Source organism: Canis lupus, chromosome 2, assembly GCF_011100685.1.
Source record: "Canis lupus familiaris isolate Mischka breed German Shepherd chromosome 2, alternate assembly UU_Cfam_GSD_1.0, whole genome shotgun sequence".
Classification (NCBI taxonomy): Eukaryota; Metazoa; Chordata; class Mammalia; order Carnivora; family Canidae; genus Canis; species Canis lupus.
The window spans coordinates 68,367,304-68,421,817 of record NC_049223.1 but is presented as its reverse complement, the minus strand read 5'-3'; the positions used below and the strand labels follow the sequence as shown (position 1 = coordinate 68,421,817).

The 54,514-nt window shown below is 52.2% G+C and overlaps 7 protein-coding genes across 19 annotated transcripts; 5 read left to right on the top strand and 2 right to left on the bottom strand.

Annotated features, from left to right (window-relative positions):
* The first annotated feature begins 1,064 nt into the window (after positions 1–1,064).
* Positions 1,065–15,996, top strand: TXLNA (taxilin alpha). Its single transcript, XM_038531255.1, has 11 exons — positions 1,065–1,213; positions 1,752–1,961; positions 2,595–2,933; positions 4,549–4,640; positions 6,936–7,106; positions 8,942–9,136; positions 9,782–9,901; positions 10,119–10,193; positions 10,695–10,787; positions 11,179–11,274; positions 12,577–15,996. The coding sequence occupies exons 2-11, from the start codon at positions 1,784–1,786 to the stop codon at positions 12,901–12,903; spliced, it is 1,686 nt and encodes a 561-aa protein (XP_038387183.1). The 5' UTR covers positions 1,065–1,213; positions 1,752–1,783; the 3' UTR covers positions 12,904–15,996.
* Positions 15,997–18,663: 2,667 nt separating this feature from the next.
* Positions 18,664–23,046, top strand: CCDC28B (coiled-coil domain containing 28B). 5 transcript variants are annotated; one of them, XM_038531249.1, is made up of 5 exons: positions 18,664–18,822; positions 19,961–20,151; positions 21,257–21,423; positions 21,545–21,738; positions 21,932–22,316. In XM_038531249.1, exons 2-5 carry the CDS (start codon positions 19,988–19,990, stop codon positions 22,040–22,042), a joined length of 636 nt encoding a protein of 211 aa, XP_038387177.1. In that variant the 5' UTR covers positions 18,664–18,822; positions 19,961–19,987; the 3' UTR covers positions 22,043–22,316. The 5 variants fall into 5 exon arrangements, with proteins under 5 accessions (XP_038387177.1, XP_038387178.1, XP_038387179.1 ...); XM_038531250.1 differs by lacking the exon at positions 18,664–18,822 and adding an exon at positions 18,832–18,962; XM_038531251.1 differs by lacking the exon at positions 18,664–18,822 and adding an exon at positions 19,485–19,507.
* Positions 23,047–23,229: 183 nt separating this feature from the next.
* On the top strand, positions 23,230–26,229 carry IQCC (IQ motif containing C). Of its 2 annotated transcripts, XM_038531239.1 has the most exons (5): positions 23,230–23,380; positions 23,795–23,938; positions 24,164–24,428; positions 24,886–25,004; positions 25,127–26,229. In XM_038531239.1, exons 1-5 carry the CDS (start codon positions 23,339–23,341, stop codon positions 25,976–25,978), a joined length of 1,422 nt encoding a protein of 473 aa, XP_038387167.1. In that variant the 5' UTR covers positions 23,230–23,338; the 3' UTR covers positions 25,979–26,229. The 2 variants fall into 2 exon arrangements, with proteins under 2 accessions (XP_038387167.1, XP_038387166.1); XM_038531238.1 differs by lacking the exon at positions 23,230–23,380 and having other exon boundaries at positions 23,618–23,938.
* A 133-nt stretch (positions 26,230–26,362) lies between these two features.
* DCDC2B (doublecortin domain containing 2B) lies at positions 26,363–31,642 on the top strand. 3 transcript variants are annotated; one of them, XM_038531241.1, is made up of 9 exons: positions 26,363–26,987; positions 27,904–27,955; positions 28,360–28,436; positions 28,850–28,981; positions 29,284–29,430; positions 29,531–29,570; positions 30,158–30,380; positions 30,794–30,897; positions 31,153–31,642. In XM_038531241.1, exons 1-9 carry the CDS (start codon positions 26,719–26,721, stop codon positions 31,249–31,251), a joined length of 1,143 nt encoding a protein of 380 aa, XP_038387169.1. In that variant the 5' UTR covers positions 26,363–26,718; the 3' UTR covers positions 31,252–31,642. The 3 variants fall into 3 exon arrangements, with proteins under 3 accessions (XP_038387169.1, XP_038387170.1, XP_038387168.1); XM_038531242.1 differs by having other exon boundaries at positions 31,081–31,642; XM_038531240.1 differs by lacking the exons at positions 30,794–30,897; positions 31,153–31,642 and having other exon boundaries at positions 30,158–30,767.
* A 121-nt stretch (positions 31,643–31,763) lies between these two features.
* On the bottom strand, positions 31,764–37,682 carry TMEM234 (transmembrane protein 234). Of its 3 annotated transcripts, XM_038531253.1 has the most exons (6): positions 37,652–37,682; positions 36,380–36,446; positions 33,324–33,349; positions 32,642–32,734; positions 32,497–32,538; positions 31,764–32,396 (listed from the first exon to the last, which is right to left on the bottom strand). In XM_038531253.1, the coding sequence occupies exons 1-6, from the start codon at positions 37,665–37,667 to the stop codon at positions 32,302–32,304; spliced, it is 339 nt and encodes a 112-aa protein (XP_038387181.1). In that variant the 5' UTR covers positions 37,668–37,682; the 3' UTR covers positions 31,764–32,301. The 3 variants fall into 3 exon arrangements, with proteins under 3 accessions (XP_038387181.1, XP_038387182.1, XP_038387180.1); XM_038531254.1 differs by lacking the exon at positions 32,497–32,538; XM_038531252.1 differs by lacking the exons at positions 33,324–33,349; positions 37,652–37,682 and adding an exon at positions 37,211–37,645 and having other exon boundaries at positions 36,380–36,548.
* On the top strand, positions 37,256–46,071 carry EIF3I (eukaryotic translation initiation factor 3 subunit I). Its single transcript, XM_038531237.1, has 11 exons — positions 37,256–37,789; positions 37,880–37,972; positions 39,297–39,384; positions 39,695–39,760; positions 40,827–40,976; positions 41,059–41,186; positions 44,444–44,554; positions 44,680–44,769; positions 45,069–45,142; positions 45,650–45,742; positions 45,899–46,071. Exons 1-11 carry the CDS (start codon positions 37,271–37,273, stop codon positions 45,978–45,980), a joined length of 1,494 nt encoding a protein of 497 aa, XP_038387165.1. The 5' UTR covers positions 37,256–37,270; the 3' UTR covers positions 45,981–46,071.
* A 1,417-nt stretch (positions 46,072–47,488) lies between these two features.
* Positions 47,489–52,674, bottom strand: LOC611835 (myotubularin-related protein 9-like). 4 transcript variants are annotated; one of them, XM_038531246.1, is made up of 6 exons: positions 52,372–52,673; positions 52,089–52,193; positions 51,728–51,850; positions 50,712–51,610; positions 48,674–48,815; positions 47,489–48,587 (listed from the first exon to the last, which is right to left on the bottom strand). In XM_038531246.1, the coding sequence occupies exons 2-4, from the start codon at positions 52,092–52,094 to the stop codon at positions 51,071–51,073; spliced, it is 669 nt and encodes a 222-aa protein (XP_038387174.1). In that variant the 5' UTR covers positions 52,095–52,193; positions 52,372–52,673; the 3' UTR covers positions 47,489–48,587; positions 48,674–48,815; positions 50,712–51,070. The 4 variants fall into 4 exon arrangements, with proteins under 4 accessions (XP_038387174.1, XP_038387171.1, XP_038387172.1 ...); XM_038531243.1 differs by having other exon boundaries at positions 50,712–51,850; positions 52,372–52,674; XM_038531244.1 differs by having other exon boundaries at positions 47,489–48,207; positions 50,712–51,850; positions 52,372–52,674.
* Positions 52,675–54,514: the final 1,840 nt, after the last annotated feature.

Genomic DNA, 54,514 nt, shown 5'->3' with positions numbered 1-54,514 from the left:
TGGAAATCCTGGAAATAGAGTATAGTGGGAGCAAAAAAGGCAAAGGGCATGGACAGAACTGACTGGAAACAAAAGCCAAGCCATTTACACATTAAATTCCAGGCACAGGGGTTGGTAGCTTTTATTCTATTATGTATAGACAGCTGAATATAGAACTGTGATCTCACATTTAGAGAAAGTTTGGGTTTTTCCCCTTGAGCCCATGGCAATTCCGATTTTGTCTGTAGAGGATGGGCCAGTCAGAGAAAATGTTCAGGAATTGGCTGAGGCCAAAGTTCTTGCAGAGCCCTGTCAACCCCTTCCAGAGAAGGACTCAAGCTGGTAACGCAGAGTTGGGGCGGGTGGGGGGAATAATTCCACCAAATTACCTTGACTCATCCTTTGAGAAAGTGCCATGGTGAATTTCTTCTGGGTACGAGTCAGGGTAATCCAGGAGGTAAAACGGAAGACTTTCTGATTTTGAATCCCTACTCACTACTCAATAGCGATGGGACAAGTTATTTAACTTTTGCCTTACTGTCCTCAGATGCAAATGGGAATAAAAAATAGTACTGAGCTTAGTAAATAGGCGGATTAAGCTAGTAGGTGGGAAAGCACACTGTAAGCAAAGAACTACTACTGTTATGAAAAGTTTTCATTTGAATACGGAAAATGAGGCCTGGGAAAGAAAAGAATGGCCCCTCAGCGAATTCGCGATGAAGTTAGAACTGGAATACAGGTCTTGATTCCCAGCCCAATGCTCTATCCCTTGTCATCAGAGTTCCTGGTCATAGATGTTCACAGCAGAGGGTTGAGGCTGGTAAGGGCGTGCGGGAAAGAACAGCCAGGCACAGGGCTCTGGACCTGAATCATAAATTCTGCACGACAGGAACCAGGCGGATTCCAGTATTCGTGCAGAATGACTAGCTCCTTTCAGACCTCCTGGGTATCCGCCTCCCAGGACTGAAGTCCTTTCTATTGCATCTTGGGAGTTGGGGGTCAGCCGCGGTGCATGGAGGGACATGTAGTCCTTTCCCTCCCCCTCCGCCTGCCCAACTCACCCGCCTCAAAGGCCGCCTCAGGCTGCCTTCGCTTCATCTTTCCCAGCAAGCCCCGCGAGAGCGCCGGCTATTGATTGGCTGTGGCAGGAGCAGGCGGCTTGGCCGGCAGCGGTTACCCAGGGTTTCCGGTGCGAGGCCAGAGCGGGCGAAGCCGTCAGGAGGTCGGCAGTGAGGTGCGTGTTGCGGAGGTTTGGGGGGAACAAGGCGACCAGCAGGTCGGTGGGCCTGAACACTCTCGGTCGGTGGAGGGAATCACGCCGATTCCGCGCGAGGGAGTGGGCTGGGGGGGGCAGGGCTGGTCCTGTGCGCATGCGCGGACGGGAGGCGCGCGGGGCGTGGGTGGCTGCGCGCGGGGGGGCCCACGTGGGGCTTGGGGGCCGGAGGAGGGATGGGAATCGAGCGTCCCGCCACGTCAGTCTCCGGCCCTGAGCCTATCCCGCGCTCGGCCTGTGGTAAGGGGGCTGTGTAGTGCCGGGAAGCGGCTTCGAGAAAAAGGAGGCCTCGCCTGCCGCGCTTCTGAAGCAGCGCCCCGAAAACCTGCCTGGGCGCGCCGTGCTCCTCCGACTGGCCAGAGAGAGAACCGTTGGCTCCCTCTGGTGAGGGACGGCCAGTGTGTCCTAAGAAGCTTTGTGCACCCGGGATTGGGATTTCGGATCCAGGCTGTGAAGAATTTTGAAGTCTGGAATATAGCGAGTGTGCTTGTTTCTATAGGATCTGTTTCCAGCCTAGCATTGCAAACCACAATGAAGAACCAAGACAAAAAGAACGGGGCTGCCAAGCAGTCGGGCAACACTTCCAACCCAAAAAGCAACCCGGGGCAAGCCGAAGTAGGACCAGAGGGAACCCAGGGGCGCCCCAGCCAGCCGGCTCCTGCGACAGAAGCTGAAGGTTCCTCCAGCCAGGCTCCAGGGAAGACTGAGGGTGTGTGCCATTTCTGCTTTCCAGCGGGCAGGGGGAGGAGTTTGTGGTGCGCCAGGATAGCTTCTGGAGTTCCAGGCCTAGGCCACTGTTTACCCAGGAAGGAGGAAATGTAGAATGAGAGGAGGACTGCCACCCGCAGATCCCTCTTTCCCCAGGGTGTTGATAGAGCCTCCCACTCAAAGCACAGGAGCAGAACTCTTAAGAGAAGGCTCTGACAGGGTTAAGTCAGGTGGCGCTCAGATGAGACACCCAACCAGCTAGCCCGGCTTAGAAATGCTGCATTCACCAGTGGGCAACTACTCTTCATGTTGGAGGCTTTCTTAGAACTTTTTTAATAGCAAGAAATGATTTTTGCAGGGAGGGGAAAGGGAGGGACTAGATGTTGAGCTCCAGGTACATGCCATCCCTATATGCTGGATGCTTTATTTCCTTGATTCCTTTCACATCTATAACAGACATGATTGGGCAATAGTGGGAAATAATCTTATTTTATGGGTAAATAAACTAAGGCTTAAAGAAAGTAGGCAACATTTAGCCCCAACCAGTAAGTTTGGGCCTGAAAAATCCCAGCAAATGGAATTAACCATCTTGTTTCTCATTTCTCATTCTGCCGCTCATCTTGCCCTGCCACAGGAGCACAAGCCAAAACTGCTCAGTCCGGGGCCCTCCGTGATGTCTCTGAGGAGCTGAGCCGCCAGTTGGAAGACATCCTGAGTACATACTGTGTGGACAACAATCAGGGGGGCCCAGGTGAGGATGGGGCACAGGGTGAGCCTGCTGAACCCGAAGATGCAGACAAGTCCCGGACCTATGCTTCAAGGAATGGGGAGCCTGAGCCAGAGACCCCAGTGGTCAATGGTGAGAAGGAGACCTCCAAGGGGGAGCCGGGCACAGATGAGATCCGGACCAGTGACGAGGTTGGAGACCGAGATCACCGAAGGCCACAGGAGAAGAAGAAAGCCAAGGGTCTGGGTGAGCAGAGGGCAGCTACTGGTGAGGTGGGGATGTTTGGGCTAACCTGCTGTCCCAGGATTCAGAGGAAATTACTTTCTGGAGCACCGAGTCACATTAGTTTGATCCAAGCAAGGGGTGTGGACCGTAGAACAGAGGGGTGTAGATGGGATCCTGTGTCAGCCAACACTATCTCTAACCTGCTCTGTAAACTTGGGCAAGACCTTTCTCCTTTCTGTTCCTTAGTTTTCGTTTCTCTACAGTAAGATTTGGACTAGCCCAGGGTTGAAAACACAAATAAGCCAAGTTAGACAGGGGACCCTAGGAGGACAAGACATTGCCTACTTCATCCAAAGGGGTGATTGCCATCTGGTCCCACCATGCTGATAGCATATAATACTACAGGCTAAGTGTAGCCAGCCTTTTTTTTTTTTTCCCCCCCTCATTCTTTTTTCTCCTTTTTTCCCCTTTGTTATTATGCAGTTAAGTGAAATCTCTCTGGATTTTTAACAATTGGCAACTGAAGAAAAAAAAAAAAAAAACAATTGACAACTAATATGCTGGGAGCCAAACAAAACTCGTGTGGGTTTTGGCCTACGTGCTAGTGCTTTGCAGTCTCCACACTGATCTTTCGAGCCTCTTGGGTTTGACACTTCAGGAGCCTGGTGCTGTGCTATGTACAGGAGCCCTCCAGGGAGACAGAAGGAAGCCCCTTTGACTGAAGCACAGTGAGAGAAAGTTATTGGGGGCAGGGGACTAGTGTGTATGTTAAAGAATCAGAGTTAAGTGATATTATACCTGTGTCTTAGTCCTTAATTCCCCACCCTCTGTTTGTCATCCTAATGGAAAGGGTTTTTTTTGTTTGTTTTTGGTTTTATTTTGTTTTGTTTTTTAAGATTTTATTTATTTACTCATGAGAAACACAGAGAGAGAGGCAGAGACACAGGCAGAGGGAGAAGCAGGCACCATGCAGGGAGCCCGATGCGGGACTCGATCCAGGGGACTCCAGGATCACTCCCTGAGCCAAAGGCAGACGCTCAGCTGCTGAGCTGCTAAGCCACCCAGGCATCCCTGTTGTTTATTAATCTTGGGATCACATATCGGAAGATATATTTGTTTAAAAGTTCACTGTTTAGGAGGGAACAAATAAAGTTCACTCTTTGGCTACCACTGTTGACAAATGTTTAGTAGTTACCGAGGAAACCTATTCCTTTTTGCCTCCTTCCTCTTTCGAAAGGGCTTTCCTTGCATTGACACAGTAGCACTTAAATTGGCCATTGGGATGTCTTTTTTTTTCCTCCTGCTATTAGAGCAGGCAGGTTTTTTCTCCCACTCTCAGTGTTCACCATGGAGTCTCCACATAGACTCAGTTATTAGTCTATTAAGCATTTGTTGAGCATGTCGTCTGAGATGGGCACCAAAGACAATATGGAGCAGCACTGGGGCCACAGTAATAGGCTGAGTTCAGTTGGTGGTAACCCTCATGAACCACACGGTCTAATGGGATGACAGCCAGGTCAACAAACAGTATCAAATATGATAATGTAGGGCTGCCTCAAGGCCTGAGAGTGTGGGCCGAGGCCTGGGGAAATCCCCAGAGAAGGGGGTACATGATTTTGATCCCTGTGCTTTGCAGGGAAGGAGATCACGTTGCTGATGCAGACATTGAACACCCTGAGCACCCCAGAGGAGAAGCTGGCAGCTCTGTGCAAGAAGTATGCTGAACTGGTCAGTTCTCCCCCTTCTTCTTGCATCCGCCCTGCCTTGGAAAGTCAGCAGGCCACCTGGCATGGGGTTGAGGGTGCCGGGGCAGGTGGGTGGCTTAATTCCTATTCAGCCTCTCTCAGCCTTTTCTCCATCTGTTAAGTGGAGAGTCAAGTCCCAGCTGGCCCCTTCCATGTTGACTGTAAGAAGAAACCCTTCATATTACAGTGGTAAAACCATAGCTCCTGGCCCCAGTCCCACATACCATGTCATCTCACACCTGTGTGCCTCAGTGTGCATCTCCCCAAAAAATGCACAGTGCCATCCTCACATTTAAACTAACACTGATGTGATACTCTAATACGCATATTTCCCCATTTGTTTAAAATGTCAGTTTGATCAAATCAGGGTCTACAGGAGATCCATCTAATACTTTAGGTCCTTACAACTTTTTTTCCTTTTATTCCAAAATAGTCTTCATTTACTGCCAACCTTTTTCTCATGACATTGATTTACTGCAGATCAATCGCCCTGTGCCTCACTTCTTCGCTTTTGTGGTGACATTTAACTTCTTCCTTTACCTCCTTAGTTCCTGTAGATATAGGGGAAATTAACTCTAGAAGCTTGATCCAATCCAAGTTCAACTATTTTGATAAGAACTCTACATAAGTGGTACTCTGTAGAGAAAGTGTGTTCCTCCCACTTTTACTGATGGAAGATTGTCCACTGAGTTCAGGTGGGGCCAGCCAGGTTCCTCCCTTGTCAGGTTGCCATCAGAATTTGTATAAATGGATTAATCCACTGTGGGTCATTTCCTAACTACTTGTTTTTAAGTTCTTTCACTCCATTTTCATTTATTAGCTAGAATTCTCTAAGAAGTTTTTCTCATTTGTAAAATTGGGAAAAATCACACCTGCCTTGTGGGGTTGCTATAATGATTAAATAAAGGATAGGATATGAAAAAGATACCACCCCTTCAGAATGAGCCATCCAGGGAAAGATTGATGAAGAGAGCAGGAGCTGAGTGATGTTCTCAAGTAGAGAAGGAGCTAAGGGCCAGAGCATAAGGAGAAGGCTGGCTGTGTTGGGAAGCACCACTGGATCCTGGTAACCAGAGGAAAAGGCCGGTGCAGGTGGATGGGCAGAGGTGGAACTTATGCCCCTGTGCCTCTGGTTGCTTCCATTCTCAGGGAAATGAGAAAGATATTTTTTGCTGGGCCAAAGGAGAGCTGAGAAGGAGGAGGATGAAATAGTTCTCTGGAAGAGGAGTGTGACTAACATAAGGAATATGGTTAGGCCGCATGGCAGACGAGGGTCTTCCTCAAATGGGTAGTTAGGAATTAAAAGAGGTTCTTCTGCTTCAGTGCCTGTGCAGAGGAATCAGAGGTTGGGATATCAGGGTTGGGGTTTTGATAGGAAAAGGGGGCAAGAGAGTTGAGTGTAAGAAGTCTTAAGACAAGTATAAGAAGGTCAGTGATTATTTAAAGACACATTCAAGGAAAGTGAAAGGATAGTTGGGTCACTGGGTTGGAGGTCCAGTATGGTAGACTTTCTGGGGCCACAAATTTTGGATGGAATGAGCTAGAATGGTAGGGGATAGTGGTCCTGCCCTGGGATGAGATAATGGAGGGGTGTGTGCTTCTGGGTAATGACAAAATCTGGATCTGATGTCCAGGACAGTAACCATTAGCCAACTGAAATGTGGCTAGTCTAGATTTGGATGTGCTCTAAGTGTAAGATACAACTTAGGTTTCAAACACCTAAGGAAAGGGGAAGAAAAAATAATGTTCAATGACTTGAACAGTTGTCATTACATAGAGTTGCACTGTATCAGCGTTGACTAGGCTCATGGGAGGGTAGCTGATGTGGGGAAAAGACAGGGTCTGAGAAGGTTAAGATCTGTCCATAATGAAAAGGCCAAAATGATAACAGCAGTCATGTTGAGTGAAGTGGCGCTAAGTTTCAGAGCAGTGAAGAGGGAGTGACGGGGGTCTATTGAATACAAGGAGGAGTGGTAAGGGGTGTCATCTGAGGACATGAGTGTCACAAAGGTTGAAGGAATGTAATGGTCTGAGAGTCTTGAGAACTTCATCTCTAGAGTTAGAGTGGGGAGAGGCTGGGGTCTGCAGCCTCTGAATCCCTGCTTGTCGTAAGTGCCTGTTTCTGTATACTGGAGATGGAGCCCTTGGGTTTATCGGAGAAGTACATTAAGCACCCACACAGTGTCCAGCCAGAACTGTTAACAACTGGAGTCGGGAGAGGGCCGGGGTCCCTTGGGAAAAGCCCGACTAGGCACTTACTTGCCTTCCTGCTCCACAGCTGGAGGAGCATCGGAACTCCCAGAAGCAGATGAAGCTGCTGCAGAAGAAACAGAGCCAGCTGGTGCAGGAGAAGGACCACCTGCGTGGGGAGCACAGCAAGGCTGTCCTGGCCCGCAGTAAGCTAGAAAGCCTGTGCCGGGAGCTCCAACGCCACAACCGCTCCCTCAAGGTGGGCTGGCCCCTACGACTCTGGTTCCCTTGACTTCCACTTTTCCTTGGTGGGCTTTCCCCTTAAAAAGTAGCACGGAGGGATCCCTGGGTGGTGCAGCAGTTTAGCGCCTGCCTTTGGCCCAGGGCGTGATCCTGGAGACCCGGGATCAAATCCCACGTTGGGCTCCTAGTGCATGGAGCCTGCTTCTCCCTCTGCCTGTGTCTTTGCCTCTCTCTCTTTCTTTCTCTGCCTATCATAAATAAATAAATGAATGAATGAATGAATGAATGAATGAATGAATGAATAAATAAATAAATAAATAAATAAATAAATAAATAAAATCTTTAAAAAAAAAAAAAGGTAGCATGGGATTTTGGCAGAGAAATTGATTTCCCCAGTAACGCCCTGCCTTAGGGATAGCTGCCTGTAACCACTTGACCTGTCCCTGTGTCAGGTATGGTGAGGGAGCCCAGGAGGCAGGTCTTTGATATTGTTCAGTTCACTGGCAGTCTGCAGGTAAGTCAGGTTCCAGCGCTGGTGGACAGCTCCTCTCCCAGACTTAAGCAGTCTGAAATGCTGGGTCTTTTTTCTTTGTCCTGCTTCTCCTCAGGCAGGGTCCGTCTGGTAAAGCCCAGTCACTGCTGTGACCTCTGGGTGGTTTTTATATATGTATCCTTTATATATTTGTTACAAATTTGGGTCAGTGAATATATAGTGTTTTCCAGCTTGTTTTGTTCATTTTTAGTTTGTCTTTGACAACATTTTTACTGTAATATAAACTTGATATGAGAGATTCAGAGGTGACAAAAGTATGAGATTCAAAGGTAACAGTTGCTCACCCTCCTCAGCCCCAGTGTCCAGGAGAAACCACTGGGAAGTACACCTACTTACCCATAAGTTTAAGTACAGCCTTCAGACTTCCTGCATCCATATGTAATTTTCTATAGGGTTCTTTAAATGGAGAGGTCATGTGTATTGTTTCACATCCTGTTCTGTCCTCTCACCTAACATGTATAGCTCACTTTTCCTTTTTTTTTTTTTTTTTTTTTTTTTGAGGCTGTCTCATTCTTTTTTTTTTCCCCCTGAGATTTTACCTATTTATTCATGAGAGAGACCCAGAGAGAGGTAGTGATATAGGCATAGGGAGAAGCAGGCTCCTTGTAGGGAGCCCGATGGGGGACTCGATCCCAGGACCCTGGGATCATGACCTGAGCCAAAGGCAGACCCATCATTCTTTTCAATAGCGTTGTTGTATGCGTATTCTGTATTTTGTCAGTGCCCTAGTTAAGGAATTGCTGAGTTGTTTTTAAGTTTACAGTACTTCATACGTAGAGCTACAGTGAAAGTTCTTGTTATATATATTCTTGGGTAAGTGTATCTAGTTTGTCCCTAGGATAAACCTCAGAAGTTAAAGATCTGGGTCAAAGAGCATGCACGTTATATAAGTTTTAATAGACTTTGCCAGATTACCTCCCCACCAATATTGTCCTCGTGCCTAATTCTGCACAATCTTGCCAACCCTGGGAACTACTAAATTTTAACTAGTTGGTGAGAGGTGAGAAATGAAAGCACAAAACAAGACTGCTTAGCCTGAGTCTGGAAGAATGGACTTCAGGAGACCTAGATTGCTCTAGAATGACACTTAGGTGTATGCCTGCATTCTTCTAGGGAGAGAATATCTCCCTTGCTGTCACCTGATAGAAGGGTAGAGGGGTCCCCTGGGAACCCCCATTGGCATGGCATCTTGGAGCCTGGCTGGTGCTGCTCACTGAGAGTAGAGAGGGTTGTGGGTATAGAGCATTGTGGGCTGGGGAAGAGCAGCTGATGGAGCCAGGGCTGACTTCTCTGCCCAGGAAGAAGGCGTGCAGCGGGCCCGGGAGGAAGAGGAGAAGCGCAAGGAGGTGACCTCCCACTTCCAGGTGACACTGAATGACATTCAGCTGCAGATGGAGCAGCACAACGAGCGCAACTCCAAGCTGCGCCAGGAGAACATGGAGTTGGCTGAGAGGCTCAAGAAGCTGATCGAGCAGTACGAGCTGCGGGAGGAGGTAAGGAGTCCCAAGCAGCCAACACCCGCCTCCAGGCCACCTTTCCTTTACTATCTAGAACACAAGTGTGTCCCCATGTACCTTTTCTCAACTGCTCTGACCTTTGAAGTCCCACTGAGTTCCGCGCCTCCTCCTCATTCCTGCTCTCACCTGCCCCCGGCTCCTGGGGCTCCTCAACATTTAGGACTGCCACTCCCTGAAATTTGCACATCTAGTCTTGGTCTATAGGTGGGGAGATCTTTGCCAATGGGGCTAAGCGGTTGTGTTGGTGGAGGTGTCGTTTTTGTCCTTTCTTCCCATTTACAAGGGAGTCGGGCTACAAAAGTGAGGGTTGTTAGCCCAGCGGAGTGATCTCTTGGGGCTGGAGGTTTGAGTGTATTTATTACTTGGCTTCCTGGGAGCTGATCTCATCCCTGTGCACACCTAGGACTGACTGGAGAGAAACAAGGTGAGGTTGGGAAGTAGACCTTCCAGGGATTTGGGGCCCATGTGCTATAGAACATGCGGGAGTCCAGCGTGTCACAGTGAGATGGGAGGCTGGGCAGGGTACCCTGGTGTCTGCAGATGGGACATCCATGCAGCCCACTGGGCCTCCCGAGAAAGAGAGCTGCTGACAGGTGGCCCTCCTACCATGCCTTCCTGCAGCATATCGACAAGGTCTTCAAACACAAGGACCTGCAGCAGCAGCTGGTAGATGCCAAACTCCAGCAGGCCCAGGAGATGCTGAAGGAGGCAGAGGAGAGGCACCAACGAGAAAAGGACTTTGTGAGGCTCGGGCCCTGTACAGGGGAGTCTGGAAGGCGGGGTGGATTCTGGCTCAGCTCAGAGTCATGTTTGTAAGGGAAAGTTGCTGCCTGGCCGGGCCAGGACGCAGCTTACTCAGGGAGCAGGACACTTTGTGGGTACTGGGGTATATGGCTAAAAAAGACCAGACAGCCCCTAAGGGTTTCTGACAAGATCTGGGGTCCTATCTTGAAAATAGCTCCTCAAAGAGGCAGTGGAGTCCCAGAGGATGTGTGAGCTGATGAAGCAGCAGGAGACCCACCTGAAGCAGCAGGTGAGACAGTGTGTCCTGATCCTGTGCCTCTGAGGTCACCTTACTGGGCCCCCATCCTAGGGGAGGGAAATGGGACCCTCGTTCTAGGACCACCTTGACTGCTGTGTGACCTTGCTGAGCCTTTGTTCTGTCTGGACCCGCCCAGCACCTATGGTGACCAGGTGGCTAGGTGAGCTTGAAGGACTTTGTTCCTAGTTGGAAGTGTTGTGCAGCTTTTGAGGAGGCAAAATGAGAATGGTTGTTCTTAATTACATAAATTGTACTTAATTTCGAAGAGAAGTTTGAAAACAAACATAGAGGCAAAATATAAGTCACCCCAAATCCTACTTTCTAAGCTTAACATTTTGGATTCTGTTCTTTAAAATAGCTTTTCTGCTTTAAAGAAAAATGGTATCTCGATAGAATTGTTGGGTCAGAGGTCCAAGGATAGGTCTGACTGCATTAGCCATAAGTGCATTCTAGAGAAGCATAATCTTATCTCTGGGCTTCTTTCTCTCCCAGCTTGCCCTATACACAGAGAAGTTTGAGGAATTCCAGAACACTCTTTCCAAAAGCAGTGAAGTGTTCACCACATTCAAACAGGAGATGGAAAAGGTAACTGTGTCCAGCCTGAGTGTGGCTACAGGGGCACCCTGGGCCTGCCTTCAGGAAGCCCCCAACCCCTGGGGTTCCTTCTGGGGAGCTATTCACAGTAATAGCATGATTGATACCAGGGATGGGCTGTATGGAGGGAAGGGGTCAGAGCCTTTCCCGCCTCTCAAGGAAGCATCACTGATATGTGCATCCTCCAGGTTGTCCTGGAGAAGAGGGGCAGCCTTGTCATGTGGTGGTGGTGGTGGTGGTGGTGGTGGTAGTGGCGGTGACATTTACCTTGAGATGTCTTCAGGTGGCACAGACAGCGTGCTGTAACATGTTGCCCACCTTGGAGATTCAGATGGACAGTCTGTCCCCCTGACTATTTTCTTCTATGTGTCCCATAACTCAGATGACTAAGAAGATCAAGAAGCTAGAGAAAGAAACCACCATGTACCGGTCCCGTTGGGAGAGCAGCAACAAGGCCCTGCTTGAGATGGCTGAGGAGGTGGGCCGAGTGTGCTCTGCAGCTACGGGGGGTAGGGGAGTGCAGTTTTTGAGTGACGGGCCCTTTCCTATACGTTCTGCAAGTAAGTCATGCAGCTGGCATGAGGTGGAGCTGGGACTCATAAGTCCATCTGCCCAAGTCCAAAGGCACTGCCAGTGGTCACCCTGTGGGAGATGATGAGCCCAGTGGTAGATTTGCAGTAGAAGCAAAGAGAACAAATGGTAGGTAGAAGTACAGGAACTGAAAAACCAAGGGGTACCAGTGGTGGGCACAGTTTATATGCAGGGTGGCTCAGCTAATTTGATTTCGTGGTTTGAGATGCAGAAGGGAACTAATTAGTGTATGCCAGATCCTCCTCAATGTTTTAGGTGATGCCAATTCATTGAACCTTCTTGAGATCTATGAGGTTAATGTTAGTAGTTTGTTTGTTTTTTTAAGATTTATTTATCTAGGGGCACCTCGGTAGCTCAGTTGGTAAAGCATCTGACTTCAACTCAGGTCATAAGCTCAGGGTCCTGGGATCACTCTGATTTGAGCTCCCTGCTGAGCAGAGAATCTGCTTATCTCTCTGCCCTTCCCCCCTCACTCGTGCACATGGGCATGTGCACACATACACACTTTTTGTCTCTCATCATTTTTTTTTTTTTTTTTTTTATGAGAGAGAGGCAGAGGGAGAAGCAGGCTCCATGCAGGGAGCCTGATGTGGGACTCGATCCCAGGTCACCAGGATCAGGCTCTGGGCTGAAGGCGGCGCTAAACCGCTGAGCCACCCAGGGATCCCCTCTCTCAGATCTTTAAAAAAATAAAAAATAAAAAAAGATTCATTTATTTGAGAGAAAGAAAGCATGCACCTAGGTGCATATACAGGCGGGGGAGATGAAAGAATCTCAGGCAGGCTCCTTGCTGAGCACAGAGCCTGACATGGGACTTGATCTCAACCCTGAGATCATGACCTGAGCCGAAATCAAAAATCAGGTGCTTAACCGACTGAGCCAACCACGCACCCCAGTAGTCCATTTTAACAGATAAGGAAATAGGCTCCAAAAGCCAAGCCTTACTTTGCCAGTGTCACCTGATGGATAAAGGAAGAAATATGTTGTCTTCAAGTCGTGCTGCTTCTCTGCACCACAACCCTACCAACAGCCAGGTCTTGGCATATGCCAGGGCTATTTTCCTAGGAAGGGGCAGGGTTTTGATGCTGGCCTGCTCATAGTATCATTCAAGTGTGAATGTTTTCTACCAAGTGACTCTGTTGGGTGGGGGATTAATGGCATGGCACTAAGGCCCGGTTTCTCTCCCCAGAAAACACTCCGGGACAAAGAGCTAGAGGGCCTACAGGTAAAAATCCAGCGGCTAGAGAAGCTGTGCCGAGCACTGCAGACAGAACGCAATGACCTGAACAAAAGGGTGCAGGACCTGAGTGCTGGTGGCCAGGGCTCCATCACTGATGGTGGCCCTGAGCGAAGACCAGAGGCTGCAGCTGCCTCCAAGGAGCAGGGTTGTGAGGGTCCTGGGGCCCAGTCACCTGGGTCCCCAAGGGTCACAGAAGCTCCTTACTGCCCTGGAGCACCGAGCACAGAAGCACCTGGCCAAGCAGGGCCCCAGGAGCCCACCTCCACCACCGCCTAGGAAACCTGGCACAGGGGGCGTGCTGGGAAGGGAGCAAGCAGCCCAGCCAGGCCTGGCCCATGCAAGGCTCCCACCGCTAAGCAGTCCAGTGCTGAGGCCCAGGGTGCTTTAACCTGGCTGACATCTGACACTTGGCAGTTTTGGATTTTGTGGGTCAGTTTTACTTAACATATGGCATATGTGCAAGGCCTCATACATTTCTATCAGTGTAAAATGGGCTTGCACTGGAGGTGGGGGTGTGTACGCATGAAGTCACTGGCTCTTCTGTGAGCTGAAGAGTCTTAAAGAAGAGCTGCCATCTGTAGCTGCTGTCACAGTGGGCTGGCAGGACAAGTGACTTGAACATTCCCCTGCCTGATTTGAGGCTCAGAGCTCAGACCCCCCCCTCCCCCTTCCTGCCCTTCAGGGCTCGTGACAAGTGGCACACACTCAGGCCTTGACTTTGTTTCCCTCGTTAACAGGGCTTGGGCGGCTCTGGCTCTCGTAGCTACCCTGGAAGCTCCTTTGCTTCTCATAACCTGGAGAAGGGGGTCCCTGGGCAGAGCCTGCAGAGCTGGGAATCCACCTGCTGTCCTGCTTTGGACAGGGGATCTGGAGAAAGTTGCTATGGGCTGGTACACTGTTAGGAGCCCTCAGGTGGTGCCAGGACCAGGCCAGCGATGCTTCTCAGTAGCCTTATCATTCACAGGTGCCTCTCTAGCCTGCACAAATGATTGACAAGAGATCACCCAAAGGATGCTTTCTGAAGGTTTCTGTTTTGTTTTTTGTTTTTTTGTTTTGCACATGACAGTGTGTGTATGGATCTGAGGAAGGAGGTGGGGTGCTGGTGCAGTTGGCCTCCAGTGCCCCCCACCCTCACCACCCCACCTGGTATCTTTGCCATGTTGGTGCTGAGCTTTTCTGTTCGGTGAAATCAGATTGTGGTTAGGAGGAAGGGAAGGGTATCTGATGGTTTTGCCACAACCTTGCCTATGTGTTTGAATCCTGGGAAGCCACTGCTGATGCCCATCACCACTGTCTCCATGCAGCAGTTGCTGGGCCCTGTGCCCAACTGCCCCCTTGGCATTTAGGAGTCTGTGTCTGCTTCTGACCCCACCCTTCATGTGCGATCCTTGAGATTTGCCCTGGTTCCATTGCCTAAGGAATAAGCTGAAGGATGTCCTCCTTGACATCCCAGTGCCTGTGTGGAAGCCCCTGGCTCTTGTCTGACAGCTGAGGAATAGACTTGGCAATTGATGAGCCTCAGAAGTCCACAGAACGACTGCAGGTATTTGGGTCTGGTGCCCCCCCTCCCTGCAACCCCCAGCCCTTGCTACTCTGGACTGGAAGTTCTGCTGGTTGCACACTTGCTAGGGTATTAACCAGTCTGTATCGAGCAATTTTCTGGAACAACAGAATGAGGCTCAGACTGGGAAGCTGGGCTCTGGTGGGCTCATACTATAGCCCACCTCTAGCCAGCCCTTGCTTCAGTGTAGCTGAGGGAGCTGTGGGCCAAGAGGCACAGGATGGTGCAGTTTTGTTTCTTGCTGAATTTCCTTGAAGCTAGTTCATTATTCTGCAGGTCCCTTCATCTTCAACAACCAGCCCACTCTCCATGCCTTTTTCTTCAATCCCTCACATAAATAGGTTCACTCAGTGCTCGTGAAATTGTCTTATGACTTAGACCAGAGATGGCAAATGAATGGCGCACCATGTTTCCTCTGCCCCCAGGGCAGGTACCACTAATTAGCCTCCGAGTGTTTCCCACTAATTTCTGGTATATCCATTTCTCAAGATTCCCCCAGCAGCCAGTACAAGTGTTGAGACCTGTTTGCCATTGCTGGCTGAGCTACTGCTCTCCCGTGGAGACGTGTTTCCTAAGATCTTTCCCTCTGAGATGCCTGTATCTGGAATAGTCCCTGGGTCTGTCTTTTCCTTTCCTGATATGGCTGTCCCCCACCTCCAATCCGTGTGTCCGGCTGAGACACGAGAACTGCCAACCCCATACAGGGTTTGCTGGGCTCTGGAAGTGCAGGGAAGAGCCAGAAGCTTCTGCCTGCCCCAAGTAAAGAGCAAGAGGCCTGCAGTAGCCCATGTGATTGCCTCGTTTGCTTCAGCTACCTCGTAGAGCCCAAGGGGATTGAAGGGGAAGGCTGTCCCCCCAGTGTGGGGGATCATGGCTGTGCAGCCCAGCTGCCCTCAGAGACCCAGTCCAGCCATTGTGGGATTGTGGGGCTACAGTGAGCAGGGTGGCCCCAGCCAGTCTTCCCAGGTCCAAAATCCAGGCCCTGGGTGACTAGAACCTTTGCTCTCAGCTCCAGCTGAGTCTAGGCATCCAGGCCAGGCTATAGGAGGATCCCATTCTCCCTCTTCTTTCCGTTGACCAAATCACACTAATCACTACAGCTGCTCTGCTTGTTCTGCTTTCCAAAGTCAACCCAGGTACCTGGGTGCCGCCCTCACCAGGGCAGGTCCCACGCACGTGACCTCAGTTTTAGGACCAAGAGCTGTGTTGGATTCTTAGATTGCTAGCTTTTCCTCCAGGGGACCATTGCCGGTGAGGCTCACAGCCCAGAGCCCTTGGCCCTGCTGAGAGTAATTTGTATTCCGGACCTTGTCCAGCTGAGAGCCTTGTACACCAGATTCTTGAGGTATCGGCAGCACTTTTTGTTTTCCATGAGGTTTTTGGACCATGGGCTGAGCTCAGGCACTTTCTGTAAGAGAATGTTGTCCGTAAAGATGGTTGATTTGCTTTCACTCCTCCACTCCCATCACAGCGGCCCTCCTGAGGGCTGACCAAGAGGCCAGTGGAACTGCCCTGGTGGCTGTGGGGGAGGGCCAAAGCCTGCTGAGCTGATTGTCCAGCTGCTGCTCCAGCCCTCCCACCTTAACAGCACAGAGGTGGTCACCCCAGGGACAGCCAGGCACCTGCCTGGGGGAGGGGTGCGCCTTCTGTCCCTGTCACTGCTTCCCATATGGCCCAACCTGGCCACCTGGATTGGTTTTAAAGCTGTGCTGACAGCCTTTTTTGTCTCCTTTTGGTATTCACAACAGCCAGGGACATGATTTTGATGTATTTTAAACCACATTAAAAATAAAGAGTCTGTTGCCTTACTTGTTTCTCTCCTAACCTTTGTGGTCATTTGGTGCTTCTGGATCCATCTAGGCATCACTGACGTGTCTGGATCTGCTGCAGAGCCCTTGGCTGTGCCCTGTGGTGCATCTTCCAGAGTGCTGCCTGCCTGCCTGCCAAGAGCCACCACAGGCAAATTCATTTGAGCTGCCTGAATAGAGCCCTTGGCAAAGTTGGCATGATGTTCATATACATAGAAGCATCAGATTTCTTTCATTCAATGAAAAGTTGTCCCTGCCCCGTGAAGGGCTAGGCTAGTGATGAAGATACTTTTTTTTTCTTTTTTTCAGTAATCTCTATATCCAACGTGGGGCTTGAACTCCCCAACACCTAGATCAAAGATCACATGCTCTACTGACTGAGCCAACCTGCTCCCTGGAGAAAGATGCTGGGTTTTTTTTCTTCTTCTAATACTTTTATTTGAGAGAGCACATGCAGGGGGAGCTCCCAAGGGAGAAGGAGAAGCAGGCTCCCCGCTGAGCAGGGGCCCTGACAGGGGGCACCATCCCAGGACCCTGGGATCATGACCTGAGCCAAAGGGAGATGCTTAACTGACCGAACTGACCGAGCTACCCAGGTGCCCCAGAAAGTTCCCTTAAGACAAAGCTGGTGGTGCCATGGAGCACAAAGGAAGCTCCTGTCCCCTTCAGCAAGGAGCTAGGGGTGGACACCTGGGAAGGCCTTATGACCCAAAGGGCAAGTAGAAGTTTGAGAACTCGATTTAGTAGTGTAGTTCACCTCGAGGTGCAGGTGCACAGGAGGGCAACAGGAGGATGTTATCGAGAACCTGTGTGCCAGGTTAGGGGATTTGGAGTAGATCCAGAGAACACAGGGAACCACTGAAGGTGCTAAGTTGACCATCGGGAAGATCCATGAGGAAGGCATAAGGTAAGGAGACCAGAGACCTAGGCATAGGCCAATTTGGGCATAGCCCAAATCAGATGGCTGGACAGTCACCACTGCTGTTCAGGGCTGTCTGCTATGGGCAGCATCCTCTGGCATTGGCCTACCTCTGAATTCCTTTGATTTTGTACGTTCCCTAAGAGCACTTTTGCATGCAGTTCTGAAGAATGGGTTGGTTTCTTACATACTCCTGCTCACCCAACCAAGCCCAGGTACAAAAGCTGGGGCTCCTGTCCCAGCACCCTATTCTCTCTGGAGGCTGGGTTGGCCTGGCATAAAGGGTGGTATGTGAATGCCCAACAAATGGCCTGAGACAAGTAAAGGCCCCTTCCCTCCAGGCCTCCACAATGCCTTCCTCATGGAAGAAGGGGAAGAAAGTCCCCTCAGAGCCTCTGCCCCCTCTAATCAAGCTCCAAACAGGTTGATACTTCTCTGTGCTGGCCACATGGCTGTAGTCAAAGATCCTTTGGAAGGAGTCAGGAGAAGCTGCCCCAACTCTTGAAGCCCCCAAGCCAAGCATCTCTGAGAACAGCTTCACCCTAGAGCCCTAGGGCTGCACCCGGGCCTGTCACCACTTTCCTGGAGGAGCCCTGGAGCCCCTCTCACAGCTGGAGGAGAGCAACTTCCCAACTGTTCTTTCTGCCTTTGCAGACCCCTCCCTCCAACCTCTGGTTATTGAAAAAGTCCTGAATTAATGTCTCCCCTTCTGGAACCATCTAGGTTTTGGAAGCATGTGGGCAAGTCCTTGTGTGGATGCCTTAACTTACCCAGAGGCCCAGGTGCAGGGAAGCTGCTCCTGCCCTGTGGGAGGGGAAGGTGGACCAGGGTGCCCCGCATATTGCCCCGCGGCAGTTATTTGAGACCGCAGGGCAGCCAGGCCAAGGATAAGCCTGGCTCCTGTTGCATCAGATGGTTCTCCGGGGACCTGAGCTGGGAGCCTCTGCCAGGGCTTTAAACAGCTGCCCCATCGATCTGGCCTGCAAGGCGCACAGGCGGCACCGGGCCAGCCTCTGCGTGGCGCTCGGGTTTCCCTCCTGGGGGCTGGGGTCAAGCGCCAGGTAATCGCCCGATTCCCTCCTAGACCTGGGGGTGGGAAAGGAGGAGGCTTAGTCCCCTCCCTCCATCAGATGCCGGCTAGAGCCCCCACTGCTTATCAATGAGGAGGAGTGACCATAGTTGGGGGTGCCTGGGTGGCTCAGCCGTTGAACGTCTGCCTTTGGCTCAGGTCCTGGGATCGAGTCCCGCATCGGGCTACCCACAGAGAGCCTGCTTCTCCCTCTGCCTATGTCTCTGCCTCTCTGTCTCTCATGAATAAATAAAATCTTAAAAAAAAAAAAAAGACTAGTTGACTTTCAGCAAATGGGATGGTGACAGTATTCCTACGGGATTGTTATGAAGATTAAGCGTATGTAAAGTGCTGAACAAGCGACTTAGACCTGATAGGTGGTTGTCTTTTCTTGCAGTTCCTTCCTGCCGCCGCCGCTGCTGCTAATAGGCTTGTGTGTATATATATCCTTTGTGCTTTTATCTATTTTCCTGCTTATGTACATTTCCCTCCTCCTATCCCCCCCACCCTGGCCTTCTGACAAAGCCACCACCATTTTGTAAGGGACTGTAGTTTCTCTCCAAACCGATGGGAAAGTGAGTTTTTGGATTGCCATCACACAACCAACATTTGTCACCTTAGTTCAGGTGGGGAGGTGAAGTCAGGTGAGGGGGAGAGCCTAGGAACGGCCGTAGGCTCCTCCCATCTTATGCATCCCAACCGCTAAAGGAGGTCACTTTCGCTTTAAATGCAAATTGCCTCCTGCCAGCTCCACTTCCACGGCTCCCTTCCCTAAGAGGGGAGCAGCAAGGGCGGAGGGACCCGCTCGGAAGCCTCCGTGCAGACCCCACACCTCCAGGTCAGTTGCCCCCGTCCAGGGTGTGGGAGGGTGCAGGACGTCGCAGGTCTGATGCTCCGTTTTGGATCCTGGCTCCCCCGCTGAGCGATCCATTTGGCGGCACACGGCTTTGAAGACTGAGCGTGGGAAATAGATCCCAGGTAGCCCCAGCCTTCCTGGGGAGCAGGGGTTCCTGCTCCAATTCGTCTACCGAGTCCGTAATAGGGCCAAGCTGCTGCAACGCGAGACGCAGGACGTGCTCCTGTCTCCCCTCCACCACACCCCTCGGGGCCAGCCAGCCGGGGGCCAATTCCGATGCTTATGCCCCCGGTGGCGCCACCATCCCAGAGTGCGGCCCAGGGCGAGCCGCTTGGGAGAGGCCGGGCTCCCCCGGGAGGACCTCAGCGGCCTGAGGCGCAGGGTGGAGCTGGGCTGGGGGCTGAGCAGTGCCGGCCGCGGCGGCCCTTGTCGGAGGCCGAGTGCGCCCGCCGCCCGCCGCCCGCCGCCCGCCCGCCCCGGCTGCCGCGGAAGCGGAGCCGCCCTCCGGCTGCGGAGAGGGAAGCGGCGGCGCGCCGGCCCGGACGACTGGGAGCCGCCGGAGCCTTGCGGCCGGGCGCGGGCGGCAGGGGCCGGATGCCAGCGGCCAAGTCGGGGAGCCCCGTCCCCGTCTTCTGGTGGCTACTGCCCGACACCCAGGTCTCCCCAGGTGCCCCCCCGGACTTGGCCACCCCCCTTACTGACGGGGCCGAGGGGCTTGTCGGCGTCTGCCCGGACCGCTGGCCGAATAGAGGCGGGCCCAGTGAAGGCGCTGCTAGTCCGCCGCCCCGCCGCCCCGCCGCCCCCTCCCTTCCCGTGCCAGCTCCGCCCCTCCGCTACTGGGGCAGGAAATCCCAGCAGCAGCAGCGGGAGGATGGTGGCCGCTCCACCCCTCCTAGGCGCGGGCCAGGTTTTCAGGCTGGGGCTGGAGGGCAGGCGGGGGGCCTAAGCTGGGTCCTGGCAGGCCCTTCAATACACATCCAAGACCCCAGCAGGAAGGCACTGGCCTCTGGCCCTGCCCATACTGGACAGAGGAGGGGACAGTCAGAAGGTCCAGGGCCCCTGCTTTGCGGCTCTCAGGGCTTGCGGGATGAAGTGATGACTTTGCCTCTCACTGTCTCAGTGGGACCTGAGGCCTAACTGGCATCCAATGGAGGACAAGAAGAAGAAAAGGAGTCCCAAGCCCTGCCTGACCCAGCCAGCCCAGGCCCCGGGCACACTACGAAGGGTCCCTGTGCCCACCAGCCACAGCGGCTCCTTGGCCCTGGGACTCCCTCATCTGCCATCCCCCAAACAGCGGGCCAAGTTCAAGAGGTGGGTACAGAAGGAAAGCAAGGCAAGGAGGGAGGGACCCCAACTCTGGGCTGAGCCCTGTGGGAAGGAAGGTAAAGACAGCCTTAGCCTAGTTACTAAGCAACAGTTGATGCCTTCCCTGGGGCTGCCCTACTGGCCCCTGAGAACTCAGAGATGCCTCTGCCCCAATCTCTGCCCTCAGGCCTAGGGTAAAGCTAAATGGGTGACTGTGCACCTTAGAGAAGGGAGTGAGGCGATGCTGCCAGAAACTGAGAGGCTATAGGGCACACGGGAGAGAGACAATGTCAAAGCCAAAGGACCTGCCTGACATGGAAGAAAAATATTGCCCAGAAGGTTCCCAGAACCACAGGTGGTTTGTGGCCCCAGAGAATCATGGAGCAGGAGATGGTAACAGGATACTCAGGTGTACGTACGATTTGAATTTTCTGCTAAATTTTTCTTAATGATTAGGAATTTGCATCCTACCCTTCAACCTGTCCATGTGTGTTTCCCACTAAACACGAGGTGTTCTTTCTCCCATTATCATGCCTCCCTCTGGCTTTGCACACTACTAGCCTGAGACAGATGTCTGGGGATGGTGACAGTGGGGTGTGACAGAAGCTCAGAGCTGGAACAAAGACTGTAGGGAATGCAACAGGAGAGAAGGGCGGGCAGGCTGAGAAGGGTCATTCAGTGTTATCCTGGGGTGATGGAAAATTCAAAACAGTTTTGAAGTAGAAGAGGAGCAGAAAGACATTTTGGGGAGAGATAAGATGGCTGTCATGGCAATAAGGAGTAAATGTCCCCAAGTGAGGGCAAGTGATACTCGGGGTCAGGTGAAGAATGAAGGCAGGGCTCAGATAGGAATCCAAAAGCCCCCTTCCAGGCCTGGTTCTGGCCATGAGGGTCATCTGAAAACAGAAACTTCTTTTGACCTCTTCTCCCTTCTCCTCACCCGCTCCCTTCCCATCCCAATCTGGTGCTCAGGGCAGGGCCACAAGAACAAACATCCCTTTCTGTTCTGGAGTAGAGAGGAAGATGAATTAGTACATAAAGGGCATAAAAAAACCCTTTGGGTACCTGGCCACTCCTACCCTGTGACCATGGTCATACCCACCCCAACCAGGGTAGGCAAGGAGAAATGCCGCCCAGTGCTGGCTGGAAGTGGGGGCGGCTCTGCAGGCACCCCCCTGCAGCACTCCTTTCTGACCGAGGTGACCGACGTCTATGAGATGGAGGGGGGACTGTTGAACTTGCTCAATGACTTTCACTCAGGCCGGCTGCAGGCCTTTGGTGAGTTCCAGGGGCTGGGCCAAGAGGGTATGTGGCGGTGGGGGTGGAGGGCCTGGTCTCTGGGAGGTGGCTGGGGACCGGGTCCCAAGCTGCTCCCAGAGCTCAGACAGGTGCTGTCCAGGGAAGGAATGCTCCTTTGAGCAGCTGGAGCACGTGCGGGAGATGCAGGAGAAGCTGGCCCGGTTGCACTTCAGCCTGGACGTGTGTGGGGAGGAGGAGGAGGAGGAAGAGGAAGAGGACGGGGTCACTGAGGGGCTGCCTGAGGAACAGAAGAAGACGATGGCTGACCGCAACCTGGACCAGCTGCTTAGCAATGTGGGTCAGGGCTGGGTGCTGCTCTTCCCCGCGACACTGGGGGTGGGGGAGGTAAACCTAAGGCTAGTCCTGGCCCCTGGGTGAAAAGCTGGGGGTGCATGGAGCCTCAACCCCCACAAGATGGCTCCCAGAGCATCCGAGGTTTGGCCTGGTGCCTCTCCTGACAGAAACCTCCTTTTCTCTCTGTTGACAGCTGGAAGATCTTAGTAATTCTATGTATCCTTTCTGGGCAATCCTTCTGTGTGTATGTGTGTCTACACCTCCCACAGCTGAGATGAGTTCCCTTCTTCCCACCACCCTCTAGGAGTATTTACAATATAACCAACCTCTCTCCCCTTTCTGTGGAACTGAAGAATTAGCCACAAACTGCCCCACACAGAGATTTCACCCAAATAGCAGGAGGAAGGTAGTTGCAGGGAATGTGATTTATGTACTTACGAAGATCTTTGCAAGTGAGGCTTTTGGCTGGCTCGGTTGATGGAGCACAGGATTCCCAGTCTCTGGGGTTGTGAATTCGAGCCCCATGTTGGATGTAGGGATTACTCAAAAATAAAACTTCTAGTTACACTAGTGAAAAAGATAATTTTTTTTTTCTTTTAAGAGAGGGAGATGGGGTGAGCCGAGGGAGAGGGAGAGAATCTTACACAGGCTCCATGCCCAGGCAAGAGCCCCCTGCAGGGCTCCATCTCACAACCCTGAGATCATGACCTGAGCCAAAAACCAAGAGTGTGACCCTTAACTGACAGAGCCACCCAGGCGCCCCCAAAATAAAATCTTTAAAAGAAAGAAAATCTTTGCAAGTAGTTTAGCTGACACCAATCCATGGCAAAGCTTGTCGGATGTCTTCCTACTCTTTCAACATTGGACAATTATTTTCACTGATTTCGGTGGGAGATCCCCATCTAGTCTTAAGCCAGAAATAGTGCAGGTGCACGTACCTGCAAGATCTAGACCAAGAGAGAAGGGATAAGCCACCTAGCAAGGGGGGCAGGTGTGGACTGCAACCTGGACCACGGATCACCCGAGCCCCCGCCCCCGCCCTAGTGCAGTTGGGGAGGGGCGGACGGGGCGGGACAGACTGAGGTCCAGAGCGTCACAATCCTTGACCGGCACAGCCAGAAGCTGCACCTGGCGGAGAACGCCGAGCCTGAGGAGCAGTCCGCCGCGTAGCGTCGGCCCCAAGTCGGACCTCTCACTCCGTTTAAACTGTGACTTTTTACTGATTCGATCGGGTGTTTCGCGGCCCCCCAGGTGCTATGGGGGAGGGGGGCACTGGATGGAATTAAACCAGACAGACAGACAGACAGACACCGGCTCCGTGTGCTTCCTGCCTTCCCTGCGCCGTCACCCGGGGAAGCCCCCGGCCCCGACCCCGCGGAGGCACCGGGCGCCACACACGGTGGCACCGACGCGCCAGCTCGGGGGCTGCAATTCCCAGCGCGGGGTCTGCGAGCGCGAGGGGTGAGCCGGCGGCCCGACGCCGCGCATCACTGCGGGAGGAACAAGGTTGCCATGGAGACGGGGGCGGAGCCTGCGCGCGGCGCGGACTCGTGACGCATCTCGTAGGCGCCCGGCGAGCGGCGGGTCCGTGGGCGCCGGGATGGAGCGGGAGCGGTTGGTGTGGAGCGTCTCGGCGCTGCAGGTGCGGAGCGGGCCGGGGGCGCACGGTTCCCACCGCGGGATCTCGGACTGGGCGGCTCGGACGAGATGCGGCTGCCACGCTCAGTCGCCCTCCCTCGTGCCCCCCTCTAGAATCACCGGCCCACCCCCACCTGAAGAATGCTGGGACCCACGGACCCCCCCGCCCCGCCACTCCCCCGTACGCTCCTGCGGGATCCAGGAAGTGGGGGGAAGGGCCTCAAATTCAAAAGGGGGATCCAGTCGGGCATCCTCCCTTGAACGCTCGGAGACTGTCCTGACGCACGGAACCGCCTACCCTTTCCCCGTGGCCAGATCCCCTCTTACAGTCCCTGGGATGACCTCTCCAGGAGAATCCCCCACAAGTTCCCGCTTCTGCAGTGATAAGCATTTTCTTTCCCCTTATTCTCCACGCCAGGCCTGCGTCCGGGGCTTCTTGGTCCGACGCCACTTCCAGAGCCTTCGAGCTGAGTATGAGGCTATTGTACGAGAAATCGAGGGTGATCTGGGCACGCTTCAGTGGACAGAGGGCTGGATTCCCAGGCCCCAGTTTCTCCCAGAGGTACTAAACACCCCAGTGGAAGAAGGGCGGGGAGGAGGGACCTGGGCAGGGAATGCAGAGAAATGGTAGCATCCACCCCTTCCTGTTGACAAGCTTTTCTCTGGGGAAGCGACTCCACTCTTCACATTACAGTCCTTAATCCTTACCACTTTGCATGCTAAATCTGGGCACCCAGATGTTTTTGGATGGTTTAGCTGTGAGGTTCTCATACTTCTAATTTCTTAGAAGGCAAAATACCATCGGACCCGGAAACCCCAAAGGAGGGCACCAGATCCACAGCAGGAACTTTGGAGCCGCTTCTCAAGTAAAGAACCTGAGAGAGATGTTGTCTTGGGGGAGGTGATGCTGAAGAGGTCAGGAAAGAGCTCGGCAGACTCAGGAAGTCGTCTTTGCAGAAGTGACAGCCTCTGGTTTCAGGATGAGCACAGCAGGAAAGCCAGGAATGTCAGCCAAGAGGAGATCAGAGATACGCCAAGTATGGAGAACCCAGGTACCTCTCTGCCTGGACTCAGGGCAAGCCCCTGACCTGCTCTCGGCCTCAGCTTCCCCATCTGACTTTTATTTTATTTTATTTTATTTTATTTTATTTATTATTTTATTTTATTTTTATTTTTATTTTTATTTATTTATGATAGTCACAGAGAGAGAGAGAGAGGCAGAGACATAGGCAGAGGGAGAAGCAGGCTCCATGCACCGGGAGCCCGATGTGGGATTCAATCCCGGGTCTCCAGGATCGCGCCCTGGGCCAAAGGCAGGCGCCATACCGCTGCGCCACCCAGGGACCCCTCCCCATCTGAAAAGTGAAAGTCTTGTGCTCAATAAGGTGCATCCCTCTCCTCTTTCCCCATGCCTAGTTAATGGCACTCATGGGTAGGGAGGGGGAGAGTAGCCAGTACCCAGTTTGTACCCCTAAAAGCCTTCTCCCTCTTTTCTTCCCTCCTTCACAGAAGCTGCAGGTCCAGGACTGCCCTACAGCCCCACAGAGCTCCGGGAGCTCCAGTACCACCACAACCACTTGGCCATGGAACTGCTGTGGCTGCAACAGGCTATCAGTAGCCGTAAGGAGGTAGGCACTACCTTGGAGCCCTTCCTGCATGTTTAGGGCCAGGGGTGGGGCTTAGAGAAAAGCCTCCTGCTCTATGCTTAAGCAGTCCTGCCTGGTACAGTGTCTGTACTCTTCCCCAACAGTACCTGATTCTTAAACAAACACTGACATCTGGCCCAGAGGTGAGCCGGCCCAGAGACAAGCCCAACTTGTGCCCAGATGGCAGGACACAGACCTGTGAGAGGGCTGGGTCACAAACAAGCCCACCACCAAAAAACCAGTCCTACAGAGACAGGACCACTAGAGAGCCAGACTATGTGGATGACTGTTGGAGGCTCAAAGCACAACGCCACAAGTCCCTGGAAAGACTGGCCACTACAGACAAAACTACTGCTGGGATCAAGTACAGGGACCCATGCTACAGAAGAGCTGGGCCACAGCTGCCCACACTATCAGATAACCAGGCCTTAGAGAACAGGTTCACCAAAGAGCCAGACTGTGGGGAACAGACCTTTGGACGGACCTGCCCGCAGCGGATGACTGCCCTGGATGACCACACCCCCAAAGACCTCAAACCCAGGGGCTCCTATTCCGAAAAGGCCAGGACCTGGGTGCCCACACTCTGTGAAGACCCAGATATTGAGGACAAGTCTCCCACAGGGCCGGAACACAGAGAGGCCAATCGCCAAAGAGCTAGGCCACGGAAGTCGGACCTCTCAGAGGACTTTGGCATATGGGATGAGACCTTGGCAGAGTATGGTGGCCAGGATCTCTGGAAGACTAAACCACCTAAGGGCCAGTTCCCTAGGGACAAAAGCTCCAGAGACAGAACCTCCAATGAACCTAGCCATGAGGAAGGGAAAAACCAGAGGATTGTACCATGGCAATCAAGGCCGCCTGAGAAACTGTCTTCAACAGGGACACTCCACATGGGAGAGGAAGGCCCTCCTTGGGGAGCCAGGGGGAAGACCCGCTTCCAAAGGGGGGTGCTATGAGAGGGTGATGAGGGAGGCAGGGCTTCATCCTTGCTCCCTGCTACCAGCTCTACCTTCTGCCCTTGGCCATTGGTGGCTAATGGGGCCAAGAGAAGCTGGAGCAAGGAGCTGGCACCAGCATAGGGAGAGGATAGGAAGAGACTCTCTTCCATCCTCTGTCTGTAGCTTAATCCAAATTTTGGGACAGGGAGTTATCCGGGGTAAGTAAAGTGGGGAGCCTGATAGAGAATAAAGGTTTTTCATGGATTCTACACCTGGTTGCATTCATCATCTGTCTCTGTTCAGGATCGACATTGGGCCTTCCTGTTCCCTACCTGCTGGCATGCGGCATCTTCCCAGGGCTGGCTGGGAGCCACAGTCCAGGGGCTGACTGGCCATCCTTGGGAACAGCCCCCAAAGCTGATCTTCCTTTGAGCTCAGCCCTTGGCCTTCGGAGTGGCAGGGTGCCTCAGAATTCTTCCCTCTATCCAGTATTGGAACATCTGTGTTTCAGTGTTATCTCCAGCACTGCCTCTCACTAAGCCCCAGAGTCTTCCTTCCAATATAGTCATCAGACCCACCCAACTCTCGAGAGGCCCCACCAAGGGCTGACTGGCTGAGACCCAGAATGGAGACACATGCTCCTGCAGTCTCTCCCTGCCTTCTTTGGTTAGGGGGCAGGACTCTACTTCTGATTGGCACTACTCCCGGCCTGCCTGGTTGCCTGGCAACAGATCTGCGTCTATGGCAGAGGACACACTATGGCTGGTGGTGGCAATCCAGCAGCCAAGAGGGTGGTGATATACCGGAACGGGGACCCCTACTTTCCAGGCCACCAGCTGGTGGTGAGTCAACGCCGCTTTCCCACCCTGGAGACCTTCCTCCAGGAGGTGACATCGATTGTGCAGGCCCCAGTGGCAGTGCGGGCCCTCTATACGCCTTGTCACGGCCACCGTGTCACTGACCTGGCCGACCTGCAGAATGGAGGGCAGTATGTGGCTGCTGGCTTCGAAAGATTCTGCAAGCTGCAGTGAGTGGGCTGGGGCTGGTTAGAGCCTTGGGAGGGAGGGAACTGCAAGAGCAGTAGTATTTGTATTTAGTACTTGTATGTGCAGGCACCTCATATGTTCTCTTCTGGAATACAGCAGCCCTATGCAGGGGGTGGTCTTATCCCTATTCTGTAGCAGGGAAAATCAAGACAGGCTAAATATCCTGCCTAAGAGCCTACAAATTACAAACAGCGGAGCCACAGCTCTAGGGAATGTCTGACCCTGGTATTTATGCCCATCACAGTCAGGACTGGGCTGCTAGGAGAACATTCTCTGCAAGGTGAGCCCCTTTTTCCAAAGGCTCTTCTTGATTGGATCCTCTACCACCACCGTTGCCCACCGCTAAATCCATCCATCACTTCCTCCCTGCTGTGATAAGGCAACCTGTGCTCTCCGCTGGCTGGGGTCATCCCCTCTCAAGGTGGGGCCATGCCTTCCAAGATGGGAGAAGAATTTTGAGTACCTGAGCTTCCAACTCCTATCTGGTTTCCAGGTGCTCCTCAGCAGTCACCTGAGGTTGCTTAGGGTGGCATAAGGAGCAAGGGGTGGGAAGCCAGGCTGACCTAGAATCTGGGCTCTGGCACTTACTTCCGTGTACTTTAGGTGAGTCACTTAACTTTCTCTGTCTCACGGAAAATGAGATACAGTTGTGAGTGAGAATATTTCTGAGATACAGTATGATGCTTAAGGAACTAGTTTCTCTTGACCTTTAATCTTAATGGTTGGTGTCTGAGACCCCAGTCTGGATGTTCAGCCTGACACAGGGCCCTAAGGCAGGTTCAAGGGCCACATCTGTTTCTGGAAAGATGTTTTGAGACTATCCCAGTGGGAATGGATACCTGGTAAGCTGAGCCCCCAGGCTCCCCAAGATGACCTGTGACCCATCTGTCCTTTCAGCTATTTACCCCCCGGAAAGAAGGATTCAGGTGGAAAGGGCAGCAGATTACCAGTGAGTACTGGGAGTCGTCCTCTAACCCTTCGTGGGGTTGCCCCCAATTCTGTCTTGGAAGTCAGGGGCCCTGGAAATAACAGGACCTGCCAGTTCCACAGGGGGCACTCTGCACACCCACTCTGGAGTCAGTTGCTGCCCTTCCTGGGGTGCAGGATTTCAAAACTTTCCCTTGATCCTTTCCCAGCCTTTTATTTTATCTCCAGATTGTGGTCCGCAAAGCAAAGAGGAAGCTGTAAAACACATGGGGGCAAGGGGATGGTTGGAATGTGACTCCAGGGAGATGGAAGGGCCCTTTGGCGAAAGATGTAATCTATCCCATCCCTCCTTGCCCCCCTTGGACTGACCCCTCCAACCAAAGGCTTCAATTCTGTCCTGATTTGAGGGCGTGACTTGGGTTTCAGGGTCCTCCTGTGACTCACTACCCACGTGACAGGACCCTTGGATCGCAACCACCTGCAGGCTCCCCCTGCTATATCCAGTGAGTACCAGCATCAGAGAGCAGGAACAGAGATTCTGTTTCAGTAAAGACCAAGAAAACGGCAGTGGATTTGTTCCAGGAGGCCCCAGGTCACCAGCAGGGATATAAAAATTCCCAGTGTGAGACACCTGGGTGGCTCAGCGTTGAGCATCTGCCTTTGGCTCAGGGTGTGATCCTGGGGTCCGGGATCGAGTCCCGCATTGGGCTCCCTGAAGGAAGCCTACTTCTCCCTCTCTCTGTCTCTCATGAATAAATAAAATCTTTACAAAATAAAATAAAAAGTCCCAACGTGCCTGATGGGTGAAAATGGACCCATGCACTGGCTCTTAGATCATCTTCTGGCCCCGTGCTACCCTTCTTCCTCTCACACAGGGGGTTCTAGGGACTCTTCTTACCAGACTGCTTTGTCCCAGTGTGTTCAGGAATGGGGACCTGTTAAGTCCCCCATTTAGCCTGAAACTGTCCCAGGCTGCCAGCGAGGACTGGGAAACCGTGTTGAAGCTCCTGACTGAGAAGGCCAAACTGCAGGCCGGGGCTGTGTGCAAGTGAGTGCGGAGTGCGGGTCTGGGGAGGTCCACAAGTCCCTAGAGGGAGCCTCCCTACTGACTCCGGCTGCCCATGAGGGCGACAAGGCAAAAGGAAAGCACATTTCCCCAAATGGGATTCCTTCTATGCCACAGGGAGAGGCCCCTCCAGCTGAGCAGGGCAGAGCCTGGGTGACTGGGCCAGGTGCCCAGAGGGCCAGCAGCCAAAAGATACCTTGGAATAGCCAAACCCATGCCATCATAGTCTGCCAAATATGAAGAGGCGTCTTGTTCACGGGCCTTTACTCACTTACCTCTCCCAGACTCTGCACCCTGGAGGGGCTCCCACTGTCAGCAAGAGAGGCTCTAGTGAATGGCCATTATTATGTGGCTGTCGGAGAGGAGGAGTTCAAGGCCCTCCCCTATCTGGAGCTGCTGGTGCCTAACCCCTCACTGCCGAGGGGCTGCTGGTACGTATGTGTGAGGTGATGGGGCAGCAGAGTAGGGCAGAGGAAGCCACCCTGATCCCATGTCCTGCTCTGCTTACTATAAACCTTTTTTTTGTTGCAGGCACCCCCCAGACCCAAAGTCTAGGCTCCTCAAGCAGCAGGTAGGTGACAGGGGAGGCCATGGGAGGCAGGAAAGGAAAGAAAGGGGGTGACTGGCTAACCTCTCCTCCAGCTCAGGCTCTTATCGCATCTTCTTGTGGAACAGAGGTTACCATTCCCATTTTCCAGAGGAAACACTCAAGTCACAGGAGTGAAGTCAGTTGTTCAGGGTGACATGATTACTGAATGGTGAGGGCCAGACCAGAAGCTGGGGTAAAAGACTATAGCTAGGCTCTAACGAGGACCTTAGACTCTGAGTTGCTGGACCTAATGCCTTCCTGCCAGGCTGGATGCTGGGAGAGAGAACTGGCATATCTGGCATAGTAGGGTCCAGAGGAGCTTATCAGCTCCCCAGCTGATCCCAGACCTGAGCCCTCTCAAGAGATGAGCCACTGAGCACTTTGTGGTAGGGGTTTGAGGGACATGGCCTGGCTTCACTAGGCCTCTTCACTGGCTTCACTGGGCCTTCACGGGGCCTGAGTGCCAGGCCCTAGCTGCTGTCCCTGGATAAGGCAGCTTGATGGGAAGAGGGAGACAGGAGGGGATGCAGGCTATGAAGATGGATGGCATCTCTCCCAACTTCCCACAGGCACCAGCAGCATTCAAGCTTGGCCTGCCAGGAGTGAAGGCAAGAAGAGCCAGTACCCAGAGTCCAAGCCCCATATCGCCTCTACAGGCCCATGGCCACAGGGCACAGGTACCACAGCCCTCTTCAAAGGAGCCAAGCCAAATCGGGCCTTTTTATGCCAAACCCCAGCAGGCCATTCAGCCAAGAAGCAGGCTCCCCATACCCTCATTTTCATTTCCATCAGGTGAGGGGACCCTGGGCCCTTCTCAGCCACCCTCTACCAGTGACAGAGAATGTTCCCCACTGTTGTGGGAGGGGTCCATGAAGGCACGGATGCCCGGGTATAGAGCTGGCCTGGACCTCCGCACACATCCTTCCTGCTGCCCCATGTGCATACGTGGCCCCTGGCATCTCCACAGGGACCTGGCAGTAGGAAAAGAAGCACAGGGAAACTCAAAGCACTGAAACTTCAGGGGTGGGATTTGGAAGGAATGGGGGCCAAAACCCTGCATCAGAGCTACCCTGCCAGCCTCCCAGATAGTGGGGAACATGGAGCAAGGCTCAGGGGAGGGGAAGGGGCTGGGACAGAAGGGCAAGGGAAGAGCTGATGGCTCCTTGGCCTACCTAGGCATCAGCCAACACTGCCTCTTTCATCAGGAGTAAAGGGAGTGTATGAGGCTCCCCACCCAAGGAAGGAGACAGCAGGGGCCCAGGAAGTGGCAGATGACCAAGACACCTGCACAGAGGACCCCTTGGATCAGGTAAGCAGGAGCTGGAAGCAATATGTTGGTTCAGGAGTTCTGAGCTGGAATGGCAGCCCTGGGTCTCTGGAGAGTTCCCCATTAGGACTGTGAGCAGATCTAACTCTCCAAGCCTGACCTTCTACCTTGTTAAATGAGAGGGCAGATCCAAATGTATAAATTCTCTTCCTTTCCTGGGGTCAGAAACTTCAGCTGAGGGCAGGAGGCGACAAAGGATGCTAATGTTCCTTCCGTATGGCCTTCCGCCTCCTCCAGAGGGCAGCGCAGATGGTGGATGAGGCCCTGTGCCCAGAAAAGCAGCCTGGGGCTGAGGCAGCAATCTCAGCCTGTCTTGGGATTCAGCAGCGCCAGTGAGGAACTGGAGTGGCCACTCAGCAGCCACCTTTCATCCTCCTCTCCAGCAGCCTGTTTCAGAGGACCCACAGCCTCCTCTGGGCTCACAGGATACTCTGTAGCCCCCTCAGCCCTGCCCCACTCTTCTGCTCCTAAACCTACAGCCCAGTCTTCTTTTCCTTCTGAGTAGAACAGCCCTACCCTTGGAAGCCATGTTCCTATGGGGTTTTCTGGCCAGAGACAGGAGGAACCAACCAAGCTTGGGGGAGAAGCTATAAACTTGGGAGCAGCGGGATCCCTGGGTGGCGCAGCGGTTTGGCGCCTGCCTTTGGCCCAGGGCGCGATCCTGGAGACTCGGGATCGAATCCCACGTCGGGCTCCCGGTGCATGGAGCCTGCTTCTCCCTCTGCCTGTGTCTCTGCCTCTCTCTCTCTCTCTCTCTCTGTGTGACTATCATAAATAAATAAAAATTAAAAAAAAAAAAAAAACTTGGTAGCAGGTCTGTCGCAATAAAAGAATACTTACTGTCCTCCGTCTGTTTAGTGCAGATTTATTTGAGGCTACTACTCTCCCGGCACCGTGCCACTTGACTGAAGTGACCTGGTTGGGACCCCAGGCTGTCTATTTGAGAGGGGTAGGCAGGTGAGGATTTCCACCCATCTCACAAGTGGAACAGGCAAGGCTCCTAGACTGTTCATCTCTACACCTGCCATTCTGGTGTACCTTCTTCCCCTCAGGTCCTCACCTCAGCCAGCCAAGGCCTCTGACAGCCCTAGAAACCTTCTGTTTGCATTTCTGGCTCAGGCTGCAGCTGGCCATCTCCATGCCGTCCATGGCCCCTGCTGCTGTGGCAGAAAGGTTGCTGGGGAGGTATGAAGTCTCTCGTGCTAAATCCTAGCAGTTGAACTGCAGTTCTCCTGTGTGAGCCACCATGAGGTAGCTAATGCACCCTAAGAGATGAGGGTGTTGAGGCTCGGAGGGGGAAGTGCTAGGTCCATCTGCTCACTGGCTGCACCTCACAGCTCAGGGAGTTCCTGGAGGTAGAAGGGCTGGAGGGTGGCATCGGCCCACTCACAGGGCAGATAGTTGCCCCTGGGTCTTGCTCACGGAGCTTGTGATGCAGAGTGCAATTCCTGTCACGGTGAGCACCATGCCTGTGAGTGCTCCTGGGAGAACGGGCAGAAATTGAGGGGCTGATCCCAGCTATGCTAGGAGGAGCTGGTGCAGGGCTGAGGGATCAGGGCAGAAGGGCTTTCCCCAGAATACCTGGAAGAAGGAAACTCTGATGGCTGTAAGGAAGCAGGAGAGCTGCAGAGGCAAGGGGAGGGATGGGAGCTGGCTCTGGGAAAGCACTAAGCAGGGTGGCAAGGCCCAAGTAGCAGCTTCCTGCACTTGCAGTGGCCTGACTTACCTTTTCCACCAATATCTTCTCCAAGGACCTTCCCAACAATCATTGTGAAGACAATGGCCAGAGAGTTACTGATGGGCACAGCTAGGGTCAGATCTGAGTAGTTGGAATGAAAAAAAATCTCTGAGTTGCCAAAAACTGTCTTTCTAGGCACAAAACACATTTTATCAAGACAGCCAGTTAAAAAAGAAAAAAAAAAAAAAAGGCGGCAGGGGAGGGGGGAAATCTCATTTTCCAGATGAAATCACAGCACAGCTCAGGATTCAACCCAGGTTTCCTGAGTCTAAATTCAGTGCTCCCTCAACTCCAGCACAAAGACCTGAACTATAAGGTGATCTGGGAACACCCTGGTTTGCTGATAAGGAAGAGCTCCTGAGATCTCAAGGATGTGGAGACAGACAGGCCCCAACACCGAAAGGACACAGTAGGATGAGTGCAACGGCACAGCCCCCCTTTATTAAGTGCCCACTGTGTGCTAAGTGCTCTGTGTACGCCTCTCTTTCAATCTTCATAACACTGCGAGATGAGCATTATCACTTCGCAGAGATAAGGGAAACAAAAGCTCAAAGAAGACACAGACACTGAGGCAAGTTGAGGACTTAAACCCAGGTTGACCTGATGCCAAAGCCTGTATCCTGACTGAACTGAATGGATGTGGACAAACCAAACAGCAAGTGAAGCATACCTGATGGTTTCAGCTCAGGCTCAGGCCTTATGGAGTTAAAGGACAGAAATAAATGTCAGAAGCCGGGAGCCAAGGATAACTGGGTGGCTCAGTGGTTGAGCATCTGCCTTCTGCTCAGGGCGTGATCCTGGAGTCCCAGGATCGAGTTCCACATCAGGCTCCCTGTGAGGAGCCTGCTTCTCCCTCTGCCTATGTCTCTGCCTTCTCTCTGCGTCTCTCATGAATAAATAAAATCTTGAAGAAAAAAAAAAAAGAAGCAGAGACCCAGGTACATGTTCAGGATGGGCCCCACAGGGCTGGGCCTTGGGTAGAGGACACAACGGTCCAGCATCTGTCCCCTAATTTTGAAGTTCCAAGGGACTGACACCCAATAAACAAACTTGAAAGGCTAAACCAGTCAATACTGTTACCTTAAAATGTGTTACATAGGAACATCTGGGTGGCTCAGAAGTTAAGTGCCTGCCTTCGACCCAGGACATGATCCTGCAGTCCCCGGATTGAGTCCCACATCGGGCTCCCTGCATGGAGCCTGCTTCTCTCTCTGCCTGTGTCTCTATCTCTGTGTGTGTGTGTCTCTCATGAATAAATAAATAAAATCTTAAATAAAATGTGTTACATATAAGTTTTGTACACTTAAAACCTTTTAAGACAGGCTCAGGCACCTGGCTGAGCATGGTCAAGAGCATGTGACTCTTGACCTCAGGGTTATGAGTTCAGGCCCCACGCTGGGCATAAAACTTACTTAAAAAAAAAAAAAAGAAAAAAAGAAAACTTTTTAAGAAAACAGATCTCAGGATGTGTGGGGGGATCAGCGGTTGAACACCTGCCTTCAGCTCAGGGCGTAATCCTGGAGTTCCGGGATCAAGTCCCACATGGGGCTACCTATGAGGAGCCTGCTTCTCCCTCTGCCTGTGTCTCTGCCTTCTCTCTGTGTCTCTCATGAGAAATAAATAAAATCTTAAAAAAAAAAAAAGACAGATTTCACGTTGTGTTCTTACTACACACACACACACACACACACAGAGAGAGAGAGAGAGAGAGAGAGAAGGATACATCAGAAACTGACTTCTTGATTATAAGACTTGTAACTGCCAGGCTGACTGCTCACATTGGCCCCTTAGCTCATTCCTTTCCAAGCATTCCTGGTTTATCTGCTTCTCCTCCCGAGAGTCCCCACCATGGTTGGCATTCCCCATCCAAGAAACTGACCACAATTCCTACCTACTCAGAGCTGCTTCCCTGGGCTTACGCACCTTCCCAGGAATTCCATGACTGCTAAAGACTACTCTGCAACAGTAGATAGGAAAGGGGAGCGGCAGAGAGCAGTGGAAGAGCAAGGGTGGTGGAGTGAGACCGACCCAGGTTTCTCTGTGCAATCTTGGTTAGGTCCTTGTTCACTGGGCCCTACAATAGTGATAGCAAGGGGACAGCATCTCCATACCACAGGGCTGGTGTAAGATGAAACAGGGTAACGTGTCTAGCCCCTGGCTGAATATACACATCCTTGATCTAGTGACCATTGCTGCTGATTATTACACGGGCAGATGCTAAAGAATAGAGGTAGGGCAGGTGACCTAAGATTGCCATTTGCTCAAAACTTGGTAAAGGGCTAACCATAGTATAGGAAAAGGGTTCAGCATTCTTGGGCAGCAGGATGTGTGTGCCACAAGCTTTCAAACTTTCTTTTCTTTACTTTTTTTTTTTCAAACTTTATTTTTTTCAAGTTTTATTTAAGCAATCTCCACATCCAAAATGAAGCTTGAACTCATGACCCTGAGATCAAGAGTCACACGGTCTACTGACCGAGCCAGCCAGGCACCCTTCAAACTAATGCAGGGCTCGATCTGACAACCCTGAGATCACAACCTGAGCCGAAACCAAGGGTTAGATGCTTAACTGACTATGCCACCCAGGTGCCTCTGTTTGCGTTTTTATTTTTAATTTTATTTAATTTTATTTTTTTTAAGATTTTATTTATTTATTCATGAGAGACACAGAGAGAGAGAGGCAAAGACACAGGCAGAGGGGAAAGCAGGCTCCACACAGGAAGCCTGATGTGGGACTCGATCCCAGGTCTCCAGGATCACACCCCAGGCTGCAGGCGGCGCTAAACCGCTGCGCCACCGGGGCTGCCCTTTAATTTTATTTTTAAGTAAACACTACACCCAAACTTACAATCCTGAGATCAATAGCCACATGCTCCACTGAATGAGCCAGCTGGGTGCCCCTAAACATAACTTTTATGCACTGGGAAACCAAAAAATTCATTTGATCTGCTCTGCAACATTTGTTGTATTTATTTTTATTTTTTTTTAATTTTTATTTATTTATGATAGTCACACAGAGAGAGAGAGAGGCAGAGACACAGGCAGAGGGAGAAGCAGGCTCCATGCTCTGGGAGCCCGACGTGGGATTCGATCCCGGGTCTCCAGGATCGTGCCCTGGGCCAAAGGCAGGCGCCAAACTGCTGCGCCACCCAGGGATCCCCATTTGTTGTATTTAGTAATCTGGAACCAAACTTGCAATATCTCTGAGGTATGGCTGTAAAATGGGTAAAACTAGTACAGAATCTGATGCAGTAGAAGTCAGTCAACAATCAGTAGGAGAAAGGAAATATATATTTATTGAGCTCCTACAAGTGTTCACCAGGTATTCTGCTAGATGCTTCCCATACACTGAATTTAATCCTCTCAATGCTACAAAGACCATCATATAAAACCAATGCTCAAATAAGAGACTTGCTCAAGGTCAGTCAGGTAGCAACACAATGGAAGCAAGAGTGTCAAGGCCAGCCATTGGCATAGCAAAATGAACCTTCTCTCTTCCTCTGCTGCTGCACAAGACTGACAGGCTTCAAACCAACCCAAGTGCCCGGCAGCATACTCCTAATCAGCCCACTGTGCCCCAGCAGCTCAGAAAAGAGGGTGCAAAGAGGGAACCAGAGATGATAGGCTCTGCCTCACTCATGGAAGCAAGGTGTTTCAGGTACCCTCCCCAAGTGACTCTTCCGGGTAGCCCCCACCACTGAGCATAGCAGTTCTAAGTCAGAGACCCACCTGTCGATGCCAAGGTGAGGTAGTAGAGAAGGGAGCCACACTGGTTGAGGAAAAAGGGCATCAAATACTGGAAACAGAAGAAATCTGCAGTCACTGTGATTGATACTTGATTGAGCAGCCCTGCCTTCTTTGAGCTTCTAGATATGTTCTTCCTTGGAGGAAGGGATAGCTATAAGGGTCCAGAGAGTGGTTAGCCTTCTGAAAAGGACCTTTCCAACAAGTTACTAACAAGTTACTGACTGAACTCTGTGCTTTTGCTTTGAAGGCTTCTCCCTCAGCCCGTGCAAGTCCCTGAATGCCAATGTCACTCCCTCCAAGAAGCATTCCCGGAGGCCCCTACTCCAGCCTCCCTTCTGTGAACTCATGAAGCACTTAATCTGTACCTCTCTCATAGGCCTTAGCTCTAAGCCGTGGTTGTGTCTATGTCTTGTCTTTCCCTCTAGCCTAGACTGGCAGCACTGGAGTCAGAGGTAGTTCTCTGGATAGAGGTTATCAGAGAATAACCTTCCCTATCCTCCCTCCCGGGTCCATTTGAGCCCCAAGTCCTGCCTCAGTGAGGTCTGTTGGACAGATTACCATAATAAAATACTAGTCATCTCAACCATAGATTGAACCCTAATTATTTCCTAGACCCAATGTTAAGTGGTCTATGTGCCTCGCCGTTGAATCCTCACAACTGCCCTCATAAGATGGTTTACCACTATCATTTCCATTTTACAGATGATGAAACTGAGGCTCAAGGAGGACCTAGCGACTAAGCTGGTGGAGAGCCAGATTCTGCTCCAGACTTGGATCAGCTATGCACGAGAAAGGGGCCATTCAGAGACACACCTCAGTATTCAAGAAGAGGGTCTTCATCTCCTGCAGCAACTGCCGGGCCCACGTCCGCTCATGGACCTGCTGCAGGCTGGCGGAGGCCCGCTTCAGCAGCGGCTGTGTGCCACCCCACAGGGCGGCCACCAGCACCAGAGCCAGCACCTGCCCTGGAGGGAGATGCGAGTGACCCTCATCCCCGACAAAGGGCCACCCGCCGGGCCCAGCCCTTCTCGGGCCTCTTTTCCCCCGTCAGCCACCCCCACATCCCTCCCTCGCTCTCCGACGCCCCGGGTGCGACTGGTGGGTAGGAAAGGCCCCGGGGGGCGGGTGGATGGATCCGGCGGCCCGGAGATTGGGGATCGGGCGGAGATCAAGTTCAGGGAGGGGAGGCGAAGCGGCAGAGGAACCCCGGGTAGGGTCTGGGAAGCCCCGAAAGGGGTGGGACCGCCTACCCACCAAAGGACGCCGCCATGGCAACGCCGCTCTGGCCCACTTCCGGGGGCGAAGGGGCGGAGACCCATAATCCGGAAGTGGCGCCAAAGCCTCTTCCGGTCCTACTCACGTTGCCGCTTCCCTCGCGTCAACGCCAGGATGGTGAGTTCTGAGTTGAGGTGTTAGCCTGGGGGTGTGGGACTGGGGCAGGGGCCGGTCCGGGGCGCTGACACTCCTGTCCTGTCCCCACAGAAGCCCATCCTGCTGCAGGGCCATGAACGATCCATTACGCAGATTAAGTACAACCGCGAGGGAGACCTCCTCTTCACGGTGGCCAAGGACCCTGTGAGCGTCGGCGGCCGGCGGCCCGGCGGGACCCTGCGAGGGTGGGGGGCGGCGAGAGGGGGAGACTTCTTTCGGCCGGGGTGAGGGGTGGACAGGCCGTTTTTGCCGTGAGAGGGGAGCCAAAGAGCTCCCCATTCTGAGAAGTAGGGGGAGGCCATCCCGGGAGTAGGTGGGCGAGACATTATTCCGGGATAGAACGCAGTAGTTGGTAGGAGGAGGGAGTGGCCAGGAGGAAAAAAAAGCAAGAGACCATCACGGAAGGGGGACGGAGACCAGAGTCAGACTATTCTTCCAGGGGAGGGGAGCAGGCCACCCCTAGAAGGGGAAAGCTGCTCCTTGGGCGGTGAGGGACAACAGAGGACTTCCTGGAGGTGTCCCGGGTCTCATTTCAGTAGGTCCTTGTGGGTGTCTTTCACTGAGTGCAAACAGCCCCTCACAGCAGTGCCCTTTGAGGCACCTCCATATGGAAGATGTGTTAACTCTAGTGGCCAAAAGTGGGAGTTCAGAGGCCAGCAGACCTGATTTGAATCCCGACCCCTGCATCCAGGAGCAGTGTGACTTGGAGCGTGTCATTTAACCTTGATAACTTGGTTTCCCTTTTTTTTTTTTATGAATTATGGGTACTAATAATTCTTCCCTTGTGAGAGTTGTCTTCAGGGTTAAATGAGGTTATTTGGGGAAGGAGTTTAGCACGGTAAATACCTCGTGTATGTTACTGGAGAATTGTTACTGTATTTTAAATTCCTTAGACATTATTTTTATTGAAGCCTCACAGCTACTCTTTGAAGAAGGCATTATTGTTGTGGCCATTTTACAGACAAGACAATCTGCTCAGAAGAGAGAAGCACTGTATTTGAGAGTTTCAGGAAAGACCGGAATAATGGCATGGAGATTTTGTTTTGTTTTGTTTTAAGATTTTTTATTTTATTTATTTATTCATGAGAGACACAGAGAGACAGAGACACAGGCAGAGGGAGAAGCAGGCTCCATGCAGGGAGCCTGATTGGGGGACTTGATCCCGGGTCTCCAGGATCATGCCCTGGGCTGAAGAAGGCAGGCGCTAAACCACTGAGCCACCCGGGGATCCCCAATGGAGATGTTTTTACAAGCCTCCTGACTCCCCTGCCACTTACCTGCAGGAAGGAGGAGAATCCAGGAATTGTTTTTTTTTACCAGCAGCCTACTGTTTCCCAAGACATGAGCAGGAAAGGGGAGAATCTGGCCTGGTTAGAGGTTGCTGCGGTTCCTGGGGAACCTCTAAGTAGGAGACCATTGCTCTGCCTGGGATGTTTACTATGTGTCACACTGTCATTGACTCTTCCAGATTGTCAATGTGTGGTACTCCGTGAATGGTGAGAGGCTGGGCACTTACATGGGCCATAGTGGAGCTGTGTGGTGTGTAGACGCTGACTGTATCCTTGTCTGCTCTGAGTGTGGGATCCCAGGGTCTGCCAGCGACGGAGAGGCTGCCCATGTGGAGTTGGGAGTTTGGGATGCTATTGTGGGTCTAGGGAATGATATCTCCCGCCTAATCCCTGGTCTTTTCACTGGTTGGGGGAATATTCAGGACAAGTTCCAGTTCTATATGAGAAGGTTAGAAAGTTCTGAAGTAAGAGAGGAAGAAAGGCTGTCTGGGGCTGAACAGGGAGGTGATTCCGTTGGTTTTCCAAGAGGACAGGGGCTCAGGTGAACTCGATCATGTTTCTTTAACACCTTCTTCAGGGGACACCAAACATGTCCTTACCGGCTCAGCTGATAATAGCTGTCGTCTCTGGGACTGTGAAACAGGTAAGCCTGGATCATTTACTTTTCCATCAGACAGTGACGACCTACAGTGTATCTGTTGAGGTGAACAGGTTTTGGGGAAACAGATAATCCAGAGATGGCTCCTGTTCTAAGGAACAATAAACAGACAAGAAAAGAAGCACTACAGTAAGATATAAGCCATATTAGAGAAAGCACAAAGCACTGTGGAAGGCCAGAGGGGTGAGGGGGCAACTGACTGCCTGGAATGGGAAGGGGAGCCGGCAAGGTTTCCCAAGGTGAATGTCATACGAGCTGGGGCTTTACGGATGAGAAAGAGGTCATCACTTTGGCACATACTGGAATGAAAACATGGCAGGTGTCCTGTCCAAGTCATTTGATCTGATGGGAGCTTCTGCCTCTTGGGGAGTAAGAAATAGTCAGGAGAGAAGATGAGGCGGACTAGGGCAGAATAGGCTCCAGGCTCAGGAGCTTGGCTTTGTTCTATAGGACTTAGCGTGCCATGGAGGTCCCTGAGCAGCGGAGAGTATGTTTCATTTTAGCAAACTCAGGTAGCAGTGGGGAGTATTGGAAGAACAGACCAAATACATGGGAGCCTATTAAGCTGCTCCGTTTAGTAAATATTTACTGGGCACCCAATTCTATGCCAGGTCTCTGCTGGGTTCCTTTTTTTTTTTTTTTTTTTTTTTTTTTTTTTTTTAGCAAAGTGATAGAAGTTTATTAAGCAGAGATACGGAGATACAGAGGAAGCTCTCAGAAGTGAGAGGGGTCCCGACAGGGTTCCCTCTCTGCTGGGTTCTGGGGACATGCAGAGAAATTAGAGCAGATCCTTGTTCTAGAGGAATGCATTCTGAGAAGACATATGTATTGCAATTCACTATGAGCAGTGCCATAGGAACAGGATGTCTGGGGAGAGATGGTGGGGAGCAAGTTAAAAATCTTGAGCCAAAGCCTAGCAGTGAGGAGGAAGTAGGGGTGGGTTTTGGTCACTAGAGCAGGAGAAATAGTAGACAGGAGGATAGGCGTATGGAGAGTGTCCTCCCCTTGATGGCATTAGGCAAGGGGTAGCCCAAACTCTGCTTGTCTCCAGGGAAGCAGCTGGCCCTACTCAAGACCAATTCAGCTGTCCGGACGTGTGGCTTTGATTTTGGGGGCAACATCATCATGTTCTCCACGGACAAACAGATGGGCTACCAGTGCTTTGTGAGCTTCTTTGACCTGCGGGATCCAAGCCAAATCGGTGAGCCAGCACTAGGGCATTAGGACTGGGGTGAAGGGTGTGGCTCCAGAGCCCAAGGCCTGACATCTTCTACCCCACACAGACAACAATGAGCCCTACATGAAGATCCCTTGCAACGACTCCAAGATCACTAGTGCTGTTTGGGGACCCCTGGGGGAGTGCATCATCGCGGGTCATGAAGGCGGGGAGCTCAACCAGTATAGCGCCAAGGTGAGGAGGTGGGTGGAGCCCCAAGCCCACCAGAATGATTCCCTTCAAGAGTCAGGATAGCACAGTAGTGAAGAGCAAAGATTGGGTTCAAATACAGATTTTACCACTTTTTGGTTATGTGAACTTGGCCAAATTACTTCACTGAGCCTGTTTATATATGCAAAATGTTCCGAGGATCAAATGACATAAGGCATTTTAAAAACTTGTCACAGGATACTCTGGATATATGGGTTGTTTTTTGTTTTAAGATTTTATTTATTTATTCATGAAAGACACAGATCAGCAGAGATATAAGCAGAGGGAGAAACAGGCTGCCTGCAGGGAGCCCAGTGTGGGACTTGAACCCAGGGCCCTGGGATCACAACCTGAGGCAAAAGCAGAGGCTCAGACACTGGGCCACCTAGGTGCCCCTACTCTGGATATGTTAATAGTGATCATAAATAAGCATTTTCCTGCCACCACTGAGTGCCAGGCCTTGTGTTGGGCTCTAAAGAAAAAGACCTGAATCAGACATGGGCCCTGCCCCCAGGGAGACAGACTGGCAAACAGCTAGCATGAGTCAGGTTGGAAGTTGTGCCAACATAGAGGTCTCAGCCAATTACATTAAGTGCCCTCTGTCATAGAGAAAGTGGCACATACGTTAACCCGTGAAGAATAAATGGAGCTTTAAGCAAGAAGGGAAGGCCATTCCACAGATGGGAAAAACAGTACACACAAAAGCAGAATTAAGGGAATAGGGGGATTGTTCAGGGAAGGGTCTGGGGTTTTTGGGACATGGCATTGGAGAAAGTGGATAGCAACTAGATTTTTTTTTTTTTTTTTTTTTGAGTGTCAGGAGGTAAGGAACTGATTTTTCTGTATGCAGTAGGGAATCTCTCTCTCTCTTTTTTTTAAGGTTATTATTTATTTGTTTGTCTATTTGAGAGGCAGAGAATACAAGCAGGGTGGGGAGGAGCAGAGGGAGGGGGAAGCAGACTCCCCACTGAACAGGGAGCCCAACATGGGGCTTGAACCCAGGACCCTGAAATCATGATCTGAGCCAAAGGCAGATGCTTAACTGCCTGAGCCATCCAGGTGTCCCAGTGGGGAATCTTTAAATGGTTATTGGTGATCAGATTTTCTCTTTATAAGGCTTTTGCAGGCTCAGTTCAGAGAATGGACCTGAATGAGGCCATAGCTCTCGGGATGTGGAGCACCTGACAGAGTCAAGAGATATTTAGGAGTGACTTGATGAGATGGAGAGTAAGCCTGGGCTGCCCTGGATTTCTCTTGGGTACCTGGGTTCCTGGACAATGCTGGCATGTACTATGATAAAGTTTAGTCGTTCAGCAAACGCTGACTATAGTCCACCAGACCCCAGACCTACCCACAGGCAGGTAATGGAAACCAAGGTCAAAGGCATACATAAAGCTTGTTGCCAGCAAATAGTGAAGCTGTTCTGTGTTGTTAGATAGGCCTGACTGCAAGACTCCTGCTTGTTCCCCAAAATACAGGAGCTGGATCTGACTCTACCATGTGTCCTCACTGATGGAGGAAAGCAAAAATACATCCTTCTCACAAAATAGATAAAAATAATTCAGGGGGGACTCCTGGGTGGCTCAGTGGTTGAGCGTCTGCTTTTGGCTCGGGGCGTGATCCCAGAGTCCCAGGACCGAGTCCCACATCAGGTTCCTTGCATGGAGCCTGCTTCTCCTGTCACTACCTCTCTCTCTGCCTCTCTCTGTGTGTCTCCTGAATAAATAAAATCTTTTTAAAAAAAAATTTTTTTTTCAGGAAAGGGACACTTGGCTGGCTTATTCAATAGAGCATGCGACTCTTGATTTCAGGGGTTGTAAGTTCAAGCCCCACAATGGGCAGAGAGCTTACTTAAAAACAACAATAAAAGTAATTCAGGAAAGGAAAGTTCTCTGAGGGCCCACTCTGTATGAGGCACAGTGCTCACAAGGCCTTTAAATCATCTGACCAATGTCTGCAGAACATAGGCCAGGTTCCTGTCACAACAAAGTCAAATAAGACAGTCTCAGTATCCCTCTGGTGACCTGGGTGGTGTACTTTTAGTAATCTTGTTTTCTAGATAGAGAAATTGAGGCAGAGAGAGGTGCTTCTGAGGGCAGACTCTAAAGCTCTGCCCTTTGTACTCTACAGGCTAGCAGGTTGCTGAATGGGAAGGGAAGTAAGGAGATGAAATGACCCTTTGAAAGATCTAAAAAAAAGCTAGACATGCAGCAGTACTGGTGGACTGTGGCTCCAAACTAGCTGGGAAGGGGGTGAGCACAGGCTCTCTACATCTTACATGTGGCAGGACCTCCAGCGAGTCATATCATCCCTATGAACCTTACTTTCTTCCTTTGAAAATGTCCTTTAAGGGGTGAGCCTGGGTGGCTCAGTCAGTTAAGCCTCTGCCTTCAGCTCAGGTCATGATCCGAAGGTCCTGGGATTGAACTCCCCTCCCGGCCAAGCAAGGAGCCTGTTTCTCCCTTTGCCTGCTGCTCCCTCTGCTTGTGCTCTATCTCTCTGTCAAATAAATAAATAAAATCCTAAAAAAGGAAAAAAGAAAAAAGAAAATGTCCTTTAAAATACCCACTTCGGGAACCCTGGGTGGCGCAGCGGTTTGGCGCCTGCCTTTGGCCCAGGCGCGATCCTGGAGACCCGGGATCGAATCCCACGTCGGGCTCCCGGTGCATGGAGCCTGCTTCTCCCTCTGCCTATGTCTCTGCCTCTCTCTCTCTCTCTCTCTGTGACTATCATAAATAAATTTTAAAAAATTAAAAAATAAATAAATAAATAAAATAAAAAAATAAATAAAATAAAATAAAATACCCACTTCGTAGGATGGTTGTGAGGATGAAGTCAGCTGACTTCATTCATTATGTAGCACAATATTTGGCAAATGTGACTATTCACACAATTCAGTGACTATTTGTTAAAAGAAGGAGTGAGTGAAGGATGTCTCTACCATTGTAATGTCCTGATTCGTTAATAGGTCCATAGATTTGTCATCATGAGCATGTGTTTTCCTAGATGAACTAGCTGTGTTTATGAAATGTGTACGCATGGGTGAGGTTTAGGATGTGGGCTTGGGGGCAGTGGCGGAGGTGAATGTTGGTTCAGGGGATACTTAGGCCCACCCGACCCAGGCCTCCCCCCCCGCCCCGCCCCCCCAGCCCAGACAGGGAGCAGTATAGAACAACCCCGGTGGAGCAGTGGTGCTGGTGGAGTTCAGGCCACCCAGAGCCTCACTCTTCTGCCTTCCCCAGTCTGGAGAAGTACTGGTGAATGTTAAGGAGCACTCCCGGCAGATCAATGATATCCAGTTATCCAGGGACATGACCATGTTTGTCACTGCTTCCAAGGACAACACAGCTAAGGTGAGCCTGGGCAAGGAGTCTGGTGGGGCTGCTCCTACTCCCCTACAAAGCTTTCAACTTGACCAACTTTCCCTCAAGAAAACTCCTTTTATAGATTCCCCTCCCCCCCCATCTTCTCTTTCTAGCTCTTTGACTCCACAACTCTTGAACACCAGAAGACTTTCCGGACAGAACGTCCAGTCAACTCAGCTGCCCTCTCTCCCAACTATGACCATGTAAGGGAACCCCACCCAGGCTTCCTGCTGCAGCCTCAGAATACTTCCAAGATCTAAGTGTTCACCAAGCAATTGAGATAGGAACTCTTTGGGAAATAGTGTCAGGCAGAGAGGAGATTCCCAGAGCAATGAGAAGGCTGAATTCTTGGAAAGCCCGAGGGGGCAGGGTAGGAGGTGGCTGAAGTAGCTGTTTGGGTCCTGCCCTTAGCATCCTCTCAGTCTGATGGGGCTAGGGGTGAAACACGGAAGATGGACTTGGCAGCCCTTTTGGGCTGTCTAGAGTTTCTTTTTCCCTTCAGGTGGTGCTGGGTGGTGGTCAGGAAGCCATGGATGTAACCACCACCTCCACCAGGATTGGCAAGTTTGAAGCCAGGTAAAGAGGGAGGGGGCTCTTTCACATTGAAACCCCACAGAGTGTCTTTCATGATGGACACAAACCATATACTTGTGGAGACTTCCCTTATTTCCTTGCCTGCTAGGCGGTACACCCAGATTTGTGGCCTTCCTAGGACATGTGTATAATGTAGCAGTTATGAGCATGACCTTGGGCTCACTCTGAGGTCCTGGACCCTTCCTCCTATTTATCTGTGCCTGGTTTCCTCCACTGTAAATGGAGACAACGATAATATTCTTACCTTATAAAATTGTGCAGATCAAATGCATGAGTTACTATTCGTTGCCCAGCACACCGTAAGGAAATGTTAGCTGGGTATGCAGGCAGACACTTGGGTCCAGTCTTTGCCTCCTCTTATTTTGTTCACATTCATTCCCCCTCATCCCCATTTCCCCACTTTTTGCTTTCCCTTTGGGGAGTGGTACATGCATTGTGTTTTGAGAGGAGATGGAGAGTGACTTGTCCCTTCCCACCATCCCCTTCCAGGTTTTTCCACTTGGCCTTTGAAGAAGAGTTTGGAAGAGTCAAGGGTCACTTCGGACCCATCAACAGCGTTGCCTTCCATCCCGATGGCAAGAGGTAGGGAGGGCTTCGTGCAGGAAACTGAGCTCAGCCCAGATCTGGCCTCTGGCCCTTTCCCGTGCCCTGCCCTCCCTCTCCCTCCCTCCTCCACTGGGGCCAGCCTTCCCCCAGAGGGGACACCTGACTGGTCCCTGACTTTCTCTCCCTCTCCAGCTATAGCAGCGGCGGTGAAGATGGTTATGTCCGCATCCACTACTTCGACCCACAGTACTTTGAATTTGAGTTTGAGGCTTAAGAAGCTTGGATCTCCATCAGGGCCAGGGGAAATTTCTGGGCCAGGGCTCACAAAGTTTTGGACTCTGAGAAGTAAATTAGTTTGGAAATAAGTGGTTTCTGGTCAGAAATTTTGTGGGGACTATTTCATTCATTTCCCTTCTTAGTGACACCCCAGAAAATGTATACTAGTCGTGGAGATCTTTATTATTTAGACCTTCTCCTGACACTATAAGATGCGTCAAACCTGGAGCTTCTGTATGTTTTGGATTAGGCTGGGCTGCAGACGCCCTGATCCAAGGTCCAATGGTGCTGAGGGACCCTGTGGGGTGAGGGGTGTCTCAGGAACATTACAGCCATCATCCAAGGAGCCAGCACTTAATGTTGGAGCTCAGAGGTTGTAACTGTCGGCTGACAGCCCTCTGTTTTCTCCTTATCTGTCACTATTTGCCACACCTTCTCCCATGCCACCTCTGAAGGTTCAGGCAGGCAGATCCAGTGCAGAAACAGGCCTGTGGAGGAGGACAGATGAAGCTGGGCAGAGGGGCTAGCTCCACAGGGGAGAAGGTGGGATTGGGGGTTACCTTGCCACAGTCGCAGGCTCTGGGGCTCCACAGAGGGCCAGATGGCCAAGGGATTCGGGATGTAGAGTGAGTTCCGGAGCTTCCGTTGCTCATTTGGCTGGTTGAGCCCAGACCACAAGGAGTGGGTTCAAGTCCTTACTTTACACAGGCATCTCTAGGGAGTGAGTTTCCAGACTCAGATTATGCCTTCTGGGATTCGGGACTGGGGACCCTGGTGAGTAGGGTGACAGCCACCTCCTGGGGCAGTGATGACCTGTCCTTTTTTCCTGCCAATGTTCTTGCCAGTCAGATACTGTACTGGGCACTGGAATAAAGTAGGACAAGACAAGGTCCTAGTTGTTCAGGAGTTAGTTCCATTAGTTCCGCCTGGAAGTGTCAGGGAAGGCTGAGAATGTGGGCTGGGTCTGTCTGAGGAAACTCACCAGGTGTGCAAAAGCATAGGAATATTTAGGAGGGGAGACTACAGGGCCAAGACCAAGAAAGTGGGAACAGGCCCAACTGAATGTTGGTGGATTGTTTTTTTAGAGAGGACGCGCACAAGCAGGGGATTGGGGGAAGAGGGAGAAGGAGAGCAAGAGAATCAAGCAGGCTCTACTTCCGGCACAGACCCTGACATAGGGTTCAACACTGGGCTCCATCTCATGAGCCTGAGATCATGACCCTGACATCAGGACATGAGCTGAAGTCAAGAGTCAGATGCTTACTGACTGAGCCACCCAGGCACCCCTGTTGGTATGTTTTTTAAACTGGTGGCAGAACTAGAACAGGGAGGCAGCTGTTCCAACAGCCCAAATAGGAAGAAGAGTCTGGACTGAGGTTAGTAGGAGAGGCCTTTTACAGGAAAGGACATGGTAAGAAGGTTTCAGGAGAAAGGCTGTATATGAAGGATGGGTGTGGGGGGGGGAGGTACATAAAGATAACAGGTTTTTTTTAATATTTTATTTATTTATTTATTAGAGACACAGAGAGAGGCACACATGCAGGGAGCCCGATGTGGGACTTGATCCTGGGTCTCCAGGATCAGTCCCTGGGCTGAAGGTGGTGCTAAACCGCTGAGCCTCCCAGGCCACCCAAGATAACCGTTTCTAACCTGGGTGACCCAGCAGTGGAATCCATGAAAAGTGTGTGTGTGTGTGTATGCGCGAGCACATGCACACAGGGCACATCAGGCAACAAAAGAGAGGAGTGTGAGCCCTCCCTCCCCTCAGGCTGATGAGAGAAAGATGGCTTTGGGGGGCTTGGGAACATATCTAACAAGCCAACCAGATAATAATGACCACTGCATGTGTGCCCACTGCGCCCACTGTGCCAGGCCCTTCCCATCCTTTAACTCAGCTAATCCAATTCAGCCCCACCCCACAGACATGGCTGTTACTGGAAGCCTCCTTGCTACTGACAGGAAACAGGTTTCCAGTGATCACCCAGCAGGTGAGTGATGGAGCTGGAAGTTAAGCCCAAACCACTGGACTCTTTTCAACCTCTACTCCATTGCTTCACTAGAATTAGCCCCGCAAAGTGGTGGAAAGCCCCAGAAATGATTTTGCAGCAACTTTCCCCTTCAGTCCTTATTTTTAAGCTGGAGTGTCCTTGTTCTTTGTTATGGACAGAGTGGGTAGGTCTAAAGGATTGGCCTTGGATCCATCCAAATCTGGGTTTGCAGAAGTTCTGAGGAAAGGTGAGATTTGGAGGCAGGGAGGAGAGAACACTCAAAAGTTTTACCCAAAGAAAAACTCATCCAAAAGGGAAAGAGGTCTTCTCGTGCTGACAGCAGGTACCTGACCCTGGCCTGTGCTTGGCCCCTGACCCACCTTGACTCCCCCCTTGCTCACCTCTCCTTTCTACTGTTGCAGAGGAAGGTGCCAAAAGGGGAGGCATAGGCGTGCTCAAACAGCCAACAGCAGCCCCTCCCCAAACTCCAGCAACAGCGGGAACTGGCGGCCCAGCTGCCACACACAGTGCAGGACGAGAAAGATGGGTGCCTCATGCTTGGGGCAGGCATGGGAGAAGGCCAAGGCGGCACAGTGCAGCCGGAAGGAGTGGCATGCCTGGGGAGGGGGCAGAGTGATGGGCACAAGGAAGCAGGGTTTCTGGATGGAGGGGGAGGGCTGGGTGGGGCTCAGCGGCCAGTTACCTGAATCCATTCACGCTCCACCAGTTCCTAGAATCCAGCCATGGTCCGGCTCAAGGGGTTCAGGATGAGTTGGGCCAGCGAAGTCACAAACCGGGTGCTGTCCATGCCTTCAGTCCCATGCACCAGGATGCAGGCCCCTTCCCTGTGGGCCAGGGCTTATTAACAGTGGCCAGTCCTCCCCAGCCCAGGGTGCCCTGGCCAGGAATCAAATGGGCCCGTTTCTAGGCTGTATGTGCTTACTGAGACATGGCTATGTGCCCAGGGGTAGAGAGCCCTGCCCGTCCACCCTGTTCTCTGCCTCGTTGGTGGGTGCTTAGCTTTCCATGCCCCGGGCAGCTAGGCAGGTGGTGCTCAGTGCCTCCTTCACGTGTACCAGCCAGCGGCAGCCCTCTAGTCGACTGAGCTAGCTGTCCATGCTCTATCCAGGTCCCCAAAGGCTTCCACCAGACACAAAACTCTCCTGTAGGGGGCGACCCCTGCACAAGTGGGAATCTGGTCATCCCATCCCCAACCAAGCTCTGGTGAGCACAGCCCTGGGAACAAGTGCTCTAGACCAATGAAAGAGACAAAGAACCCTCAGAGGAACCCTTTGACGAAAGGGACACTGGACCCTTTGGGGGAGCCCCCCTAAACTAATGGAAATGATTCAGTATCTTTGAGGATTTCCCAATCTGATGGAGGAGACCCAAGACCCCTTGGGGGAGACCTAGTCTATTAGGGGTGCCTGGGGAGTGGTCACACATCCCTCTCTAGATATAAGAGGAAGCCCCCAATTTGATGGAAATGTCACAGTACCCGTGAAGTAGCCCAATGTGATAGGAGCAACATGGTACTACCTGGGGGAGTCCCATCTGACAAGAGAGACACAACACTTAGGATTCTGGTATCTCTTGCTTCCCAGGAACTGCTCTGCTCAAGATCACCAATGCAACCTCCTGCTGGAAAATCTAATGAAGGCTTTTCCAGGCCTGTGTAATAAAAGCCTTCAATGGCTCCTCTCTCCTTTACGAGATAGAGTCTAAGTTCATAATCATGGCATTCAAGGCTTTTGCTCAGGTCCTGTCACCCCCTTAGCCCCATCTCTCTCTGCCTTTCACACTCGGCACTTCCACGATTCTGAAATACTTGTAGCTCCCCAAACAGGACAAATGACAAGGAGTTCTGCTCCTATACACCTGTAGTTCCTCCCTTCCATCTGGAATGTCCTTTTGCTCTCTGGCTAACTCCTCTTTCAGGTGTCAGCAAATGCCTCCAATTCTCAGGGAAACTTTCTTTGCACTGCCTACACACAAGAGAGGGGAGCCTGCTCTGTGCTGATGCTCATCACACTGAATCCCAACTGCCTAATTACTACTGATCTCCCAACCAGATGGCTGGCCACCATCTCAGCCTCTGTGCTCAATCAACATTGGTTGAATTAAGGAATAAACAGTTATGTATTCTGGAAAGGGGAGCAGTCCTCTCTCTCAAAGCACAAAAACTCCCTGAGGACCTCCTTCTAGTACTACCATCACCTGGATGGATACAGCTGTGTAGGTAGAGCCCTCAGGGGAGGGCTGGGTCCAATGGGGAGAAGGGGGTGTGTGGTGAGGTTGTTCTTAGAAATCAAATTTCGGGGATCCCTGGGTGGCGCAGCGGTTTGGCGCCTGCCTTTGGCCCAGGGCGCGATCCTGGAGACCCGGGATCGAGTCCCACATCAGGCTCCCGGTGCATGGAGCCTGCTTCTCCCTCTGCCTATGTCTCTGCCTCCCTCTCTCTCTCTCTCTCTCTCTGTGACTGTCATAAAAAAAAAAAAAAAAAAAGAAATCAAATTTCAGTTTAATGTAAAGAGAGACTTTTTCTTTCCAGACAGAATTGGGGTGCCGAGAGGAATGAGCTCTCAGTGGGCAGTGTGCAAGTGCGGACGCTCACCGGGTAGGATGGCTACCTGGAAATGCTTAACAGTCCCCAAGGTCCGTGGAGGACACTCCCAACTCATACCCCTTCCCTGAAGAGTCCTGTAGGAGAGCCCCTAGGAGAGGATCTGAAGACCTCTCACCTCTGCAAGTGGCCAATGCAGCGGTTCCCAGCCAGGGCAGGCGCCTCTGGCCTCGGTGCCGCCGCCGGTCACAAGGGCCTGTTTGGCGGCTCAGGCCGAGCGGGTGTCCAAGATGAAGCCCCGGGCCCCAGGGCCAGCGCCTGCAGCTCGCAGCAGCTCCTCGTCCTCAGCGCAGCACCTTTTCTGGGGACCAGTCAGGGGCTGGCTGGAACGTAGCAGAACCTGCGAACCGGGACGCCACTCCGGAAGCCTTAGCCACCCGGCCCTGGCTCGGGGATTTGGCTCTGGGAGCCCCTTGGGGGTGGGGGGGTGGCCTAGACCCTCGGGCTGGTCTAGAGCTGGTGGGGGGCGGGCTGGAGCTAAAGGACCCTAGCGGCGGAACTCGCAAGGCGTGGGGCCCAGCTGGAGTGGGGTGTAGCCGGGGGGAAAGCGACCCGAAGAGTAGAACGTGGGTGGGTCCAGGGTTGAGGAACACGACTGCGCTCCAGGGACCCCACGGGCCGGGGGCGCGGCCCGAGACGGGCGAGACTCGGAAGCCCCGCAGAGGGGCGGGGGCGGGGGGAGGGGAGGGCGCAGGGGCGGGGCCCGTTGGAGGGCGGCTGGGGGTCGGCTAGAAACGGCAGGAGCCCGGGCTGCAGGCGCGCGACGAATTGGCCCGGCCGTGCAGGAAAGGGCCGAGAAGGGCCGCAGTTGGTCTTAGTAGCGGAGTCTGGGTGGGTGGGCCCACGGTTCGCTGGGGCACGGTGGTGGCTGAGCACCGGGCAGCGGCCTCCCCGGCGGAAGCGGGAGCTGAGCGCCAGGGCCCGGTCCTTTACAGCGCGAGCCACGATCACGGCGCGGGGGTAACTGGGGCACAAGCTGAAGTTCTCGTTCACCTCACTCAGCCGCCACGCGTTGGTCTGCCGCGCAGGGAAAGGCGAAGGCCAGGTTAGGGCGGTCAGGGAGCGCCGGGGCCTCACGCCCCTTGCAGGTGCGGCGACTCTCGCACGACCACAGGCCCGCGCGACCGCACCCACCTCGCGGGCTACTCGCTCGTAGCGTTCGGGTGGGTGGAAGTGCCAGGCGTCACCCAATCTCAAGCCCTTGGGACGGTAGAAGAATGGAAAGGAAGTGATGACCGATTCCAAAGACGACAGCGCCTGGGGAAGGAAGTCGGGGGATCCGGGCAAAGTCGGAATCGTCTCGCCCGCGCCCTCCCAGCCCCTCCGCTCCGCAGCCCCTGCTCTGCACATCCTGCAGAGCACCCCGCATCCCCTGCCATTAGCTGTGTTCCACGGTAACACTGGATGCCGGGTCGTCTTGCGCAGTAGGCCTTGTTTACTCCCCTCCTAACGAAATAGGGGTAGCTTAAGGGCCTGGGGAGCGCGGCTTGCGTACCTCCATGGAGCGGGCGATGTCCAGCGTCGCTTCCACGCCATGTCCAGCTGCAACACTCGCAGGTCCTTACAGCTCCACGTGATGGTGCTGAAGCCACCCGAGACCCTGGGGATAGACGGGCTTGAACTTAGTGTCCCCTGCCCCCCTACCAGGGGAGGAGAAACGAGTTTATTAGGATTGGACGTAATGCAAGGGGGCACCAGCTCCAACTGTGCTTGCCCTTCCCCCTCCCCCGTGGAGCAGAAAGCTCTGCAACTACGGGGACGCCCCCGCCACGTCTCACCGCTTCTCGATGGAGTCTACACTACGCAACAGCAGCAGCCACAGGTCTGAAGTGACCTGGGGCCCTGGCGACAGCAGCAGGTGGTGGCCGGTGACGCATAGCGCGCCACGCAGTGGGGGCGCCCCGGACCCCGCAGGAGCTTGGCTTGGGCCTGGCCCCTAGGGCTCAGCTCCGAGAACTCCATTCCGCCTGTCGTGGGCCTGGAGCCCAGCAGGACAGACTCCAGGAGCGTCAGGCGGGGGGAGCGCGGGCTCCGGCTCCTAAAGGGACGGGAACTGGCTGGGCAGCTGGCGACGCCGGCTGGACAGCTGTTAAGGAGGCCCCTTGGAGGAAGTGATCGAACGGTTTCACAGGAATGTCCCCCTCCTACTGCCAGCACCTCTGAGCCAGGACCCCGGGCCCGAACCTTTTAAGGAAACCTCAATTTCATCCATCTGTGAAATGGGGAGAATAATCTTGCTTAAAGCCCTTTACCTCGTGCCTTGGTCGCAGGTGGCACTCAACATTTTTTTTTTAACAGGTGCTGGCACTCTCACTGACTTAAAAAAGAAAAATACCATCTCTTCTTGTGTACCCTGGTAGAAGGGTGGAAAGGGTAGGTGTGAAACTGGGAACTATCTACTTCCTCCCCTTATAGCGGAGGCTGGGTGGGGGAAATCCCTCAGTCCACCTTAAGTGCAAGCAGCTGTGTAGCTGGTGCCCCTCCCCCACCGCAGCTGGAAATCCCTGCCTGAGGGCGCTGTAGAGACCACTTCTGGCTTAGTCCTGCCCTCCAAAGCTCAGTCTCCTATCACTTCATCCTTCAACCAAATTTGAATGGCCCATACACTAAGCTGGACACTGTATTTAGTGAGGGGACCCAAGGATATTGGAGGAAGGTTCTGTTCACTAGACCAGAGTGTGGTCTGGCAAGAGATACAGCTAAACTGATAAATTACAAGAGTTGCAAGGATTTACTGGAGGACTCATCCATCCATTTATCCATCCATCCAATTATTATTTCACTTAAAAAAAATTCTTTCAGGGATCCCTGAGTGGCGCAGCGGTTTAGCGCCTGCCTTTGGCCCAAGGTGCGATCCTGGAGACCCAGGATCGAATCCCACGTCGGGCTCCCGGTGCATGGAGCCTGCTTCTCCCTCTGCCTATGTCTCTGCCTCTCTCTCTCTCTCTGTGTGTGACTATCATAAATAAATAAAAATTAAAAAAAAATTCTTTCATTTCTTAAACACTAATGCCTACATCGTGTTAAGTGTTGATTATCAAGAAGAATAAAAAAGACCATACCTTTAAAGAGCCTTTTGGACCACTGGGTTCCAGGCTTGGTGTAGGTGCACATGTATGCAAAACCTTTCTTTTAAAACACACACACACACACTCAGAGGGACACCTGGGTGGCTCAGTGGTTGAGCGTCTACCTTCTACCTTCTTCGGCTCAGGGCCTGATCCCCAGGTCCTGGGATGGAGTCCCACATCGGGCTCCCTGGGCTCCCTGGGAGGAGCCTGCTTCTCCCTTAGCCTCTGTCTCTGCCTCTTTGTGTCTCTCTTGAATAATAAACAAACAAACAAACAACAACAAAAAAAACCATACACAAAGAAAAGAAATCAGGTGGATACCCATAGTATAAACATAAAATCGAAGTAGTCTGTGAAAGGAACTAGATGTAAAAGAGTGTAAATAGTAAAAATCCGAACCAAATGGGCTGGGAATTCGTTAGAAATGTGCCCCAACCCATGTGTCTCTTTAAACAAGTTTTTCAGGAGATTCTCTTGCACAAGAAAGTGTGAGAACCATTGGAAAGTACATAAAAAAGGACAAAACTAGGAGTACCTGGGTGGTTCAGTCAGTCAAATGTCTGCCTTTGGCTCAGGTCATGATACAAGGGTCCTGGGATAGAGCCCTCCCCTAAGCAGGGAGCCTGCTTCTGCTTCTCCCTCTCTCTTTGCTGTTTCCCCTGCTTGTGCTCTCTCTCAAATAAATAAATAAAATCTTTAAAAAAAAATAGGCAAACTAATCTTCACTGTCAGAAATTGGAAGAGTAAAAAGAAAGAAAGAAAGAAAGAAAGAAGAAAGAAAGAAAGAAAGAAAGAAAGAAAGAAAGAAAGAAGAAAGAAAGAAAGAAGAAAGAGAAAGAAAGGAAGAAAG

Excerpts from the sequence above, each read along its gene's own strand:
- TXLNA (XM_038531255.1), top strand. The coding sequence starts at position 1,784 with ATGAAGAACCAAGACAAAAAGAACGGGGCTGCCAAGCAGTCGGGCAAC. Across the intron at positions 7,107-8,941 it reads GCCACAACCGCTCCCTCAAG|GAAGAAGGCGTGCAGCGGGC; the intron begins GTGGGCTGGCCC and ends TTCTCTGCCCAG. Across the intron at positions 10,194-10,694 it reads AGACCCACCTGAAGCAGCAG|CTTGCCCTATACACAGAGAA; the intron begins GTGAGACAGTGT and ends TTTCTCTCCCAG.
- CCDC28B (XM_038531247.1), top strand. The coding sequence starts at position 19,712 with ATGGTGGCCGCTCCACCCCTCCTAGGCGCGGGCCAG. Across the intron at positions 19,748-19,960 it reads CCCTCCTAGGCGCGGGCCAG|TGGGACCTGAGGCCTAACTG; the intron begins GTTTTCAGGCTG and ends TCACTGTCTCAG. Across the intron at positions 21,424-21,544 it reads AGGCCGGCTGCAGGCCTTTG|GGAAGGAATGCTCCTTTGAG; the intron begins GTGAGTTCCAGG and ends GGTGCTGTCCAG.
- IQCC (XM_038531238.1), top strand. The coding sequence starts at position 23,714 with ATGACCTCTCCAGGAGAATCCCCCACAAGTTCCCGCTTCTGCAGTGAT. Across the intron at positions 23,939-24,163 it reads GGCCCCAGTTTCTCCCAGAG|AAGGCAAAATACCATCGGAC; the intron begins GTACTAAACACC and ends CTAATTTCTTAG. Across the intron at positions 25,005-25,126 it reads CTATCAGTAGCCGTAAGGAG|TACCTGATTCTTAAACAAAC; the intron begins GTAGGCACTACC and ends CTTCCCCAACAG.
- DCDC2B (XM_038531240.1), top strand. The coding sequence starts at position 26,719 with ATGGCTGGTGGTGGCAATCCAGCAGCCAAGAGGGTGGTGATATACCGG. Across the intron at positions 26,988-27,903 it reads GAAAGATTCTGCAAGCTGCA|CTATTTACCCCCCGGAAAGA; the intron begins GTGAGTGGGCTG and ends CTGTCCTTTCAG. Across the intron at positions 27,956-28,359 it reads GAAAGGGCAGCAGATTACCA|GGTCCTCCTGTGACTCACTA; the intron begins GTGAGTACTGGG and ends CTTGGGTTTCAG.
- TMEM234 (XM_038531252.1), bottom strand. The coding sequence starts at position 37,237 with ATGAAGACCCTCTTCTTGAATACTGAG. Across the intron at positions 32,735-36,379 it reads CCTCACCTTGGCATCGACAG|ATCTGACCCTAGCTGTGCCC; the intron begins GTGGGTCTCTGA and ends CCAACTACTCAG. Across the intron at positions 32,539-32,641 it reads AGAAGATATTGGTGGAAAAG|CTCTCCTGCTTCCTTACAGC; the intron begins GTAAGTCAGGCC and ends TTGCCTCTGCAG.
- EIF3I (XM_038531237.1), top strand. The coding sequence starts at position 37,271 with ATGGACCTGCTGCAGGCTGGCGGAGGCCCGCTTCAGCAGCGGCTGTGT. Across the intron at positions 37,790-37,879 it reads CTCGCGTCAACGCCAGGATG|AAGCCCATCCTGCTGCAGGG; the intron begins GTGAGTTCTGAG and ends CTGTCCCCACAG. Across the intron at positions 39,761-40,826 it reads TCTCTGGGACTGTGAAACAG|GGAAGCAGCTGGCCCTACTC; the intron begins GTAAGCCTGGAT and ends GCTTGTCTCCAG.